The sequence below is a fragment of the Solanum tuberosum genome, unplaced genomic scaffold (genome assembly GCF_000226075.1).
Source record: "Solanum tuberosum cultivar DM 1-3 516 R44 unplaced genomic scaffold, SolTub_3.0 scf00125, whole genome shotgun sequence".
In the NCBI taxonomy this organism is placed as follows: domain Eukaryota; kingdom Viridiplantae; phylum Streptophyta; class Magnoliopsida; order Solanales; family Solanaceae; genus Solanum; species Solanum tuberosum.
The window spans coordinates 536,509-594,324 of record NW_006239052.1 but is presented as its reverse complement, the minus strand read 5'-3'; the positions used below and the strand labels follow the sequence as shown (position 1 = coordinate 594,324).

General features: G+C 34.2%; 6 protein-coding genes across 16 annotated transcripts; 4 read left to right on the top strand and 2 right to left on the bottom strand.

Annotated features, from left to right (window-relative positions):
• The first annotated feature begins 2,811 nt into the window (after positions 1 to 2,811).
• On the top strand, positions 2,812 to 4,786 carry LOC102581874 (serine/threonine-protein kinase BLUS1). Its single transcript, XM_006350669.2, has one exon. It carries the CDS (start codon positions 2,899 to 2,901, stop codon positions 4,468 to 4,470), a length of 1,572 nt encoding a protein of 523 aa, XP_006350731.1. The 5' UTR covers positions 2,812 to 2,898; the 3' UTR covers positions 4,471 to 4,786.
• Positions 4,787 to 5,762: 976 nt separating this feature from the next.
• LOC102590534 (MATH domain-containing protein At5g43560) lies at positions 5,763 to 12,513 on the top strand. 2 transcript variants are annotated; one of them, XM_015310171.1, is made up of 10 exons: positions 5,763 to 5,929; positions 6,394 to 6,541; positions 9,127 to 9,238; positions 10,048 to 10,136; positions 10,229 to 10,297; positions 10,364 to 10,511; positions 11,028 to 11,186; positions 11,460 to 11,808; positions 11,899 to 12,011; positions 12,114 to 12,513. In XM_015310171.1, the coding sequence occupies exons 2-10, from the start codon at positions 6,415 to 6,417 to the stop codon at positions 12,187 to 12,189; spliced, it is 1,242 nt and encodes a 413-aa protein (XP_015165657.1). In that variant the 5' UTR covers positions 5,763 to 5,929; positions 6,394 to 6,414; the 3' UTR covers positions 12,190 to 12,513. The 2 variants fall into 2 exon arrangements, with proteins under 2 accessions (XP_015165657.1, XP_006350675.1); XM_006350613.2 differs by having other exon boundaries at positions 5,765 to 5,929; positions 10,382 to 10,511.
• Positions 12,514 to 16,476: 3,963 nt separating this feature from the next.
• Positions 16,477 to 34,559, top strand: LOC102590891 (MATH domain-containing protein At5g43560-like). Of its 5 annotated transcripts, XM_006350617.2 has the most exons (14): positions 16,477 to 16,587; positions 17,196 to 17,397; positions 22,107 to 22,218; positions 23,039 to 23,127; positions 23,220 to 23,288; positions 23,373 to 23,502; positions 24,014 to 24,172; positions 24,446 to 24,794; positions 24,936 to 25,048; positions 25,455 to 25,596; positions 26,583 to 27,046; positions 27,126 to 27,312; positions 32,927 to 33,202; positions 33,291 to 33,461. In XM_006350617.2, the coding sequence occupies exons 2-14, from the start codon at positions 17,217 to 17,219 to the stop codon at positions 33,336 to 33,338; spliced, it is 2,319 nt and encodes a 772-aa protein (XP_006350679.1). In that variant the 5' UTR covers positions 16,477 to 16,587; positions 17,196 to 17,216; the 3' UTR covers positions 33,339 to 33,461. The 5 variants fall into 5 exon arrangements, with proteins under 5 accessions (XP_006350679.1, XP_006350677.1, XP_006350676.1 ...); XM_006350615.2 differs by having other exon boundaries at positions 26,592 to 27,046; positions 32,927 to 34,559; XM_006350614.2 differs by having other exon boundaries at positions 32,927 to 34,559.
• A 5,706-nt stretch (positions 34,560 to 40,265) lies between these two features.
• On the bottom strand, positions 40,266 to 42,070 carry LOC102589897 (syntaxin-related protein KNOLLE). The gene is made up of 2 exons (XM_006350611.2): positions 41,363 to 42,070; positions 40,266 to 40,761 (listed from the first exon to the last, which is right to left on the bottom strand). Exons 1-2 carry the CDS (start codon positions 41,966 to 41,968, stop codon positions 40,432 to 40,434), a joined length of 936 nt encoding a protein of 311 aa, XP_006350673.1. The 5' UTR covers positions 41,969 to 42,070; the 3' UTR covers positions 40,266 to 40,431.
• Positions 42,071 to 44,128: 2,058 nt separating this feature from the next.
• Positions 44,129 to 47,698, bottom strand: LOC102589344 (DNA repair protein XRCC4-like). Of its 2 annotated transcripts, XM_006350609.2 has the most exons (5): positions 47,429 to 47,698; positions 47,197 to 47,339; positions 46,018 to 46,146; positions 44,783 to 44,905; positions 44,129 to 44,569 (listed from the first exon to the last, which is right to left on the bottom strand). In XM_006350609.2, the coding sequence occupies exons 1-5, from the start codon at positions 47,565 to 47,567 to the stop codon at positions 44,300 to 44,302; spliced, it is 804 nt and encodes a 267-aa protein (XP_006350671.1). In that variant the 5' UTR covers positions 47,568 to 47,698; the 3' UTR covers positions 44,129 to 44,299. The 2 variants fall into 2 exon arrangements, with proteins under 2 accessions (XP_006350671.1, XP_006350672.1); XM_006350610.2 differs by lacking the exon at positions 46,018 to 46,146.
• Positions 47,699 to 51,492: 3,794 nt separating this feature from the next.
• Positions 51,493 to 56,502, top strand: LOC102588366 (uncharacterized). 5 transcript variants are annotated; one of them, XM_006350607.2, is made up of 8 exons: positions 51,493 to 51,604; positions 53,686 to 54,155; positions 54,392 to 54,477; positions 54,586 to 54,673; positions 54,874 to 54,945; positions 55,091 to 55,201; positions 55,421 to 55,718; positions 56,087 to 56,502. In XM_006350607.2, exons 2-7 carry the CDS (start codon positions 53,694 to 53,696, stop codon positions 55,709 to 55,711), a joined length of 1,110 nt encoding a protein of 369 aa, XP_006350669.1. In that variant the 5' UTR covers positions 51,493 to 51,604; positions 53,686 to 53,693; the 3' UTR covers positions 55,712 to 55,718; positions 56,087 to 56,502. The 5 variants fall into 5 exon arrangements, with proteins under 5 accessions (XP_006350669.1, XP_006350668.1, XP_006350670.1 ...); XM_006350606.2 differs by having other exon boundaries at positions 56,082 to 56,502; XM_006350608.2 differs by having other exon boundaries at positions 56,069 to 56,502.
• Positions 56,503 to 57,816: the final 1,314 nt, after the last annotated feature.

Genomic DNA, 57,816 nt, shown 5'->3' with positions numbered 1-57,816 from the left:
ATAGTGCTTCCAAGACAATGCAAAGTCATAAAATAAATATTATCTCTTTAAACAAAGTTGATAGGAAATATGTAACTAAATACTAATAACTTACACATAAAATATAAATGTTCACTTATTAAGGCCATAAAATAAATTTATTAATGTGATTGAAATTTTACCTTAAACCAAGGCCAAAATAGAGTATTATGTCGAATTTTGGAATGTACACCAGTCATATTTTTTGGTTGTATAAATGTTGGTGCCATCTTGCTAATTGTCTCGGCAACTATTTAATTTAACATGCCGGTTAGTTGTTTCAAGTGAATGTTGAAAAGTTTCACATTTGTCCATTTGAATTTCCAAGTCAGCAAAAAAATATTGTTTTATGTGATTTTTTAGGTGACATGGCATCTGTTAGTTTTGAGGGGTAAAAGTTAGCCAATACACTAACGGTAAGGGTATTTTTGACCCCAAAATCAAACGGAGGGTATATTTGATCTATTTCCAATAGTTCAGGGGTATTTTTGACCCTTTTCCCTTTAATTTATTCCTATTGAATTTAGTTGAAACTACATGCATTACTAATATCGTCTCAAATTATTTATCAAATTTTTTAATAATAATTATCTTAAATTATTTGTCAGTTTATAAGTTTAAGATACTTTTTTCCCAATTTACGTACCTTTTATAGTACTTTCTTGCATATTACAAACACTTCAAAATATATGATACATAGATAAAATAAATATTCAATGAAGAAAATTATGTCTCATGAGATAAGATAAGATAAATAGCTAAAAATTCAGAAAAAGTACCACAACTTCCCAAAGTATAAAATAAGTTTTATTTATGCATTAGAGTTTGTATAACTTATACGATATTTAGTAGGTGGATAAGAAACAAGTTATTTGTGTGTATAATTAATACATTGTCTGATAGGTGGATAAGAAAAAAGTATTCATGTATATAATTAATATGATGTTTGATAGGTGTATAAGAAAAAATTATTTATGAATAAATTAATACGACATTTGGTTGACAATTTTGAAATTTGCATAACTAATACATGTATAAGTTATGAGGAAATTTGTATGTTATTTATGCGGAGTAGAAGGTCGAATAATTAATATGTGTATAGCTAATACATGAATAAAAAGTTAAAATGAAAATATTACCCTTCACTCTCACTTGACTACTTTCTTCTACTACATAATTAAAGAAATTTTTAATTTAAATACAAAGTTAAAGATGGAAAAATACAAAGTTAAAGAAGGAAAGGATTGTAAATAAATGTTTCAATTTTTTTTTTTAAAAAAATATAATTTTACTAACTTTTAATATAAAAACCCAACATCCAAAAGATTAATTTATGCATAACAAAACTCCGCATAACTAAACTTGCATAACTAATACTTGTATAATTAATACTTACATAACTAATATCCATATAACTAATACCCACATTACTAATACGTGCATAATTAATACCCATACTAATACTAATACATTGTACATATATAACTCTATCCACCGCCAAACTACCCTAAAATATTGAGACTGGAGCACAATTCTACTAAACAAATAGAGTGGGGAGGGCTGTTCTCTATAAAAGAAGGATTTGGAAATTCATTTATAACAAAATCTTTTCATTGAACATTCATATTTGTATAGTGCTATAATGCATAGGTATTAAGAATGATTATCCAAAAAAATGTTTTAGGTAAACTTCATTAAAACAAGACATATGTAATTTGCTACAACAACATATAAATATAATATGATGATGTAAAAAGTTCTTACACCAATTTTATCGTCATTAGCAAATAATGAACTTAAATTAAAACTCTAAACTCTAAAGTATATGTTTTGTCGTTTGAGGATGAGAGTAGACCCAAAGTGCAAGGAAGATAAGACATCTGCCAATTACTTATCCAATCCTTTGAGGACAGAGATTGAATCTTGCCCATCTATATATCGTGGTTGTAAATTTGTATTGGATTCACAGTATGGGCCTAGTCCAATTCCATTATTCTCTGTTCACTCGAATAAAAAGTTATTGAGTTTTGTCAAATCGATAGTCAATATTCTAATTCCGCTCTTGATCCTACTAACTTTCCCCTTGTAGTTTTCTTTTTTCGACCCTTAATATTTTGGTTGAAGAGTCACACCGGTTTTAGCAAGATAGTGACATGTTTAACCACCATTAGGATTTTCTTTTGCTTTGTAGTAGCTTCTTTTAAATAAATATTATGCCTTCCAATTTTTTGATCTCATATTTATGCCTTCCAATTTTTTTATATGTACAAATAGACATTTAAATTTGTATAAAGTTGAATAAGTAAACATATGTGTCCTATTGTAATATACATGTAGAATACATATGTCTATTTGTTCCATTTTATACAAGTAAAAGTATTCATTTCAAATTAAATGATACTTCTAGAGTTAATTGTGAACTTTGACAAATCTTCAAAGTCTTATAACAACATGCACATTGCAATTTAGCTAAAAATGCTTTAGTTTCAAGCCATGAAATTACAAGACACACAGAATCCAATTGAGTGGTAGCAAAGTCTCAACATTCATAACACGTAAGTATGTCTCAAGACTGGACAACCAAGCTAATTTTTTGTTGGGTTTTAAAGGTGTGAATAGAAAATGAAGGATTGCGACTTTGCCGAAGGGTTGTGACCTTTCACATTTTTCATGATCCACATCTGAATATCTAGTTAGAAATGCAGTTGAAAATTCACATGCACAAACACAAAACACTTTAAAAAGACTAATAAAATCTTTCACAGGAAAACCACTCCAACCTTCTCTGTATCCTCAACTTTTTACTCTTTCTTCAACAAACTTCCATTCATAAATTTGCCATACTTCAACTCTTTCTTTACAAACAAACAAAACACATTCATGGCTTATAATCAAGAAGAGCAAAATGAAGAAGAGCACAAAAAAATTCAGTATCCTTTAGACTCAACATGTTATAGAATTCTCGATGAAATTGGTCGAGGTGTTAGTGCTATTGTGTACAAAGCCATCTGTATTCCTATGAATTCATCTGTCGTAGCAATAAAAGCTATTGATCTTGATCAATCAAGAGCTGATCTCGACAACATTAGACGCGAAGCCAAGACAATGTCCCTTCTTTCTCATCCAAACATCCTTAAAGCACATTGTTCTTTTACTGTCGATCGTTGTCTTTGGGTTATCATGCCTTTTATGTCTGCGGGTTCCCTTCAATCCATTATTTCCTCTGCTTTTCCTGATGGTTTATCTGAGCCCTGTATCGCGATCGTCCTCAAAGAGACGCTCAGCGCGTTAGCCTACCTTCACAATCAAGGTCACCTTCACCGCGATATTAAAGCAGGAAACATTCTTATAGATTCTCATGGAACTATAAAACTCGCGGATTTTGGAGTTTCTGCATCAATTTTCGAGCCAATTTCAGGCTATGGGTCGTCCTTTTCTTCCTCATCTTCGTGTTTAATGTTCACCGATGTAGCTGGAACGCCGTATTGGATGGCACCTGAAGTGATACATTCACATACAGGGTACAGTTTCAAGGCTGATATTTGGTCTTTTGGTATTACTGCTCTTGAATTAGCACATGGAAGGCCTCCCCTGTCTCATCTCCCTCCTTCAAAATCCTTGTTCATGAAAATCACAAAACGATTTCGATTTTCTGATTATGAGAAAACAAAAAACAGCAAGAATTACAAGAAATTCTCAAAGGGTTTTAAGGATATGGTAGGATTATGTCTTGATCAAGATCCATTCAGAAGGCCAACAGCAGAGAAACTATTAAAGCATCCGTTCTTTAAAAGCTGTAATAAAGGCCCTGACTTTCTTGTTAAGCATGTTTTGCAGGGCTTGCCAAGTGTGGAACAGAGGTTTAAACAAGTAAAGATTCAGAGACTTTTGTCCTTAAAGAAATCTGATGGAGACGACGATGACGATCCCGAACATGGAGAAATTTCTAAACAAAGAAGGATCAGTGGGTGGAATTTCAACGTGGACGGGTTTGAACTAGATCCAGTACTTTTCCCAACTGAAAAAGATCAAGAAATTAGTAGCCTAAAGCCAAATTATGTCGATGATGTGGTGAAACAAGTCGATGTATCAGAATTGTTTTCTGATACATCGACTATAAGTTCACCAGGAGGTTCACGACAATCGTCTGAGGTCGAAGGGGTTGCTATGAATTGTAGTGGAGATAGAAGAATTGGAGGTGAAAGTGTTAGTAGGGAAGTAATGTTGGCTAGCTTATTGTTTTTGAAAAAGAGTTTGGATGATCAAAGACAAAATGTAATGAATTTGATAAGCATTTTTCATGGGGAACAATATGTTGTGGAAGTGAATAAGAAAGACAATTTGATTGAGGTGATTGATAAGTTGAGAAATGAAGTGGAGAATGAGAAGAAGAAAAATTCTGCTTTGCAGCTCGAGATAGAGTTTCTCAAGTCGCACTATTCCAATGAGTAGTAGAAGAAGAACTTATATATCTATTGTATTCCTAGAAATTTTTATTTCGATATGTTATTGGGATTGAAGCGTAATTATTATTATAAGCGTTCAATGTGTTTTGTGTTATGTCTTAGTTGAATTTTCACCAATCCGCTAATAACATTATTGATTTGTCCCTCCAAAATACAATAGCTCAACAATGTGTAGGACTTAAACAACTCCACAGTCCAAACTAGTTGTCGAGTCCGAAGGTCCACCAATAAAAACACCTTGTTTGAGCGAAGACTTCAAAGTTTTTTCTCCAATCTCATCAATTCTCTTATTTAATAATAAGCTCGCACAACAATATTTTCTTATGCTTCATACATCAATATCACTAATTATTCACTAAAATTTAAATTTACAACCTTAAATCAATACAATTATAATTCCTCAATTTTGTTATATATTTAGTATATGTGAAAGAATTTCTACAGCAATAAATAGTATGCAAATGACTATTGACTAATCAAGTTAATACAATCAATGGAGATATATTTTGTTAGAAGTTGAAAAAAGGAAGTTGTAAGTGCAGCAATTTCTTACCTTGATAGTAAAATATGCTCGTGAACTGACCTTGTTATAAGCATTTATTGAAATGTATGTATAGAGAGTTGAGTAACTTATTGAATATTTTATGTTATAGCTTAAGCTAATGTTGAACATCAATTTATTGTGTTACACTATTTTTGGCCATTATTAGTTTAAATATTTAATGCATTGTTTGGGGTTTTGTTTTTTTTTTTAATTTTAAAAACCAGGCAAAAGTTATTCCTAATTAATACTATATTCGTGTACTTTTAATTGTTATAGTTTATTTTTTAGAGTTTGACTAACATTTACGATATATTTTTTCATCATATTGATATGCAGGGGAGGATTTAGGCATATCTAAGGTGTGTCACGTGACACGGATTTGTTGAAATTTTTACTGAATATATCTATATAAAAAGGAAAAAAAGAAACTAAAGCATAAAAAAAATGTAAGGACAGCCGATGTAACAGAATTCGCCTAGCTCAAATGGCAGCCGCGCTACATTTTTTGCGCAACGTCGTCACGGGTTCGATTCCCAGGAGAGGTTTTGTTTCTTCTGTTTGTTATTCACGTTATTTTTAGAAATATAAAACTCAAAATCTCCTTTATCAAAATCTGACAACTTTTTTTTATTTTTAAAAATATAAAACTCAAAATCTCCTTTATCAATTAGAATTATAGTTCCACTTTAATTTATTCAAAATCTAACAACCATTTTTTTATTTTTAGAATTAATATAAAACTCAAAATCTCCTTTATCAATTAGAATTATAGTTACATCAAAATAGCATTGACTCCTTAAATCCTAATATTTGTATATTTCTGACTTGTGAGTTTATTTGATTTTCTTTCTGTTCTTGTTCATCAATCATTGTTATTCGGCATCTCGAATCTCCTCATCAGGTTAGTATTTTTTTTGCTATTCTATTTTATTTTTTTTATTATGTGCTTGCTTATGGTTTAGGCTTCTTCTTGATGTGGATAATTTAGGAATTTCAATTTCTGATCCTTTATTGGAATGAGGTGTTTCTTTCCTTACTCGCTAATTGGGTTTTATAATATATGATGTTTTTGATGTGGATGTTCAGTTTGAGGAGTTTTAGGTGATGTTCAGTCATTGATGAATACGAATTTCCATAGGGGTTTGAGAATTGAACTCAGAATTTGCTAGATGTTAGCATTTTTAGTGATAATACATGAGGGTGACTGCTTTTATTAGATAATAAGATCATTTAGCATGATCTGTATATTGCATTGCTTTTCGATTTTGAATTGAATTCTGCATAAATGTAAGCAGAAGCTTTAGCGTTTTTGTGTAAAGATTAGTCAATTTGTAGTGGGGTTTAACTTGTTTGAATTGAAAACAGGTGAAATTGGTGGAGTGAGAAATGGTTTCAAGCGCAAGTGAGGAGGCAGGAATAGGGAAGTCTCTGGAGGGAGTGTCAAAGGGGCAGCAGATGGAAAATGGAACTCCATTAACATCACCTCCATACTGGGACAGTGATGATGATGGTGGTATGGTGCCTCTCTTTTTTGATTTTTTGCCAACTATCCTTATAAATTCTTTTTCATTCTTGACAGATGAGTGAGGAGTTTTATGTTGTTTGATTTGGTACTATTTGTTTCTCTTTCTTGAAGTATTGCTATATTGTTTCCATTAAGATGCATTTGTGGGAAATGAGATTGTCGTCTGTTTTGCGAATGCTTCCTTTTTATCCTGAGAGCTCATAGGATAAGCTGGACCATTAGGATTGAATTGTTGTTGACAAGCACCTTTTCTGGTGATTGTGCGGTGACAACCTCACTCACTAAAAACAAGTTTTGTGGAAGCAAAAAATTCCATAGAAATTATTTCAACTAGTTGGGACTAATATTTAGAATTATTACTGGAGTATATGGTAACGTAGAGATAAGTGTGAGATTTATACCTCATTTGCTTGCAATTAGTGAAGGTCTTAATCTTAATTATTTAGGTCTCAGTCATTAAGTCCGTTTGTTTTTTAAGTCTGAATCTTACTCATTCAAATCTTAATCAGCAAGTATTTTCTAAAAAAAATGTTTCAACCACTTATTGGTTTGAATAAATCTGAATTATTAAGATATGCAACAAAAGTCTAAGTATCATTAAAATATGTAACAAATAGTTCACCAATTCCATCTATTTACTGCTACCGCCACTGTCCACCATTATCAACTACTGTTGTTGCAGCCCACCGTTATCAACTACGTACCGCCACCTTCGGCCACAATCACCATCGTTGTCAATCACTACAATCAGTTGTCACTACCACTAGCTATCATTTACTATCATCATCATCAACCACCATTACTATAACAACCACCAATCGCCACGGACAATCACTACCATTAATCATCATGTTATATATTGTCAACCACCGTCACTATTCAGCACAACCATTAGCTATTATTGTCATCCACCATAACTATCAACCACCATCACCAACTACCACCATCAACCTCTACTCCCAACCACCATCACCATTAGCTACGACACACAACCTACTATTAGCTAACACCATACCTAATTGATGTATAGTATTAGATTAATTTAGTGTTTTGTTGAATTGTATAATTATTAATCTTTGAATAAAAACATTTTATACATTTTAGTGTTTAAAAAAAAAATACACAGTTTTAGATTCAAAAATCTTAATTGTAATGCACATCTTAATATTCAGACATGTATTTGAATTTAGACATCTAATGCTTAATGCACATCTTAATATTCAGATGTGTATTCATATTCAGATCACTTAATCTTAATAAAAACAAATGAGGACTTAGAAAATCTCTTCATTTAGAGCTTCTAATTTTTCTTTTTTTTTTTCTTGTTTTTTAAATAATGACAATGGCACCCAAGGGTGTGGCCTAGTGGTCAATGATAGAGTTATGAGGTCTCAGGTTCAACTCCTAGCAAAGACAAAAAAAACATTAGGTGATTCTTCTCATCTGTCCTAGACTTGTGGACAGAGTTACTTGATTCTTGTTGCTGGTGGGAGGTGAATGGTAGCTCGTGGAATTAGTCGGGTGTGCGAAAGTTTGTCGGACACCATGGTCATAATAAAAGCAGCCATGTCTAGGCCAACTCTTAAATTAGAAGACAAATTATTTAGTATTGATATGAAATGGGTCTAAATAAAGTAAGTTGGATGTAGATAATTCATATAGGTAAACCCATTTAATTTGGGATTGAAGCACAATTGATTGTTTTTACGGTAGGCTCTTTGGCTATCATTTTGGGGACTATTTACTTTCGATATTTTCAAAAAAGCAAACTGAAGTAGTTTCTCGATTTTGAGTTTTAACGGATAGGGTGATGTGTTAGGCTATGTTGCTCAGACTCTCCAAAAACGTTGCCACATCGGTGTAGGATCCTCCAAAAATGCACTACTTTGGAGGATTTGGCATGCACCCGACGATATTCTTGAGGAGTTTGAGCAGCATAGGTCTTAAGTGCTTCTGTTGGAATAGGATATTACAAGTTTCAAGTTTTGAAATAAGATTATCCCGCAATGGACTAATTTATATGTATTGTGTTGACAACTATAATAGATGGATATTGTATTCATTCATCATATCATAAAGTCATCAGTACATCTCTTATGTTCTCATATTTTCAACACAAGAAATAAATTGCAAAATAGCATGCTGTTTCTAACCTATTAGATATGCTTGAAGTATACTTGATAATCCCCTGTAGGAAAGATATCATCATGCATGCATTTGCCAAATCGGAATAGAGATAGTGCATGATTACCCCCTCCGACTTTAAAACTTTTTTCAAAGAGACATTGGAACTTTGCAGGGTCCTAGTACCCCTTGAGCTATTTAAAAGTAATATAAATACCCCATTTCCCAGTCAACCTTAGATATCAGAAAAGAAGTGCAAATCATGCACCAATTATTGCTTGTCACGTGTCAAATTTCTGCCCTCTAACTTTCAGAGAGACAACTACCTGTTTCTAAGATGAAGTTTCTTCCTTATACTTCACCAGTTCTCTACTTGTTTCCTATTTTATGTGCCTTATTTAAAGTCCTCCACGTTATTTATTTTCTCAACCTTTTCTATTGCCTCTCAGGACCTAAACCAGTTGAGCTATATGGAAAATATACCTGGAAGATTGATAAGTTTTCACAAATTAACAAGAGAGAACTTCGGAGTAATGTTTTTGAGGTTGGCGGCTACAAATGGTATTATATCTTTGGGAAGAGTTATCTTGTGAAATATACTTGTGCAGTTGTATTATATCTTTGGGAAGAGTCAGATGTGTTTCCCACTTTCCAGGCAGTTGTATTGATTTGGAAAAATCATGCATCAGCTGCTGATTTATGTTTATGGTATACTGTTAATTGACTAAACTCTCTTACTTTTTATGTCTTTATTGTGTTGGAGATATCCTACATGGTCGTAGGACCACTTAGTCTTGTCTATCTTTCCTATTTGGCTTTCTCTTTTAAGAGGTAAAGAGCAAAGAGTTGCAGAAAAGCTTTATGTGCTTACCTCTTTATTCCTTCAGGCAAAGGGGAGATGTAAGGGTTGTGTTTCCTTTTTAGTCTGGAAGTAGGGAGCAGAGAGCTGTGTAACTCCTCCACTTCATCTTTTTCAACCTTCTGTAAATGGATAAAAACAATAAAGTAAATCCTTTTATTTCCCCTTGAGCTGTTTGGACACAAATGAATTGATTCATATATGACATGCCCCCGCTCCTTCTCTTTGTCGAAACAAAATATTCTTTAAGTGCTGACTACCATGCTCTTGTTATACTAATATAAAGTAATATGTGTAGTTTTGTCTTTTGTGAGAATAAACTTAAGAGTTTAGATCTGTGATCCATTTTGCTACTTTTGTAACTTTTAGTCGACATTGCCAATTGGCAGGAATAACAGTAGCATCTTCTGTATTCTTATATGCTTGTTTCTCCTCTCATCGAATGACAATTATCAATTTATAAATTAAGAATTTACTAATAAAAGTTCTCTTATCCAACTGTTGGATGCAGGTATATTTTGATTTATCCTCAGGGATGTGATGTCAGCAGTCATCTCTCTTTGTTTCTTTGTGTGGCTAATCATGACAATCTTCTTCCGGGTATGATAATGCTGATAGTGTCTGTCACAGCTATTTTGAAAATGATGCTTTAGCTAAGCTGATGTTTTTCCATTCTATCTTCATAATAACAGGCTGGAGTCATTTGGCACAATTTACTATATCTGTGGTTAACAAAGATCCGAAGAAGTCCAAGTATTCAGGTGAATTTATTAGACATTGCTTGTGTGATGGACTTCTTGGTTCCCTCCTATCACATTAATATGCAGTTGCAAATTTTTCTGCAGATACGTTGCATCATTTCTGGAAGAAAGAACATGATTGGGGATGGAAAAAATTTATGGACCTTTCCAAAGTTGTAGATGGATTTCTTGATTCTGATACCCTCATTATCAAAGCTCAAGTTCAAGTCATCATGTTTATCTCGACTCTTTCCTCTATATAGTTTGGTTTTCCCATTTAATGAATAAATGTGGTCTATTTATGTAGGAGTTTTACACTGTTTAGTCTATAACACCTTTTTCTGATGTATTATATCTAATGAGTGTCAATCTTAGACATCGGTTTCAACGTGGACAGGATGACTTTTTAGAAGTACCCTTCCTGCCTAGTATTAATTATGAACCAAATAGTAACTTAGATGAATGTAGACCAAGAAGATAATATCTTTTGTTGGAAGCCTTTATTTATTTTAATTTTCCAGTTTAACTTTTCTAATCAGCTTGTGGAGGTCCAGTCCTCTTCTCTGTATTCTTCTCTTTGAGCATAAAATTCCATTTCATATAAAAAAAAAAATTGATGTCTTCTTATGTATCTAGTCTTGAGCTCATAAGCTGTCTCATTCATGTTTTTATGGATCCCAAACAGTGATTATCAGATTCTACGGAGATCTTTGTGATGCTAACCATTTTGACCTATGTTTTTTATTTGTAGGGAGAGAGCAGACCGTCCTTTCCATTGCCTTGACTTTCAATATCGGCGAGAACTTGTTAGGGTGTATTTAACGGACGTTGAGAAAATCTGCCATCATTTTGTGGCAGAGCGACGAGGAAAGCTTGGGAAATTTATAGGGGATAAAGCTAGATGGTCGAGGTAGGATGCAATTTTTCTTAGCTGTTTTCCATGTTTTGGAGATTATTGGTGTGATAGCTTCTAGCTTCTTTTTCTATGTTTTTGCTCTGTAATATTTAGCTATATTATTGGTGGCTACTGACTCATACTCATATATAAGATATATGTTGAATAAGGTTTTGTCCCTCTTGCCTTCTGTTGGTCACTGCCTAATGTCATTTATGGTCTGAATTGTGTTAATTCTTAAATCTCCGTGCTAAACTTACTGACTGCTTGTGTATGATGGAGTTTCAGTTTCTGTGCTTTTTGGCTGGGAATAGACCAAAATTCTAGACGCCGCATGTCCAGAGAGAAATCAGATCAGATTTTGAAAATGGTGGTCAAGAACTTCTTCATAGAAAAAGAGGTTACGTCTACTCTTGTGATGGATTCGTTGTACAGTGGGCTTAAAGCTCTGGTAGGCCAGAGTAATGGACAGACAGGTAAAGGGAAACATTTAGATGCAGTGGAACAAACCGTTCCTATTGTTTCCATGGAGAACGACATGTTTGTCTTGGTGGATGATGTCTTGATTTTGCTTGAGAGGGCTGTTTTGGAACCGTTCCCTCCGAAGGATGAGAAAGGTCCTCAGAACCATACAAATGTGAGTTGCATGATTGCATTCTTGAAACTCTATGCAAACATGTCCAACAATTACTGTTAAGTTACTTTTACCATTACCTTTTCATTTCAGGAAGACACTTCTGGAGAGGACACGAACAGAGATTCCATTCAGCGTGATGAGAGGCTCTTAACTGAACTAGGTCGGCAAACAATTGAAATATTTGTCTTTGCACATATTTTCAGGTAAAGTTTTTAATGTGTTATTTTGTCATTTAACTAGTGGTATGTTGTTACTGACTACAGCTTTTAATAGTTAACGGTCACTTTATTGCTTACATTATGCAGTAAAATAGAGGTTGCATATGAGGAAGCTGTTGCATTAAAGAAGCTAGAGGAACTCAGCACTGAAGAGGCTGTTTAGCTGGCTGAAACTGAGCAGAAACCTAAACTAGCATCTGAGAAGGAAAAAACAGTTATTGAGTTTGATTTCAAAAATTGCATGAAGAATCAGATTTTCATTAATTATACAATTATTAATCAATAAATCTGAAAGTGATGCTACTAGGTCAGTTTCTGTGGCGGGAGGCTCAGATGCTACTAGATTCATAGCAGACATACTGAGCATAGAGATGACAATATAATGGGGCGAGGTGGGTTTAAATCAATATCGTATATGTAATATTATTTAGTACTATATGAAAGAATTTCTACACCAATAAATAGTATGCAAATGATTATTGACTAATCAAGTTAAAACAATCAATGGAGATATATTTTGTTAGGAGTTGAAAAAAGGAAGTTCCAAGTGCGGCGTTTTCTTGCCTTGATAGTAGAATATGCTCGATCGTGACCTGACCTTGTTATAAGCATTTACTAAAATGAGTAGAGAGTTGAGTAACTTTATAACTTAGTTTGAGCGTCTTAAGTAGAATATCGTGACAAATTCAAGGTGTTAATTATGTATTAAGTCTTATTTATTCATGTATTAGTTATTCGATCTTCTATACCATGCATAAAATATATATGAATTGACTCGTAACTTGTATATAATTGTGATATGTAAACTAATCACCATACACCATATATACTTGACATGATGGATTTTATACAAAACAATCACATAGCTATCAAACATGATACTCCATTATAGTAGTTTATCTTTCCTAACCAACCATCAAATGACCCCCTAAGTACTTAATAAGTAACTAATGTTAAGTTAATTAAGTTAAATAATTTAAAACTAATGTAAAGTTGTATGGTCTCCACTTTCATTATTTCAGAAGTTGGATTTGATTATACTAATCCAACTAGTAGTCATCCCACATCGATCAAGTGGAGGCATAGTGTTCAGAAACGAATGCTACAAAATTCGACTGCAAAAGCTTAGTGAAGTATGTTATGCCTTCATTTACTAGACCATTTTGGATTTTCGCTTTTTAATTAGTCTTTCATTAATTAGATTTAAAATTAGAAGATACTATTGGAATGTATGCGTCCACTAACTACGATAGGATCGGGTCCTTTAGACAGTTATGATGCACAAAAGTAAGTACAGAAAGTAAAGATAACACACAGAACTTTACATGGAAACCTCCTTGTTCAAGGGAGTAAAGCCACGATCTGTCTCACAAGATTTTCAAAATGTTTTCTCTAATCTTCATAACCAAAAGCGAAACACAGTTTACAACCACACAATGAGATTAACCTCCTAATCTCAACACTAAGTAATATTACAGATTACTTTAACGAGCCTAAGCAATGTAGTCATTACCCACTATACTAACCCTCACTGATTAATATAGACTTTTGACCGTAAGACACAAAGTTACCCTCAACTATGTTCTTACAATGATTCACACAAGGTTTTGAAACGTTTCTAACAAGAGTGAAACGAATCCTACAAGTTAAGCACAAATACAAGTAATCAAAATAACAAGAAGTCCAGGAAGCAAATCTTTAGTCTATGAGGCCCCTTGTTGTTTTGTTGAAGCTTGAATTTTTCTCTCTTTGAATGAATGAATGATTTGTTGTTTGTCATGTTGATTATATCAACAAAAAGAATTATTAACCATTGGACAAACAACCTCGTCCATTCTGATTAGTTTAGTACGCTGACGGCTTCACCAACCTCTGACACAACAGCTTTCCAGTTGTACAGCACATTGACCTGGACAAGGACACTCTGCAGAGGACCGGGTCCCTGGATTTGTGAGGATCATCAAAACATCTGGAAACATTAAGACTTATCAGATACTATAATAGACAATCTATCAAACAATGTAGCAAAATCTATGCAAGCACTTCTATTAAAGTTTAAAGATCAAACAATATGGAAACAAAGTTTTACATTCTTGACTTCTTGGTGAGGAATTGAAGTGTTTTTTCAAAGAACATATATGCGAAAGAAATATTTTAATAATAATATATTTTGAGGTGATATTCTAAAATTAAAAATAACAAAAATTAACCAAATCGTACCGATACCGAAGAGAAACCGATATGATTGGGATAGTTTGAAAAATTCTAATTTTGGTTATACATTCTAAAATACCCAAAAAATTGAGATGATATAAAAAAATTTAAAATAACCGACCGAACCGTTCCATTAGCACCCCACTCCTAATACGTCCTTCCAAGCAAGGATCAACTCGAAGATATGCTTATAATACTCTTATAAAGCTAATTTCACCCTTAATTGTTTTTATACTTTCCAAACTAGTTTCACCCTACATTGAGATGAGCTAAATTAATGGATTGACACAAAGCACGTGAGAGTTCTTCTAATATGTTTTCGTGTTATGTAAAAATGTGTCTTGACTAATTAAGTTAACAATCAAGCTAGCAGAGTAAATAAATTTTATCAAGAGTTATAAATTTTTTTTAACTGAATATACATATTAGATTAGACCTTTAACTAATGTGTTGAACGTTAATTTATTTTCTACACTATTTTTTTTTTTAACCATTACTGCCTTATTTTAACCTTGATAGGTCAATTTAGAGTCAACCTAAATGACTAATCTTTAGTTATATTGAGTATTCATCTTTTGTTATATATTGAGTACTTAATTAGCTCACCAAATTGTCAATCTTTGGACATGCTTGTCATGTTACATTAACTTTTGGGGGCAACTTTTGACACTCTAGAGAAGATAATAAATGACTTATGACTATTCTTCCTTTTTAATACATTAATTTCTTGGTTAAACCAATTAACTCTGGATTGATTCCTCCAAAGTATATACTCCTATAATTTAGTGTAATATAGTACTAGTATTGTTTTGATAGAAAAAGTCAACCAGATTAGATGAGCCGCCACAAAAAGAATAAAAACAAACTAAAATTGAAAATTGATTAGCGGAAAATAGTTCATGAATTACCACCAATACCTATAAATATTAAATGTTCCTTTATAGTTCTTCTTCTTTTTTTTTAAGAAAAGAGGTCAAAGGGCTAATTAGTTACTTTCGAAAGTCATTTTTGTATCGCGTCAAGCGAAATGACATAGATAAGATTATTGCTTAAAAAGTTTTATTGACAAATATTATATGTGCATATCTTAAATTTAAAGAAATTCGAAAAACAATCAAATATTATTTATTCCATTAAAAGATGACATAGTTTTAGAGTAGAGCAAGTAATGCAATTTGATTTTAGAAATGTTATATATCTATCTCTTACTTTTTAAAAAATAAATCAAAATCTATACATATAAAATTATATAAATTGACTATGTCAAGTGAAGAATAGTAACAATAATTACTATTATACCTTAATTCCAAATTCGATAACTTTGTTGTTTATCCAAATTAAGAGATTACAATTAGAATAATATATAATTCACTCCGATCTCTCAATTTAATGTAGTCATTTTTTTTTAATACCAGTTACTATATATATATAACTTAAGAAACCCTTTCTTTACACTATTGGCATAATAAATTATTATTGATAATATGCTAAAATTAATAAATAATTAAAAATATACCATGTTTACAATTGATTATTGCTATGTAATTAAGGGGTTGGTTAGTAGGATGTGTTAAAAAATAATGTATATTATTAACAGAGGTGAATCTAGAAATTTAACTGTATGAGTTCTCAATTTTACTATAACTATTTTAATGATAATAATTAAATACTAATTTAATATTCATGCATATTTAATAAATTTATTAATACTATTTAAGCAATATCTAGTGGGTTTGACCGAATTCATATGTCGGCTACTAGCTTATTGCACCTATTATATACTTTTGTGACCTATATATAATTAATGCACCTATTAATTATATATTTAATTTAATTATGCTATGTATATAACTAATACATGAGAAACTCACTGTATTAGCAATATAAGAGATTTTAATGTATGCATTAGCATGATTAAAGGCATAATTGTCCTTCAAAATTGTTGTAACATCCTTTTTAGTTTTTACCATATTTATGAAGGTATTTTATAAATAATATTATTAATCAAATTATTTAATGCATATTACTTTAATACACTAAATCAAATAATGCATCAAAAATAATCTTAACGTAATTTATACAAATAAAAATAATTTTTACCAATACGTCATATTCAATACTATTCTTATACCGTTATACGTCATACCATACGAGCCCTAAAACTCTTGACGAATATACAGATATCCCCTCAATACAGTATAAAAGGACACAAATAAATTCACATTGTTGTATATATATTTATTTATTTCCGCCTCTGTCCTGCTGCTTCTTCAACCTCTGCAATCCCTCCTCACTTTCTCCTTAGCTGCCATTCCGCCATTGACACACCTCTCTTTTTTTAATCCAGGTCCTTTTTTCCCTTCGATGTACGCTTCTGATTTTGTTGTTTTCAGTAATTCCCAATTTGCTTTCCTTTGTTTTATCTTTCGGCTTTGTTTTGCTTGCTTTCGGTTTAGGTTTAGGTTTAGGTTTAGGCTTCTGCTCGATGTGGATAATTAGGTTTTTTAATTTCTGATCCTTTTTGGAATGAGCGGTTTCTTTCCTTACTCGTTAATTGTGTTTTAACTTATGGGGTTTGGTTATTCTATTGATTGAGTTTGGAATGTCTATAATTTTATGGATAGATTAATGTGAATAGGGTTATCAGAAGGTGTTTTGAATGTGGATGTTCAGTTTGAGGAATTTTAGGTGATGTTCAGTCATTGATGAATATGAATTTCCGTAGGGGTTTGAAAATTGAACTCAGCATTTGCTCGATGTTAGCATTTTTAGTGCTAATACAATGAGGGTGACTGATTTTATTAGATAATAAGATCATTTATCGTGGTCTGTATATTGCATTGTTCTTTTTGCTTATGAATTGAATTTTGCGTAACTGTAAGCGGAAGCTTTAGAATTTTTGTGTAAAGATTAGTTAATTTGTAGTGGGGTTTAACTTGTTTGTAATGAAAACAGGTGAAGTTGGTGGAGTGAGAAATGGCTTCAAGCGCAAGTGAGGAGGCAAGAATAGGGAAGTCTCTGGAGGAAGTGTCAAAGGGGCAGCAGCGGTGCCAATCTAGTGAAACATTGGCGGAATGGAGGTACTGTGAGCAGATGGAAAATGGAACTCCGTCAACATCACCTCCATACTGGGACAGTGATGACGACGATGATGGTGGTATGATGTTTCTCTTTTTTGTTTTTTTGCCAACTATCCTTAGAAATTCTTTTTGATCCTTGACAGATGAGGGAGTAGTTTTATGTTTGATTTGGTACTATTTGTTTCGCTCTTGAAGTATTGCTATATTGTTTCCATTAAGATGCATTTGTGGGAAATGAGATTTTTTTATGCTGAGAGCTCATAGGCTGCGGGAGATTTGAACTTGATTATGATAAGCTGGACCATTAGGATCGAATTTTGTTGTTGACAGACACCTTTTCTGGTGATTGTGCAGTGGCAACCTGACTCTCTTCGGTAACCTTTGTAGCACACATCTCTTTTCGACTGCTACTTCAGTCTATGCTTGCGACTAGGTTCCAATATGGGAGCTTTTGCTTACAGATTCTGGTTATCAAACTTATCTGGCAAGAATGTGGTGATCTAAATTTTTCGGCAACTCTTTGACAGATTCTCGAGATTTGATTCAGATTCCCTAAAAACAAGATTTGTGGAAGCAAAGAGTTCCATATAAATGAGACCAACTAGGACTAATATTTAAAATTATTACGTTGCGTGTATGGCAACGTATGGATAAGTGTGAGATTTATGTCTCATTTGTTTGCACTTAATGAAGGTCTTAATCTTAATTATTTAGGTCTCTGTCATTAAGTTTATTTCTTTTTTAGGTTTGAATCTTAGTCATTCAAATCTTAATCATTAAGTTTTTTTTTTAAATGTTTCAATCACTTAATTGGTTTGAATAGATCCAAATGATAAGATATGTAACAAAGTTTTAGTATCATCAAGATTTCTATTTAAAAATTTCTATAAAAATGATAGTTCACGAATTCCATCTATTTACTGCTACCACCACCGTCCACCATCATCAAGTATCGTTGTTGCCTCCCATCGTTATCAACTATGTACTGCTAGGGCTGGACGTTCGGTCGGTTCGTTTCGGTTTGGTTTTTCGGTTTTGCAAAAATATGAAACCAAACCAAATTGAAATAAATTCGGTTCGGTTATTACAATTTCGGTTCGGTTTATTTCGGTTTAACCAAATTTAATTAACGTGGCCTGTGGGCTATGGCATCTGGATAATTTTCTGCTGGCTTGATTATAAACTGATCAAAATCTGACTTTCTTAGCCTTAATCTGTTTCACCAAGTCTCAACTCTCAACCATTCAAGTTGTTTCTTGGCAGTTAAAACATGTTGGAGAGCACGATAACCTTCTTTCATGACATGGATAATGTGGTTATGACTTATGAGGGTCAGAGAACTATTGGAGAGGTCAAAACAGAGGCTTCTCCTTGAACATAGTCAAATACTTCTCCTTGGCCACTACTGCACTAGTAAAAGACAGTTTGCTGGGTATGATCGTATGAGTTTCTTAAAACTGCAGGGATTCCAAAAACTCCAACATTACATCAATGTCATTAGCAAAAGAAGCATTACACTGAAAATTTTAAATTCCGGATACATCTATTTTAGGTTCTTACATTTCTTTTTTAAAAATAACTTCTCATGGATAGTGAGCACTGACCTTTGACTTTCGAGTCGCGAGCACAAGAGATGAGAGATGACTGATGAGAGTTGAAAGACGAGCTCGGAGCTGCGGCGTACGTAAGTCGTAATTGAGATGAGAGTTGAGAGATGAGAGTTTGGCCTGTGTTAGGGAAATCAATTTAGGGATTTTTGAATTCTGATTGGAATTTGGGCTGGGCATAGACTGAGATCAGTATTTTAATTAAGGTTGTGGGCTATCAGCTATGGGCCGGCTGGGCAATGGGCATAAGCTGAGATTAAATGAAGGGGGTAAAGAATAGATATATATATAATTTCGGTTAACCGATTTTTTTAGGCTAAAAACCGAAAACCGAACCGAAAAACTGAAATATTGAAAATCGAAACCGAAACCGACCGAAATAACTGAAAAACCGAAACCGAAATTTAAAAAATATTGGTTTGGTCGGTTTTTTCGATTTTAACAATATTATGCCCAACCCTGTGTACTGCCACCCTCATCCACAATTACCATCGTTGTCAATCACTACAATCAATTGTCACTACCACTAGCTATCATTTACTATCATCACCACCAAGTCACTAACCACCCGTCACCACGGACAATCACAACCATCAATCACCACGTTATATATGACAACCACCGTCATTATTCACCACAACCACAACTATTACATCATCCACTATCACCAACTACCAGCATCAACCTCTACTCCCCACTACCATCGCCATTAGCTACTACCCATAACTTACTATTAGCTAACATCATCCCCAATTGATATATAGTATTAGATTAATTTAGTGTTTATTGAATTTTATAATTGTTAATCTTTGAATAACGATCGTTTATACATTTTAGTGTTAAAAAAACAAACAGTCTTAATTAATTAGTATTTAAATCTTAATACAACATCTTAATATCCAAATGTGTAATTAGATTCACAAATCTTAATCTTAATGCACATCTTAATATTCAGATATGTATTTGGGTTTAGACACATCTAATGCTTAATGAACATCTTAATATTTCAGATGTGTATTCAGATTTAAATATCTTAATCTTAATAAAAACAAAATGAGGCCTTAGAAATCTCTTCATTTAGAGCTCCTAATTTTTCTTTTTTCTCGTTTTTTAAACAATGGCAATGGCACCCAAGGGTGTGACCTAGTGGTCAATGAAGTGATTTAGAGTCATGAGATCTCAGGTTCAAATCCTAGCAGAGACAAAAAAACACTAGGTGATTCTTCCCATCTTTTCTAGCCTTGTGGATAGAGTTGTTTGGTTCCTGTTGCCAGTGGGAGGTGGGTAGGTATCCTGTAGAGTTAGTCGAGGTGCGAAATTTTGCTGGACACCATGGTTAATTGGTTATAATAAAAATGGGCATGTCTAGGCCAACTCTCAAGTTATAAGACAAATTATTTAGTATTGGAATGAAATGGGTGTAAATAAAGCAAGATGGATGTAGATGATTCATAGAACCCATTTAATTTGGGATTGAAGCGCTTGATTGTTTTCATGGTAAGCTCTTTGGCTATCATTTTGGGGACTATTTGCTCTCGGTATTTTCAAAAAAAAAAAAAACTAAATTAGTTTCTTGAATTTGAGTGTTAATTGATATGGTGAAGTGTTCAGCTATGTTGTTTGGACTCTCCAAAAATGTTGCTACATCCGTGCAGGATCCTCCATAAATGCACTACTTTTGGAGGATTGACATGCAGCCGACGATATTCTTGAAGTGTCTGAGCAACATTGGTGTTAAGTGCTTCAAGTTTCATGTTTTGAGATACAATTGTCCCGCTATGGACTAATATTATATGTATTGTGTTGACACCTATAATATATGCATATTGTATTCATTCATTATACCGTATCAGTATATCTCTTCTGTTCTCTTAGTTTCTACACAAGAAGTAAATTGCAAATAGCATGTGGTATTTTTACCTATTAGATATGCTTAAAGTATACCTGGATAATTCCCTGTGGGAAAGATATCATCATTAATTGGTATAGAGATAGTACATTAGTACATAATTACCCCCTCCAGTTATAACACTTTTTTCAAAGAGACATTGGAACTTTGCGAGGGTCCTAGTACCCCTTGAGCAATTTAAAAGTGGTATAAATACCCCATTTTCCAGTCAACCTTAGATATAAGAAAAGAAGTGCAAATTACGCACCAATTATTGCTTGCCACGTGTCAAATTTATTTAATTATCTAATCTGTAATTTAATTAATGTTTTTTCTTGTTTTATTTTCCTTATATCTTCTTTTCTCTTTCCGTCTTCAATCTTCATCATATGCTTGTAATCCCAACCCTTTGTTGCTCATCGCTGGCCATCCTCCGGCGTAGCTACCATCACCACCACTGCCATAATACCACCTCCACTGGTTCTACCACCAAATCAAAATTAACATCGAAAATCAAAATCACTGCCAAATTATACTTTGAAAATTAAAAATCACCACCATCTCCAGCACCTTACCTCATTACAAAATGATGCATCGTAACTCCATCAGGATGAAGTTTAATAGTATTCTTTTACTGCAATATGATGAATGGAAGTTCCTTAATTAACTCGCTACAGAACTCCATAACAAAAACCATAGAAAAAAATGATAAGAGAATGGGCGAGAACCATTCACTCAAGTCAACAGGAAGATAATGAGATGCACAATTCCGAAACCAAATTGGGTCGTGTGGATCGAAAAAGAAAAAGAAAGAATTGAAAAAGTTAAATGAAATAGATAAAGTTAAAAAAGGATATTTCTAATAAAAAATATATATTAAAAATGCTGGAATTTTTTTTTAACAAATAGTTTTTTTTTTTTTTGTCTTATCTCACTCACTGTTGGAGAGTGAAATACACTCTATGCCCCGCCTGGGCTCATAAGGTGGTGATAAATACAGATCAAACAAGAATAAGGGGGTACTAAAACCTTAGCAATGTTTCAATGTCTCTTTGAAATAATGTTATAGTTTGAGGGGGTCATTATGTATTATCTCAATTGGATATGTGGAACATATGTTGATTTTGGTAGTGTTAGCCTCTGCGCTAACTTTCATAGAGACAACTACCTGTTTCTAAGATGAAGTTTCTTCCATTTACTTCACCAGTTTTCTACTTTTTCCCTATTTTATGTGCCTTATATAAAGCCATTCACTTTATTTATTTTCTTAACCTTTTCTATTGTCTCTCAGGACCTAAACCGGTTGAGCTATATGGAAAATATACCTGGAAGATTGATAAGTTTTCACAAATTAACAAGAGAGAACTTCGGAGTAATACTTTTGAGGTTGGCGGCTACAAATGGTATTATTTCTTTCGGAAAAATTGTCTTGTGAAATATACATGTGGAATTGACTCTATGATCTCGTCTTTTAAATGCTTAGAAGGTATAGCCAGATGTGTTTCCCACTTCCCATGCAGTTGTATTGATTGGAAAAATCATGCATCAGCTGCTGCTCTATGTTTGTGGCATTCAACTGTTAATTGACTAAACTCTTTTACTTATGTTTTTATTATGTTGAAGATATTCTACATGGTCATAGGACCACTTAGTCTTTTCTACCTTTCCTATTTGGCTTTCTCTTTTAAGAGGTAAAGAGCAGAGAGTTGTGGAAAAGCTTTGTGTGCATTCCTCTTTATTCCTTTAGGCAAAGGGGAGATGTAAGGATTGTGTTTCTTTTTTAGTCTAGAAGTAGAAGAGGAAAGCTGTGTAACTCCTCCACTTCATCTTTTTCAATTTGTAAATGGATAAAAACAATGAAGTAAATCCTTTTATTTCCCCTTGACCTGTACGGACACAATTGAATGATTCATACATGACGTGCCCCCTCTCCTTCTCTTTGTTGACACAAAAATACTCTTTAAGTGCTGACTACCATGCTCTTGTTATACTAATATAAAGTAATATGTGTAGTTTTGTCTTTGTGAGAATTAACTTAAGAGTTTAGTTCTGTGATCCATTTTGCTACTTTTGTAACTTTTAGTCGACATTGCCAATTGGCAGGAATAACAGTAGCATCTTCTGTATTCTTATATGCTTGTTTTTCCTCTCATCGAATGACAATTATCAATTTATAAATTAAGAAGTTACTAATAAAGTTCTCTTATCCAATGTTGGATGCAGGTACATTTTGATTTATCCTCAGGGATGTGATGTCTGCAATCATCTCTCTTTGTTTCTTTGTGTGGCTAATCATGACAAGCTTCTTCCAGGTATGATAATGCTGATAGTGTCTGTCACAGCTGTTTTGAAAATGATGCTTTAGCTAAGCTGATGTTTTTCCATTCTATCTTCATTATAACAGGCTGGAGTCATTTTGCACAATTTACTATAGCTGTGGTTAACAAAGATCCGAAGAAGTCCAAGTATTCAGGTGAATTTATTAGACATTGCTTGTGTGATGGACTTCTTGGTTCCCTCCTATCACATTAATATGCAGTTGCAAAATTTTCTGCAGATACATTGCATCGTTTCTGGAAGAAAGAACATGATTGGGGATGGAAAAAATTTATGGACCTTTCCAAAGTTGTAGATGGATTTCTTGATTCTGATACCCTCATTATCAATGCTCAAGTTCAAGTCATCAGGTTTATCTCGACTCTTTCCTCTATATAGTTTGGTTTTCCCATTTAATGAATAAATGTGGGTCTATTTATGTAGGAGTTTTACACTGTATAGTCTATAACACCTTTTTCTGATGTATTATATCTAATGAGTGTCAATCTTAGACATCGGTTTCAACATGGACAGGATGAATTTTTAGAAGTACCCTTACTGGCTAGTATTAAGTATGAACCAAATAGTAACTTAAATGAATGTTGACCAAGGAAATAATATCTTTAGTTGGAGGCCTCTATTTATTTTAATTTTTCAGTTTAACTTTTCTAATCAGCTTGTGGACGTCCAATCCTCCTCTGTATTCTTCTCTTTGAGCATAAAATTCCATTTCATATAAAAAAAAATTGCTGTCTTCTTATGTATCTAGTCTTGAGCTCATGAGCTGTCTCATTCATGTTTTTATGGATTAAACAGTGATTATCAGATTCTACAGAGATATTTGTGATGCTAACCATTTTGACCTATGTTTTTTATTTGTAGGGAGAAAGCAGAGCGTCCTTTCCATAGCCTTGATTGTCAATATCGGCGAGAACTTGTTAGGGTGTATTTAACGAATGTTGAGCAAACTTGCCGTCGTTTTGTGGAAGAGCGACGAGGAAAGCTTGGGAAATTAATAGGGGATAAAGCTAGATGGTCGAGGTAGGATGCAATTTTTCTTAGCTGTTTTCCATGTTTTGGAGATTATTGGTGTGATAGCTTCTAGCTTCTTTTTCTATGTTTTTGCTCTGTAATATTTAGCTATATTATTGGTGGCTACTGACTCATACTTATATATAAGATATATGTTGAATAAGGTTTTGTTCCTCTTGCCTTCTGTTGGTCACTGCCTAATGTCATTTATGGTCTGAATTGTGTTAATTCTTAAATCTCCATGCTAAACTTACTGACTGCTTATGTATGATGGAGTTTCAGTTTCTGTGCTTTTTGGCTGGGAATAGACCAAAATTCTAGACGCCGCATGTCCAGAGAGAAATCAGATCGGATTTTGAAAATGGTGGTCAAGAACTTCTTCATTGAAAAAGAGGTTACGTCTACTCTTGTGATGGATTCGCTGTACAGTGGGCTTAAAGCTCTGGTAGACCAGAGTAATGGACAAACAGGTAAAGGGAAACATTTAGATGCAGTGGAACAAACCGTTCCTATTGTTTACCTGGAGAAAGACATGTTTGTCTTGGTGGATGATGTCTTGCTTTTGCTTGAGAGGGCTGTTTTGGAGCCGTTGCCTCCGAAGGATGAGAAAGGTCCTCAGAACCGTACAAAGGTGAGTTGCATAATTGCATTCTAGAAACTCTATGCAAATATGCCCAACAATTATAGCCCTTACAAAAAATGTCTTAACAATTCTAGTGTTAATTGCGTCACTAGCTTTTAAGTTAATTTTACCATTACTTTTTCATTTTAGGATGCCGCTTCTGGAGAGGACACGAACAGAGATCCCATTCAGCGTGATGAGAGGCGCTTAACTGAACTAGGTCGGCGAACTATTGAAATATTTGTCCTTGCGCATATTTTCAGGTAAATTTTTAAATGAGTTATTTGCCTTTTCTTTGCCATTTAACTGCGAGGCAATGCAGAAACTATTTCCAGGTCTTTATGGATCTGCAAGGAAAGGAGAGCGAGAACTCATGTTATATGACATAACTGAGATTGCATTGAATTTGACTCTGCATATCTCTCTCTGAGTGAGCTTGATCTTCATATTACATTAATAGATTGTTGTGATGGATTATTAGTTTTGCCAGCCGAATAGGTTGGCGCCCCTTGCATTATTAACTGCATTTTCTGCATCAGAGAGGGGTGATGTTGTTTGTTTCTTCTAGTTACAAGTTATGAGTTTTGCTGCTTCCTTTGGTTCGTGGTATTTTGTTATTGACTACAGCTTTTAATAGTTAACAGTCACTTAATTGCTTACATTCTGCAGTAAAATAGAGGTTGCATATAAGGAAGCTGTTGCATTAAAGAGGCAAGAGGAACTCATCCGTGAAGAGGCTGCTTGGCTGGCTGAAACTGAGAAGAAAGCTAAACGAGCATCTGAGAAGGAAAAGAAGTCGAAGAAAAAACAGGTATTGATTTGCATTGAGTTTCATTACAAAAATTGCATGAAGAATCAGATTCATTAATTATACAATTAATCGGCACATCTGAAAGTGATGATACTAGGTCAGTTTCTGTGGCTGGTGGCTCAGATGCTACTAGGTTCATAGCAGACATACTTACTGAGCAGAGAGCGAGACTAACATACCCAATAGAGAGAAAAGCAAGAGTTATCCCCCTCCCCCCATACACACACAGAGGAAAAAAAATTCCCTTGGATTTATTGGCTGTTTTTTAATGGGAGGTTTAGTATACAAAACTAAGTATTCTATCATTAGTTTGCATTAATGACCTGTCACAAATGGATAGAATCCCTATGTTGAGTTTAGCATGCGATAAAATCACTCTCGCCAACTGAGTAGGTCAAGAATTACAACAACATACCCAGTGTAATCGTACAAGTTGGGTTTGAGGAGGGTGGTGTGTGCAGCCTTAACCCTACCTTCTGAAGGAAGGACAAGAATTGTTATATATATATATATCGCTCTTGCACAATGTAGCACACAAGCCCCTTGATGTCATTGAGGATAAGAAAGATGATCCATAACGTATCCAAAAAAGGATAAGCAAGATGCTTCAATTGGAATATTTTTAGAAAGTGTATATGGAATGCTGTACTAAGGAGCTCTTTCATGTATGACCCTGGGTATTTATCCTTGGTGCAAATTTATTTTTTTAATTTTGATTAGCAAGATCATTTGTAGGTTCTGGTGCTATACAATGTAATTGCTCACATCACTGTCTTATTGCTTCGCCTTTTGTGTTATTTAGAGATTTCATTTGTTGCTTGACCAGTCAGAAACTGATTATGCAGAAAAGTGATTATTTGCTAGAAAATACTCAAATGCATGCTACATACAAGCAAACTTAATGTTGAAAATCACTTATTTTCATTTAACAACACATTGAGTACAGTTAAATTTTATCGTGTTTAGTTGCTTACTTTGTACTTCAGTCTAAACAGAAGCGGAATATCCGGAAAGCAAAGGATAAGGAGAGGGATGAAAAACCTGATGTTATGGTGCATGATAAGACTGAAGTTGATGGTCCCATTGGTGAAGGAAATGAGTACATGGCTGAGGTGCCAGGACAAGTACTTGGTAAATCAGATGTACTGGAAGAGGTTTCTGATATTTCTGATTCTATAGACTCCATAATTCATCCTGATTCAGAAGACAGAAATGCAAGTCCTGTCAACTGGGATACTGATAGCTCAGATGTGCATCCATCTATGGAAGCTGGTTGCAGCAGGTTAATTGGCCTTTCAGTTTTGCAGAATGTGATAGCAGGAAGGATAAGTCCTTCCATGATGGATGATAGTTCATCAACGTGTTCCACTGACTCAATTGTTTCAGTAGTTATTAATGGAACCCACAGAGGTTTTCCTTTGATCCAGAAAAACCAGAAATTACCTAGCAGGTAAGGTTTTCTGCTTCCGTTTAAATATCTTTTAAAATGTCTGTCTTTACTTATAATTCCTAGTAATTCAACCTTTTAGAGGAAGAAATGAACGAAGCAGGTCAACTTGTAAGGCAGCTGATTGGGCTAGTGAAACACTTGGTCAGACGTCGGATGGTGTTTCAGATGATGGTCAGATAAGTGATACATCTGTAAGCTGTGGGGCAACAGGATCTGAGTGTCAGGCTACTGCACTTCCTTCGTGCGAACAGCAAGCAACTAACAAGGTTTTCATCTTCTCCCTGTACCCATTCCTTGTTTGCCCCTCCAGACAGAGTGGATATAATCCTATAAGTGTGGTTGCTGAACACTCAGCAAGTTGAAGCACCTAAATCATGTGTTTCTCTTAGTTCTAAACTGCCTTCTTTTGATAGTTTCCTCTAGGTTTTTTTGACGACCCTCTCCTTTGCACATTGTGGTGAACATTCTTAGATGCTCATCTCCTTTCACAGGATTAATAATGCAGGGTGGGTAATCCGGAGATTATTTCTTGTTGAATGTTTGGTTCGTTGTATTAAAAATTAGATATACACAATATAATTCTAAACACGTGGTTTTATTTTAAACTAAATGAAATAGATTTTATCATTATTTACCCTTGACCTTTTGTAACAAAATTTTGCTTACAAGATTCCATTCCAATTCCTACACAAGAACAGCAAGAAACCTGCCATTCCTCACAAATCTTGCAGAATCCCAAAACTTCTCTTTCTGATATATAAATTAATCTCAATTTGTTGGGTCTTAGTCACCAAAAGAAAAAGGAAAAAGAAAAGAAAAAGGTGCTCAAGTTGGAAGCAGTGCTGTGAAAGGCGATCGCCTCATCACCAATGGCGAGAGGCGAGGCGAGGCAACCCTTCATCGCATTTTAGCATTGTAGCGAGGCGATCGTCAAAAGGCGACGCCATGGCGACAAAGGTGAGAGGCAAGAGGCGAGAAAGGGGCTGCCTTTTGTATTTTCTTTTAAAAAAGGCGACCAATTTAGGGTTTTAAATGTTAAAAGGTAATTTTAGGATTTCGTCTAGACTCCTCAAGCGACTAGCTATACTTTTTTCGACGACTCCAAAATCCAACCAATATGTATTTCTTCTTTTATTCTTCAGATTTCTTCTTCCTCTATTTCTTTCTCCTTCTTCTTCAGAGTCACTTCTACCTCTGTTTTTTTTCTCACTGTTTTGACTTTTGTTCTGTTTTTTTCTCATTCAAGTTCCAAGTATGTATTATCTATTTTCAGCTTTTGAATTGAAATATTTTCTTATATGTTATTGCTATTGAGATTTTGATTATTGTGAGAAGAGTTTGAGAGAGAACTTAGCTTGATTATTCCCACAAGCTATAGGGGTTTAAATAGCTAAGTATACATGTCCTAAAAAGGAAAGGAAATCAATACCTAATCACTACAAATCAATATCAAATCAAGCTAGAATATATCTTAGGAGGAAATCAAGCTACCTACTATATTTACATATGCTATAGAAATTAGAATATTCCTAGGATTCTTAACATTCCCCCTCAAGCTGGTGCATACAAATTATATGTACCAAGCTTGTTACATATATAACTTGTTTTGGGACCAGCTAGGGACATGGTGAATATGTCTGCAAACTGATCACTTGACCGCACGAACCTTGTGACTATGTCTCCTGAAAGTACCTTTTCTCTAACAAAATGACAATCAATCTCTGTGTTTGGTCCTCTCGTGAAATACTGGATTCGATGCAATGTGAAGTGCAGCTTGATTATCGCACACAAGTTCCATTCCTTTAGTATCTCCAAATTTCAACTCCTTCAGTAGTTGCTTGATCCATATGAGTTCACATGTTGCCACTGCCATAGCCCGATATTCTGCTTTTGCACTAGATCTAGCAACCACATTTTGTTTCTTACTTTTCCAAGACACCAAATTCCCCCCAACTAGAACACAATATCCAGAAGTGGATCGTCTGTCAGTTGGTGACCCTGCCCAATCTGCATCTGAATATCCAACAATTTTTTCATGTCCTCGGTCTTCGTAAAGAAGTCCTTTCCTTGGAGCAGATTTTATGTATCGAAGAATGCAAATAACTACATTCCAATGACTATCACAAGGAGAGATCAAAAACTAACTTACGACACTTATCGAGAAGGTAATATCAGGTTGAGTCACTAGGAGATAATTCAACTTTCCTACCAGCCTTCAATATCCTTCTGGATCGCTAAGAATGTTTCCCCCAACCTGGTAGGAGCTTAACATTTGAATCCATTGAAGAATCAATAGGCCTACAATCTATCATCCCTGTCTCTTCAAGAATATCAAGTGCATACTTCCTTTGTGAAATGTCAATTCCTGATTTGAATTGAGCAACCTCAATGCCCAAGAAGTACCTCAATCAACCAAGATCCTTAGTCTGAAAGTGTTGGAAAATGTGATGTTTCAATTTGGTAATTCCCTCATCATCATTGCCTGGGATAACTATGTCATCAATATACACTACCAAATACATGCACAAACCTGGAGCAGAGTGACAATTAAACACAGAATGATCAGCTTCACTTCGTACCATGCCAAACTCCTGAATAACCATGCTAAACTTCCCAAGTCATGCTTGAGGAAACTGCTTCAGGCCATATCCATAAAGTGCATCAATCTGCCCATCAGGCCAACCTTGGCCTTCACTGTATATACCCACCAACAACCAACTGTAGATTTATCTAGAGGTAGAGGAACAAGCTCCCAAGTACCACTAGAGTGTAAGGCAGACATCTTCATCAATAGCTTCCGTTGCCCAAGTTGGTAATCTTGTTGCTTGTATCTCACAGTCCACCAGGCTTGGCCCTTGGGTTATGGACTAAGGTGCTTCTGACCACATTTTGGTAACAAATCTTTATTGTCTAATATTACTTACTCTCAGTCCCTTCCCACTATTACATTAGCTAATGGTTCTCAAACCATGGCAGCCAGTGTCGGTCAAGCCAATCCCTTACCTTCCTTGACTCTAAATAATGTTCTTTTTGTCCCTAGTTGTCCCTTTAGCCTCTTGTCAATAAGTCGTTTGGCTAAGGCTTTAAATTGTTTCATCTCATTTTATAGTGAATTCTTTGTCATACAGGACCTCAGTACGAGAAGGATGATTGGCGAAGGGCATGAGTCAGATGGACTTTATTATCTCAATTCTCACAAATCCACTATAGTTTGTTCAATCTTAGACTCTCCAAATTTAATCCACAAACGATTGGAACACCCTAGTTTATCCAAACTTCAAAAGATGGTACCTAGCTTGTCCAAATTGTCTAAGTTAGATTGTGAGTCATGTCAATTGGGGAAGCACACCCGAGCTACTTTTCCACGTAGTCCTATTAATCATGCATAGTCTCTTTTTCATTTAGTTCATTCTGATATTTGGGGCCCTAGTAGAGTCAGTTCTACATTGGGTTTTAAGTATTTTGTTTCTTTCATTGATGATTACTCAAGGTGCACTTGGATGTTCTTAATGGAAGATCGTTCTGAATTATTTTCCATATTTCAAACTTTTTGTGTTGAAATAAAAAACCAGTTTGGTGTTTCTATTCACATTTTTCGTAGTGATAATGGACAAGCTAGGTACCATCTTTTGAAGTTTTGATAAACTAGGGTGTCCCAATTGTCTGTGGATTAAATCTGGAGAGTTTGAGATTGAACAAACTATAGTGGATTTGTGAGAATTGAGATAATAAAGTCCATTTGACTCATGCCCTTCGCCAATCATCCTTCCCGTTCTGAGGTCCTGTATGACAAAGAAGTCACTATAAAATGAGACGAAACAATTTAAAGCCTTGGCCAAACGGCTTATTGACAAGAGGCTAAAGGGACAAAAAGAACATTATTTAGAGTCAAGGAACGTAAGGGATTGGCTTGACCGACTCCAGCTGCCATGGTCTGAGAACCATTAGCTAATGTAACAGTGGGAAGGGACTGAGAGTGTAATATTAGACAATAAAGATTTGTCACCAGAAATGTGGTCAGAAGCACCGAGTCCATAACCAAAGGGCCAAGTGTGGTGGACTGTGAGATACAAGCAACAGGAAAACCAACTTGGGCAACAAAAGCTATTGATGAAGATGCCTGCTTACTCGCTTGATACTGAAGAAAGTCATTGTATTCTACCTCAGACAAAGAGAACAATTGATTGGTGGGATTACATGTGTATTCAGTTTGAGCATTCTTTGATTTACCATGTAGCACACCTCATGGGTATGACCCAATTTGTTACAATGACCACGTCCATCTTGGTTGTTGTTTCCCATGCCGATTTCCGGTCTGAGATGCTAGGACAGAAGAATATGCAGGTGAAACTAGACGACATAGGTGGTGCAACTAGTCGTAACAATCGAGCAAACAGGTCATCCACAACAGGATCAGTAGAGCTAGCCAAAATTTGATGTCGCACTGAATCAAGATCAGAAACATGGAAGTCCAACTAGTGTAACAATTAGAAACATGTTTTGACGCTCTAATTGCTTTTCAACATTTGGAGTAGCGGGCATTAACTCATTAAATTCCTCCATAACCGCCTGAACCTGTCCAAGATAAGTTGACATATCCAAGTCCTACTTTTTAAGGTTAGTCAACCGAGAAATCACATTATAAAAACGGGATATGTCATTTGTGTATTGCCCAGGAGCCTTTTCCCAAACTAAGAAGCAAGTTTGGTTGGTTGAAACAATGGCATCAACTTTGAATCAATGGATTTCCATAAAGACTACACAATTGAGCATCAATCTTCTCCCATTTGTCCCTATCTTTTTCAGTATTATCCTTGGCCTGTGTATCCAAGTGTTCCTTATCCCTTGCACCATAATTGAACAGAGGAAGACCAAGATAAATAGTTTGCACTACCTGTCAAAGGTTCTGTGGTGTTGCCATGGTTTGGGTGGTGGAACTCACAGATTTAGTGCTAAACATATCGGATCCGAGAGACATAAAAAACAGATCTATTAGTGTTCAAAAATAAAGTAAATTCTGGGGAAAAAACTGAAGAACAAATCTGGAAAACAACTGGAGACGATCTGGAGAACTGCTTGCCGTCTTGCCGGAAAAAGTTGCTGGAAAAAAAGAACTGCCAGAAAAGTGGCTGAAAAACACGACCTGTGAGGATTCCGATCGTAATGGTGGTACTGGTATATGCACAATACCCCTGGAGAGTGTCGGAATCGCAGAACAGTGGAGGTTTTGCTGGAAAAAAATAAAATTCAACGATTTTGTTCTCTTATTATTCTTGTTTTCTCACTAAAGAAAGCTTTGATACCCTGTGAAGATGGATCTTGGGCCTAACTCAACCTCAAAAGCTAGCTTATGAGGGGAGGATTGTCCAAGTCCATATAAGGAGACTAAATTCCCATCCCTTTTCCGATGTGGGAATTCTTAACAATTATTTATATATGCAATTAAATTATTATTTTTTTGGTATTAATTGGGCCGAACTTCAAAAAGGTGAGCGCCTTGCCGCTCGCCTCGCCTCGTGGCAAGGCAAACCCTTGTCGCCTTTCGTCGTCCGAAACACTACCTTCCACTAATGTTACTTTATAGAACTATGAACAAAGAAATGGAAAAAAGAAACTTGTGGAAACTATCCCGTCTTTTAAGGATGTTCTTCTGGAATATTATTTATCTGGAATAATGTATTTCTGAAATATTGGTTAATTGCATAGGCTTTTGAATGTTATTTGTTAACTATATTCATCTTTTTGTTTATATGCATATGGTGAGATGCCGGCCTTTCCAATTGATTGACTACTTCAAGGGTGATTACTCTGTAGGTGCTTTGATTATGTGCATATTTGAATTACAATTATCATGCAACGATGTTTTCTTGCTGTATGCAGAAAGTAGCAGTTTTGCAGCAGAGAAATCTGATTGATGATAGAGAGAGATCTTCCATATTGAAGCCCAGTGTCCAGTCTCCTTCTAGAAGCCCTCAAAAAAGTACAGTATCTGATGTTCAGTCAAAGGAAAATTTGAAAATCTCGGTCACTAGTGATCCTATCTTGGTCAAAAGTTCATTTTCAGATAGTCCTAAACTGACTGATAAATCAGGTCCGGTGGTTGTCTCAGCTGAAACTTCCGTGATGTTGAAGGCTGATCCTCATAAAGCTGTAGAGGTAAAACCCTTGAAGAAGCCCTTGCTACAGCCTGCTTCAATTTCAACTGAGAAGTCCCTGTCTAAACAAGTGACTACTTCTGCCACAGCTGAAAGGTCTATCTCTAGACAAGTGCCTGCCCAGTCGAGACCCTTGAGTGCTCCTCTAGTTACTGATCGTAGGCCTGCTTCCCCTGTTGTTTCCATGGTTCAGGTAACACAATTATTGCCTCATTCAGTTAGTGCAGCTGGTCGATTGGGTCCTGATCCTTCACCAGCAACACATAGTTATATTCCTCAGTCCTATAGAAATGCAATTATGGGCGGTCTTGTTTCTGGAAGCCCAGTTGGTTTTAGTCAGCCACATTCTCCAAGTTCAGCCATTAATTCACCACATCCATACTCTCAATCACCTTCACTGACTTCTGGTCTAATGTTGTCGCCTGAGGGCCCGGAAAGAACAGAACATAGATCTGCTGGACCAAGCTTTTCTTATGGAATGGCGAATGAGGACACCTCATGGAATGGACAGAAATGGGAGAGTTCTGCAAGTTATAGTAGGTCAGTATCACATCCTTTCGTCTTAAATGACATCCAGGAATCTGATATGTTAAAGCCTGTTAACAGCAGGACCCATGATCATCTTCCGTCTGAGCTTCCTGCCTGCACTTCTGGTTGTCAGTCCCAGAGTGTATTGGCAGATGAATTTCCACATCTTGATATAATCAATGACTTGCTGAACGATGAGAATGGAATTGGAAGGGCTTCTGAACCAAACTCAGGCTGGCAAAGATATAGCAACCATCTAAATCGTCAGTTCAGTTATCCGGGTGATATTAGCATGGCAACTGATCTAGGTCCCTCAACACGCTCTTGTAGGTTTGAGCGAACAAGAAGCTATAACGATGAGCTACAGCATTACTATTCTGGAGGCCTTTATAATAGTATTAGGAATATGATTCCGCAGCCTAATCCACAATTTGTAAATGGGCAGATTGATCAGTTAGTTCATGACCAGTGGCAATTGATGCGTTCTGATCCATCTTTTCTTGGAATGAGAAATGGTCATACTGATACTGGTTACCTGTACCACACCCCTGATTATTCAAATATGGCGTGTGGTGTAAATAGGTATAGAGTATTTAGGCCTTCAAATGGGTTTTGAAAGCTAGCTATTTAATGAGGGAGCTTAGTCCCGAAACATTTGACTGTTCTCTGCCGTAATGTGTCTTTAGGTTTGGAGGCGAGGTTGTAGCCCTTCTGTAAAGAGTGATTCTGCCCTCATATTTTTTAGCTTTTGAAAACCCGTATTGGCTTTTTGATGTTTTAAAAGTTGGTGCCTGACGTCTAATATATATATATAAGCACATTATCGGTAAGGTCTTGACATATAATATATATAGTTGTATACTCTCCAGTTTTTTATGATGTTGTCAATGTGAGGATTGAAGCAGGTTCCATTGTGGAGAGCATCTGAAGTGGATGATGCTTCATTCTTTTTCACTGAGAGAATTACCAACCAACTACTCCGACTCTTTGGAAGAATCAACTTACATCTCCCTCCTTCATTTCTTTCCATCATCGTTGGAATTTCTGGTTCAATCAAGACTTAAAAGAGTCCCATTCGTCTGTGTTATTATGTCTTTTTCTCCTTTTAGTCTTTTGAGTTTTGACCATGAAATATTTAACAAAAAAGGATCAAAATTGCCCCTGAATTATGCGAAATAGATCACTTATACCCTCCGTTACATTTTAGGATCAAAAACACCCCGCCGTTATCCTAAGAGATCACCAAATACCCCTCAAGAGTTGACACCCAAAAAATTTAATGATGTGGCAAGCCATGTGGACTTATCCCTCCACTTAAACTGCCAACTAGGATTCCCACGTGTAGATCTCCTGATTCCACCACTGCCGGCATCGGCTCCGGTACCATAGCCGTCGGATCAAATCGAACGTCTGCCACCTCTTTTCCGTTAACAACGTAACTCATCGAATCAATTATTGCAATTTGTTTCTAGTTCCTACCATACCTCTGTTGGAATCAACAATCCCTGCATCCATTTTGGTTCAATTTTATTAAATCGTTAACTTTTCCAATCGTTGCTCAGCCAACACTACCGATTTTCCGTTTTGAACACAACCCATTGTGAACACAAGAAAAATTATGGATTACTGTTAAAATTTGACTCTAAAAACACAAGAAAAAAAAATCATTTCTATATAATATTTCTTCTTCTACCGTTTAGCTTCTAATTTTCTTTAGTAGTTTATTTTCTTATCAAATAAAATGTTGAAGGAACAAATGGTGGAGCAACCAATTATTGGTACTAAAAATATGATTACGGCAACAACAAAGGCCAACGTAAGACGAGTGTTCACTTTCTCAATTCAATTAATGGAGCCTTCGGACATTACTTGAAACTTTGATGGAGAAGATTCATTTTTTTCTCTCAAAACTAGGGTTTAATTTGAGAGGATGAATTAGGATTTGGTCAAGAATGAAAGGGAGAATCCCAATTGGCAGCTTAGTTGGAGAGATGAGTCCACGTGGCTTGCCACGTCATTAAAAATTTTGGGTGTTAACTCTTTAGGGGTATTTGTGGTCTCTTGGAATAACGGCGAGGGTATTTTTGCTCCTAAAATGTAACAAAGGGTATAAATGGTCTATTTTGCATAGTTCAGGAGTAATTCTTGCCCCTTTTCCAAATATTTAATAAGCTACTTATAGTGGGAATTAAGCACTCTAAACAAAAGAGCAACAATAATAATTAATTAGGTTCAGATGCACATTGTTTTTTACCGGATTACAAAATTGATTGGATTAGAAATGTTTTTTTGTAGTTAAATTGGTTTAAGATAAGTAAACCATATATTTGGAATTAGTAACTAGTGATAAACACAAGTATCGCGTAGGGTGATTTGTTTTAGGTAGAGAATTGAGTGAAGTTTAGTCATAATCTCATAGAATATACGATTTACATCTTGAAAGTGTAATTGAACTCGAAAGGAGGTTTATTGTGAACCTAACCTTAGGAATGTCTAGTGGCGCAGCTACATAGAGTGAAGAGTGGTCAGTTGAACATCTTTCATTAAAAAGTTATATTGTATATATAAAGACACTGTTTTGTATATAAATTAAAATCATGTATATGCATATATATATATATATATAATTTTTTGAATATCTAATCTATCTAATTAGATGATAGATGCAATGAACCAATAGTGAGATTTTTTGCTAAATGGGAAATTTAAAATGCTCGGGGATGGAAATGAGGGAATATCTACAATACCTGGATTTAATCAGATACAATTTGAAGGATTTTGTAGGTTCATTGATCAAGGTTTGACGGAAGAACTTTACAAGTTTCCAATAATTGAAGATACAGATCAAGAAATAGAATTTCAATTATTTGTGGAAACATATCAATTGGTCGAACCCTTGATAAAAGAAAGAAATGTTGTGTATGAATCACTCACATATTCTTCTGAATTATATGTATCCATGGGATTAATTTGGAAAAAAAATAGGGATATGCAAGAACAAATAATTTTTATCGAAACACCCTTAATATAATTTCTGATTTCGTCGCCTAAATAACGACTTCAGAAATTCAACTTTGGTGTAAAAGTCCAAAGGTTAGACTAGCCTGAATCTTACCAAAAACCACTAGTTCAATACCAAGAAACTACCCCAACAGGAATTGCCGCAGCCAGCCTAATTAATGTTTCCCGGAAGGTAGTAGGAAGACACCATGATGATACGGACTCAGGATTTAAAATTTATTCATTCTTATAACAACGAACTCAAATTATTAATACGTTGCCTAATAAAAACAAGTAAGTTTTTATTATCAAACTTTTATAAATATTCAACGAAATTTTCTTACACACAAAACCAAGCAAAGTTTACTAAGGACCCATAGCACTAAACTTTATCATCATCAACTACGTGGTACATGCATAATCCCACTTAGCTTTATCTCGTACTAATATATTTATAATACGAAATACCAACAAATAAACCTTGAATTTCCTAGTCAATAGTCAAAAACCATAAGAAACCTTGCCTATAAATATATGTTCCCTCTCTCCTTAATTTTAAAAAAAACAACATTAATTCTTCTTTGTTGCTTATTTTGCAATATAATTGTAAGATGAAGAATCTTAAAAAAACCAACTTATTGGTATTCTTAACCCTTATTGTCCTAATTATGTTTTTCCAACCAGGTAAAGGTACTAGGTTGTTACATGAAAAAGATTTGATGAATTTACAATCTCTTCAAAGAGGTTCAGTTCCTTCATCTGGATCATCTGGTTGCACAAATATCCCTGGTAATAGTGGTTCCGGGTCGGGTAATTGCCCACCCATTAATGAAATGCACTTTGCTGGTCATATGTTAAGACCTAGTACGATTATCGTTGTATGAGCTTGTTCACATTATCTGTTTCATATGTGTTTGAGAAAAAGAAATTGTGGCTGGTAAGCAGACAATAAGGATTCATATCGCAGACGTAAAATTAATTAGTGGACATATTAGCAAGATGGTGTCTTATTTGTTTTATTTTTTTTATTTTTATATTATTTACTTTGCATTTTGTGGGAATAACTCCTTTTTGGATTGTCTTTTGGGAGGATTTCCAATGTATTCATTTGTTAGTAAATTATGTACAGATAGATATTCATTTGATAATGTTTGTATCTATATAGTTAATAAATAAATATTTACCAATTTGTTAATTAATAGTATAAAAATTCTTCTTTATATTTCTTGGATCTTCTCCAAATGTGGTAATTACGGTCTACAATTTAGTTGACGGTGACATACAAAATGCATATAATTAATTAACTTAATTTGATCATACACATATGTAAAATAAATAACTTTTCTATAAAAATACATCTGATCGTATAAAAGATATTTACACATTGATGATATATACAAATGAAATATTATGCGTAACTTCAGAGAGTTTAAATCGGGGCATGACATTGAAAATTTAAAACATAGAGATCTCACCAAATATTTTCGTGTTACACGCAAATTAATTAATCTGCGAATGTAGAAGCAACAAAATTGACAAATTCAAACTCTTATACCTAACTAGCATTAATTCTAAATTAAGGTTCTTAAGAATATTAAAACAGTAGATACAATTAATATGGAGTATTACTTATTGGATAACATTGATTTTATGAGTCTTTGTTTTTTTGTGGAAGATGACCAAGCATGCAACACAAAAGTTTACTTGCGTATTCAATTTAAAGAACAAAGTCAGAGGACAATCAAGAATTGGTAGCTCCATAGTCCTTAATTATTAACTCTATACAATTATTATGAAAACACCAAATTTAAAAACAAGATTATTTTTTTGGTGTTAACATGTTAGGGGTCTGGCTTGGACCTTGTCTTGTCCATTCAATCGATGAAAAAAATCAGTTTATAAAAGGGGAATAGATCACATAATTGAAAGAATCATTAGCAACAAATTGAATCGGGTATGACAGGGTGTACGTAGATAGTAATTTTAATTATTAATTAAACCGCTCTTATTTATAGAATATAACATCTTAGTACATATAGATATTTATATAATGAGTGAGCCTTTTAAAAAAATTAGGGGTAGGGGAAAGAGAAATGGGGTAGGAAATCATACTCGCACCAACAACGTGAAAATTCAGATAACCAACCAATTGAGCTATTAATATTTCGAGAGCCTACTAATTGTATAGTACAACGTTGTTGTTTGTGTCAACAAAAAACACGAACTCAATCACATCTAACAACATCATTGATCCATTAATAACAACATTTTCTGTCACCAAACGGTTTTTAGTAAATGGATTTTGTAGTATTGGCTTCAAAGTCTCCTTAGAAAATTTTCTTTAACAAAATAAAAAGATAAAATTCAAGGGAATTGCTTGTAATATAGAAACTCTTAACTTTTTTACGTGCCCAAAATTACTTCCTTTTTTTTTTCATTTTTTATTCCTCATTTTTTGTTATGGCTACGACTTTTCATTGGGAATACTTTGATGTGTAAACTGGCAGTATCAATTAATTAATAGTAGAAAAATGCAATCCCTTTTCTTAAAATAAAGTTTTGAGAAAATAAGACACTTGAAAATTAAAAAATAATTTGTTGCGATTGATTATGATATGAATTAACATCTATCTAATAGCTTGTTTATTGAGGTCAAGATTATTATTGTCTAGATATGTGAGTACGAACGTTAATGTTTAAATTTGGGAGAAAGAACGGTTTTTTTTATCTTGGTCACCAAGTTGTATTTTTCTCACTTAACAATCAGTGGCGGATTCAGGATTTTCATTAAGGGGGTTCGAAAAAAAAGAGCAGTGCTTAAGATTTGAGGTTTGAACCCCTCAACCACTAAACCAACCTCTAATCTTATATTCAGGAGGTTCAAAATCAATAAATAAACATAAAAATTCTTTAAAATACCTTAAATATACAACGTAATTTTTTGCTTAGGGGGTTCGGGTGAACCCCCTAGGCAGACTCTAGGTTCGCCCCTGTTAACAATAACAACAAACCAGTGTAATCTCACGAGTAGGAGGTACATAGAGCCTTACATCTATGTTGAGTCTTTAGCTCGATTATTATATTATCTTGTTGTTGTTTCTACTTGTTGCCATTGTCTTCTTTTACATCTTTCTTTGAGCTTAAGATCTAATACTCCGGGAATGGGAAAGCAATACACCTGACTACCTATTTAACATTCTATCCTAATTCTCGACCTCCACACCCTCCTATCAAGGGTCATGTCCTCGGTGAGCTGAAGTTATATCATGTCCTGTCTAATCATCTCTCCACGATACTTCTTAGTTTACCTCTACCCCTCTTTAAGCTCATTACAGTCAACCTTTGCACCTCCTCTCTTCATATGGCCAAACCATTACAACCTCATTTCCTGCATCTTATATCCTCCAGGGGGTCACAGCTCCCACCATTTATCTTCATTACTTGTCTATGAGTTTATCATATTTGTTGTAGTTGACATAATGGTAAAATCAGCCTTTTGAACATTAATTCTATATATTATGCCAGTAAACATCACGTCTCAAATTTTGTAACAACAAATCCATTAAGGTTCATAGCCCTATCAAAAGGACTAACTAGTGACAAATAGAATAACAAACATACATGAATTTCTCACGAGAGTGATCAAAGTAACTGCTAAAAAGAATATAAAGAATGAAACCAAGCCCCAATGGGGCTGGCTATTCAAGATTTGGTGAAACTGGTGGCAATGGGGATGATGACTACCAGGATCAGAATTAGGAGAACTATAACTCCAATGAACATACATTTCCTGCTGCTCTTTTGATACTTCTTTGCAGTCTTGAGGTTCTTGGCTCCATCATTAACATAATGGGCTGCATTCACCACATGGTGTTCAATATCATCCATTTTCTCTCCTTGTGCCTCAACCATCACTGCCATGTCCAAGAATATCTGGTGCAGCTCAAGCAAGCTCCTTTCTATCTCCTTTGCTGCGTCATGACGGTCCTGTATCTCCACCACTGTTTCCAACACCTTCCCCCTCCCATGCTCCTGCACCAATCAATGTTTGTCAGCCAAATCATGGCTTTTATTTTTAAACATGGAATTTGAACTAGTAACAGTTCAAAAGTTCCAACAATTAAGCTCCAAAAAACTCTATAATTAGGAGTTGCCATATAAATTCTAACTATTGATTTGGTGTCAGCTATATGAATTCTCATTATTGGATTTGTACCCGGTGAAATCCAACGAGTGGGGTGTGGGGTGAGATAGAGTGTAGACAGACCAAGTGTTGTTTCCAAAACACGACCTTCGGCTCAAGTACAACAAATCCAAGTACAAGGTAGAAATTTGGACTAGTTATACTCCAAAATTCAATAATCTAGTGTGGGCTACATGAATTCTCACTATCGATTTGGAACTCCACAATTCTATAATTTGGTGTCAGCTATATAAATACTCACTATAGATTTGGACTAACAACAATCCACAAACTAAGTTGTTAATCCCTTAAATCTTGAAATATAACACTTAAAAACCAAGCTACCAAGAAACAGTTCAACAAAAAATCAGAGCATTGTTCTTCTGCAGTTAGAAAAATTGGGGAAAAAACAGAGACAAATTGGGGGTGAAAAAATTTGTTTATGCATACCTGAATTGCTCTAGAAAGAAATTCTTCACCACCTTGACCATTTCCACTAGAAATGATCTTGTCAATAACTTCTTCATCTGGGTGTTCACCAGTAACAGTAAAATATCTTCTTCCAACAGTCTCCTTATACTCAGTCATCATCCTCTGCCTCAGTCCCTGAAACTCCATCATAAGTTCCTTAAGCTTCTTCCTAAGCCCATTAGTTACAGCAGATCGAGTCCTATCGACCAATGTCCCTTCTTTACACCCAGAAAGCCGCCTGTTAATCGCATTGGATCGGTCCATCTCTTCCAGCTGAGATCTAATAGCTCTAGCCTTCTTCAACACAGCTACAATATCTGAATTTATGCTATCACGCATCGATTTCAAAGCTTCAGGTTTGTGTAGCGACTTGCTTTCTTCATTAGTGTCCTGTAACCGACGAAGAATCTCCTTGATTGAATTCATCTCCAATTTCACCTTTTCTGCTTCTTCTAAGAAAGCAGTGAGATTTTGATCCAATTGGGTCATACCCATTTCCAAATCTGGACTAGCTTCAACATCTTTCATGGCGGCTTTCTTCAGATCAATGTAGCTTGTGAAAGATTTTGTCATCAAATCATTCATCTTGAATTGTTTCTTTTTTTGAGAGAAATATGCAGAAAAAATGAAGTAAAGGAAGGGAATTTGGACAAAACAGAGAGAATTTTGCAGTGATTGAAAATGTTAATGGACAATCAATAGGCTATAAAGAGGAAGATTGAGGCATGGGGTGAGATTAAGGAGAAAGATAGCCGTTGGAGGATCTTTTGTGTAACGGCTATATTTTGTTTTGAATAAAATAAGGTTTCTTGGATCCTCATATGTTGGTCATACATATTGCAAACACTTTTTTGGAAGCCATAAGATTTGTCTAGTTTAGATTTTTTATTACAAAAAACTAAAATCCCAAAAGAAGTCGGTTTTGAACAAAAAATAATAATTGAGTTCTGTTAAAAATTTAAAATTTACCACTCTATCTATTTATTGTACAACTAATTATCTATATTTTTCCTTATTAAACGTTCTCCTCATGTCGAAATGCATAGTCCTTGCGAAAGAAGTTGTTTGAAGAATGTGGAAAGATAATATCGGAAAAAAAAAGGTTTGATATACCTTTTAATTTTGCGGTATAGAATTTATATATCACGTCTTACTAAAGTGACTCACATATATACTTACTTTATTGTTACATAAATGACTCGGATTAACCTTATTGTTACACAAATAGCCTAAATATACCATTTTCGTCTAGTAAAAGTGAAAACAACAAAAAAAATTAATTAAATAATATTCATGCAAGGGTACATTAGATCTTTCTAGTTAAGTCAAAGGTATATTTGATCCTTCTAGTAAAGTTACGAATATATTTGATCTTCTCACAGGTGAATTTTTTCACTTCTTTGATTGAATAACTAATTTGAGTTAGGTTTATCATTATTGAGTTTCTTGTTATTGTTTCATTTTTAGTGTGAAAATATGAGAAATAAAAAGAAGTGTAAATGGGAATAGAAAAAAAATGTAAGAAACAATTTAAGACCATTTTTTGCGGTTATATTGTTCTTTATTTTTGTATCAGTGAAAAAATCAGGACATCAATAATAAATTTTACAAGAAGATGAGTGAAGAAATAAATTTGATCATCAAAATAAAGTTTGGTCGATGTGAAATACAAAACTTTGTCGAAAGGAATTACATTAGCATATTATGTTACACTTTGTTTGGATGGTTGTTATGTATTGTATTGTAATGTGTTGTATTGTATCGTACGGTATTGTTTTAATGAATATAATGTTTGGATAGATCGTGTCATTCTCTGTTGTTACATAATGTCACATATCAATAATTTGAATGATAAATCTACAGAAAATTGTAGGGTGTGGTAGATCTTCTATGAAAAGGTAGGGTAAATGATAAATAGAATTATTAAATAATAAGTGAGGATAAAATGAGAAGAAAATATTAAGGCAACGACGCGATCACACCAAATGGGTCATTACACAAAATGAGTCTTTTCGTCGTTATCTAACGATGAATTTAAACAATACGATATAATAAAATTTAAGTAACAATCAAAACAAAAATTGTATTTAGACTAACAATACAATATAATACAATACAACGGATAACAACCATCCAAACAAGGTGTAATTAGTGTGCAAGTTACACTCCAATTATATTCAGAAAAAATAAAAATATAATTGGTTCTTATTTTTTTAAAATTGGAGTCAAACAAATGTCGTAAATGATAATATTGTTGCTTCATGATACTCCAATCTGTATTCTCAAGCTAAATATACCATATAATATGAATGGAGGGAGTCTTAGTAGCTATTCATATCTAACTGCAAGATATTACAAGAATCTGAGGCACCAAAATAACCACCATCTAATGTCACATACTAATCACCTAGACTTGAAAAGCCTACTAATGGTAATGTAAAGACATTCTAATAAAACTAAAGTTAGGTCGGTGATAGGGACAAAATTTCTTCTTAAGAAGATTCAAAAAAATAACAAAAGTAAACACGCAAAGAAGACAGATACAATATCTTTTATAAACAGTATAACCTTTTCGAAGTTCAGATGAACCTCTTGTTAGAATTTGTCATGATTTTCTTACCTTCAAAAGTGAGAATGACATTACAATTTCCAAACATGCAACTTAATTCCAGAAAAATTGCTCTGGACTTCCAACTATACACAGAATTTAGTACAAATACCTTGGAAGATAGGGAGGAGTTGAGATAATACAACACAAAAGCCAAATGATTGAAGTATTCACTAGTTCAAACAGTGTATATACATATCCTCATTCAGTCATTCTCCATTAGAAGGAAAGTATAATTAGAAGCAGTTAGATAAAGAAGCAAAAAAACAAGGATGATTAAAGATGCTATAATGGTGATCCTTAGATATTTACTTTCTCTTTCGACCACGACCACGACCCCTTCCCGCTGGAACATCTTTTGAAGTGCCAACATCATCCTTTTTTGATGAAGTGCCAACATCTTCCTTCTCCACTTCTTCCCCACTCATTTCCTCATCACTTCCCTCATCAAAGGTCTTAGTTCTGTCTGTAGATTGTGCGTCCTCTTCTACTGGCTCTTCAACAGCAGTTCCTTGTTTCGAGAGCTTATCCCGAAGTTCTCTGAGTTTTTTCTTCTTTGAGTTCAGAACTCCAAGAAACTGGAAGTAAAAGGAACACAGGTCATGATCAATCATGGAAGAACCTTTGGGGTGTTCAGCTCCTAAGCCTAAATAAATCATTCCAGAACAAAGGGTAGTAGAAAGATCTAGGGATACATATACAACGTTAAAAGAAAGTGCAAAATCATAATAAATCTGAACAAACCCGTGAAAATAATAAACAGAGCTTAGTGCTTGGTCTGAAAACAGCACCTTTGCATATATTGCAGATTCGAATTCTTCTTTCTCTCTGCTGAGTTTCTCGCTTTGTGTTAAACATTTTTCTGCCTCCACCTTCATCCTCTCAAATGACTCAGTTTTACTGACAACTTCATCCTATTTGTATCAAATAAACTCGTGAGAATTTGAATCAAATAAACTCATGTGAATTTTACCATGTACCTATCTCTTCAGATGAAACAAACAGATAATTAATATTTTTCAAAACAGTATCTCAAAGTGAATTGTATACAACCTCATTCCATTTCAATCAAATTAAAAAAACTGTAAAAGCATACCACACAACAGAACCACATAGATTGTTGTTTAGTTGGAAGGCAACTTAAGTGGCAAGATTTTCTAAAGCAGAGATAACAGAAATCATATAGATTGCTGTTTAGATAGAAGGAAGAAGAAGTAACAACATTTTCTAGAGCTGAGATATCAGTAAATCAAAATGAAAGGAAAGAAGACATTCAGTTCACCATGTTAAATATGATACATATAAATGCAGGAAGCAATTGTAGTAACTCGCATATTCACTCTGTGTATACTATATTTTCCTTGCACTGGTGAGAGGTAGGCTAACACCACCTACAACAAAAAATGCTTTCAAATTGTTCTCTTAATATACAAATATTCATAATGGGATGGACTTAGAGCTCTCCGGAAAGAAGGCTCATATGGGACAGATTCACAATTTTTTTACAAAGTCTAGGCATATTAAGGAAAAGCATGGCAACATAGTGTCCACTAAGAATGACACTAAACAAAATTCCAAGTATATTCATTGTTGGTGACTATCATCTAGAAGCTGCAGACCAAGATGATTCCACTTTCATGCTCCAAGATAAAAATGGGCACCAAGCTCAAATGAGAGGCAGATCTTAGGAAACCAATCACTGCAGCAAGCCAGCAACAGTGCAACCAACTATTGCCAGACCACCTAAATCCATAGAGGGTATGAAAGGGAACTGTAGGCACGGATACTGAACTACTACATCCTCCACCAACATTTCTAAGAACAGATATCCTAAAATTCATGGCAAAAACATTAATACTGGCTGTAATGCATATTATGCATAAAAGCTCCTGATCACTTAAGTTCATCTGATTATCAGAGAGTAGATTTTAAGACGGCAGATTGATAAAATTCAAGTAAACTGAAAATGTGCATGGAGTAAATTGCAACTTTAAATAAGACACAGCACAGCTATCAAGATCATTACACTCAGTCTAATATTTGCATCCATGAGGAAGTCCAAGATATCAGCTGTAGTTTTTTTGCTATTAGAAGACGGTTGGCATTTCCACCGCCATTCCAGCTTTGTGCCTTCTTTCTCAAATGTCCATGAGAGCTACAAAGATCAAAGGAAAACAATGGGCTACATGGAAAGCACATCATAGCTTTTCAAACTTGCAATAATACCATAAAGATATATTGATTACATTGACTCCACCTTAACTAATTTTTTTGCTCTTTAGGACATTCATTAAGCAATTAAAAGCAAAGATGTGCTAGAGTTGACTAAAAAGCTGTAGAGCACCACAATAGACTTTAAAAAGCAAGAATAACAATCTAAGTAGTTAGTGCACATGGCTAAAATCATATTTTTGGTCAAGGCTCCAAGCTGATAACACACACCCTTTTGCGCTATTGCGCTTAGAGATGGCAACAGTGCTGTGTGGCCGTTTGGCAGTTTGACAATTTAGTTAAAAAAATCGTCCAACTCTTTAGCTTCGTTATGAACACAAATGTACTGGGTTTGAATTTCAACTCTGATTGACTAGATCTTCCAGAATAGGAAAACTCAACTCGTCTATGTAGATTTAGAGTCAATTGGAATAGATATATGAAATGTGCACCTCACAACTGCCCTGCTAAGAATTTAAAAAAATGACTGTTTCAACCCGCACCCCCCCCCCCAAATCCTGTTCGTTGCACCATCCTGCTAGCGTGTTCCACGCCCCACCATGCTCTCCGTTGGCTCAAATCCGTCCCACCCCACCCCATTGTCATCCTAATTGTCGCTCGAGTAGTATGAAGGTCTTCTGATCGGTGCTTAATGAGAGCAAACTGAACAGCTCTAGGAATCAACTTATCTAATAAGGCTAATGCAAAATCTCAAATCAACTCGAGCAACTCATGAATCAAAAACAACAAATGTGAACCAATTGTTCCTATTACATGCTCAAATTAACATTGAAATGATAAATATCTCTTACAATATGGGGTTTCATCAACAAGTCAAAGGCCACTGAACGTCACATGATTAAGCTAAAATCTCATCTTTAGGGTGCCTTCTGTTCTTTTAACAAATTACTCAAAAGATTATCACTTTAGGAAATAATCAAATAATTGAAAATGTGCAATAAACTAGGTTTAAATAAAATCAAGAAAAGCTGACCCTTTTATGCCCAGTACCAGCATCATCAAACCCATAAGCAGAACCAGGCTGTTGAAATCCTAAATACTTTTCAGCCAAATCAATATACTCCGAAACGGGTTGATCCCATTGAGATGCTCTCTCTTCAACCTCTTCCTCCGACGCTGCAAAAAAACCCCAAAAATTACACAGCAAAAAATGAAGAACCCTAATTAAACTAAGGTCAGCAAAACAATTAGGAATAGAAAAATACCATGGCAAGTCCAAGATTGAAGGCCATCAGTGATGAAGAGGTCAAAGTGAGAAGAGAACCATGTGCCTTTCACAAATATTTGTTCCTTATTAGAAATTACCAGTTTGAGGCATGTGTGTTTCGGACTTGCTGACCCCATTAACAGGAATGGCTTCTCCTTCTTCAACTCACTCTGTGGCTTCGTGCTATGGAAGCTTTGACAAAATTGAAACTCCCCGCGCCTTATTATTTGAGTCACATTTTGTTGCGAGAAAGCCTTTTAAAAAAATAAAAAAAAATTCATGATATAAACATATTTGTATTTTATTTGTGATAAGTGGTGAATGTCTATTTTATTTAGTTGGAGAAAAAATTAGAGCTAATTACTTGAAGTGAACATGATTTCATGATGAAAAAAATGTAATTATTCCTTGATATTTTTGTGTGCTAACAAGTGTATAGATTTTGTTTATTAATTTGAGCAATGACTTAATTGATTCATTTGACCGTTCATGGTTCATATTTGTTTCAGAAGAAACAATGTTGTGAAAATAGATATTGATATTTTAAGTTTCATATTTATTGATGGGTAAGAATGATAATTTATAAGAAATATGTGATCACTAAAACTGAAAATATTTTTATAGATTTGTTATAATTACGGTTGAAAATATGTTAAACAAATTTTGTCTACAATATTTTCATAGCTTGATTTGTTTTCAAAGTAGAAATATTTTTAAAAAGGTTTTAAGCTATTACTATAGTTTAATATGATTAAAGCACGTTTAGTTTATTGTGTTTGAAATAAAATTAGTACCAACTAGTGATCTTAAGGAACTACTGCCACCTAGGGCCTAAGTGCGTCAAGCGACACTCTTTTGTCGAAAAATTAAGAAAATTTCTTTGCTCGCTTAGCTTAGAGGATCCTTTTTCTTTGCTAAGGGATTCTTTCATTAGCTACACCTGGTAATTCAGCATTTCAGCTAACCATATATTACTAACTCATTGTATATACTTGTTCTTAGCTTATAGATGAACCTGATTATCCTACTATGATCCACTCAATTCTACTATTCTCTGTACCAGGAAGAATGAAATCCATAATTGACGTGTTATTATGTGATTTAGAAAAAATAAGTTGATTTTTTACTTATTTTTAAATATTTGATAAGTAAGAAAAATATATACTTTCTGAAAAATATTTATATGTAATCTAGCAAAATACTATGTGAGGATATGAGATAGGAGGTGGAGGTTCAAGGGTGATGGGGATGTAATGGTCGAGGGGTGGGGACTAGAGATGTTGGATGGGTATGGGAGTGGACAATGAACTTGAAATGTCACTTATGAAATTTGTTTTTCCTACTTTCATTAGAGAAGTCACTTTCTTCATTTTTAAGCAGCTTATCTTTCGAGAGAAATAATTTTCAAAATATTTTGATCAACTAAACATGATGAAATTGAAATTTTTTTTTAGAAAATATCTTCCTCCATACCAAACACACTCTCAGTCTCTTTAGGAGATTGCCTTGCAATTCACACATCAATATTTTTTGAGAATTCGTGCATTTATAGAAAATGATAAGAGACTCGTATAGATAACGTGTTGTTAAATTAATGTAAAAATTAGTATAATATATTAAAAGATGAAAATAAGAATAATAAAGAGAAACAAGAGGGCAGATCTTTCTTATTTCTTCTAAGTATTTTTCAATTCTTCAAGTATTTCTCAGGTGTGTATGGTATGAACTCTTGTAGTGTACATAAAAATATGTAAAAGAATAGTATAAACATGAAACCATAAAATTTACGAGGGAAGAAGATTAAGGAGAAAAATTACGAAGATATGACTATTTCTTAAACCGTGGGCATTCACAATTATTAGTTTCATAACACTCCAAGATTAAAAACTATATACATTTTTTTTATACTTAATATAATAAGGTTCTAACCAGACTAAAGAACTTTGGTTAAATATTGGTATAATTAATGGTCCACAGACATTTCTTATGAGATAATTGTTAGTGGAACTCCCTCTTAAATATATATATTTTTAAAAAGAATTAAAAGAGTAATTAGAATAAAATGAAAAGAGTAGGGTTGAAAAATTAAAATTAGCAAGAGGTTGTGAGACTTTATCAAAAGGGTTAGCAAATAGTAATCAAAGATTGGAAACAAATTAAAGCAATGATTTCTTCGACCTTCTAACCATTTATGGTTAAAGAGTCAAGTTTAAGGAATTTTAGCTGTAATCAACTTGGGTTTGGGAAGATTATGTTAATATTATTCATTTTTTCTTAATGAAAATCTATCAAGTTAAATCACACTAGACAACTCTATGCAACCGATTCGACTTGAAAATTATTGAAGAAAATCGATCTCGGATCATCTATATGGAAGACCACCCTCCAAATCAACTAAGTCGTCTAAATGACAATAATTTTATTTAAGTAATATGATATCTTGATAAAGATAATTTAATCGAACCTTCATAATAATTATATTGTGTTAGTGAAAAATTACAAGATAACAAAATTATAAGATTACAATTGAAAATAAAATGAAGAAATAAATCTCTTCAAGTTGAGGCGCGGATATCTCGCTCTCTTTAAGGAGATTCAAGTCCACTGCAGCAACTGTTTTCACCAGTTCAGCAGTAGTCCTTCTTGTCCCCTCCAGGATACAACAGCCTAATCACAAAATATAATTCAACAACTCTAAATAAGAGTTGATCAGTCCAAAGCTCCACAAAAAGAAGATAACAAAAATACAAGATTACAATTGAAAATAAAAATGAAGAAATAAATCTCTTCAGGCTGAGGCGCGGATATCTCGCTCTCTTTAAGGAGATTCAAGTCCACTGCAGCAACTGTTTTCACCAGTTCAGCAGTAGTCCTTCTTGTCCCCTCCAGGATACAACAGCCTAATCACAAAATATAATTCAACAACTCTAAATAAGAGTTGATCAGTCCAAAGCTCCACAAAAAGAACACATCCCTTCAACTAATAAGAACTCTTTTTTTTAACAAACTTTATGCACTCTATATTTTCTTATATGTAAAACAAATGAAGACCACCACTACTTATAGTAGAAGAAGTCTTCCTAGGAATAAATTGGAAAATACTAAATAGTGAAGATAATAGCCTTAAGAGTTACATATGTTATAAGGTATAATTGAGGAATAAAGAATGAAAATAAAGGGACACTTAAGCCACCAACGGCTTGGGAGTTGCTGCATCACCTAGAAAATTGTAACATATACACCAACTCCATTTGGAGTAATGCAGCAATAATTATTTTCAACGGCAACAATCAACTGCAATTCATCCATCATTATGTAATATATATGAGAAGTGCACCAACGGCCATAAACCAACATCTATGTGGCCATGCAAAAAATGTGAATTCTTAAATTATTAAAATGCCACACTAACATATTGCCTCTGACCACAATGCGGATACATACAATATCCTTGCTAAATATGTATATATTTCAACAAATAAAGAAAGCATTACAAGTACATGCATTATTCAAATATATTTTACTTTGATTTTAATTATAATATGTATTTTTGGTTTCTATTAAAACATATTATATTTAGATTAGTTTCAAAATTATATCATTCGTAAATATAAAATAACAATTCAAATTAGCATAACACATCAATAATTAAATATCTATGACAAATAGGTTTAGAAGTGTCTAATTAATTGTCTGTACTCTATGGTAAATGGTAATTAATAGAAGATTAAATATGTTAAATAAAAAATTTAAAATGATGAAAATCAAAATTTTCAATATTTGAGGGATTAAAAACACAAATTTTCTGTGGATATTGAAAGGTGATTTGACAATTTAATCTCCTTAATTGGTTTTATTATAATAATAATACTTTAAATTACTTTTGTCTTCTTCAATCAAGTGATACAAATCATCAATAATTGGTCTTCCCTACTCATTTTTTTAGCTATTCTTTTTTTCTAAAAATAAAATTTGTTATCCTCATTTTCCTTTTTTTGTTTGAATCCATAAATAAAAATAGTATAAAAAGCTCCTTTTTTTTCTTGTTCTTTCTTTTACCTCCTCCTTTCTGCTATATAAATAAATATTTTCTTCTGTCCATTTGTATTGTAATAAAAAAAACTGCATATATTTTCTGGGTAAGAAGAAGCAGCAAACAAATCGATCTTTTCAAAAGGTGAGATTTCTCAAAAATCTTTGTATTGATATTGTTTTTTGTGAAATTTTTAAAATTTTGTGAGACTATGATCTATTTGTATTATTCGATTTTGGTTATGATGTTATGTACATTCTGCAGATCTATATAAGAAATCTATTACATTTTCAGCTTTACTTACATATTCTTCGTTAATTTTTTCAATCTTTGTTTAAGGATTTGAGTTGTAATTTGGTGGGTGTGATAATCTATTGAAATATATGGATGTTGCATTTTGAAATGCGTTTTGAGTTTGATTGCTGATGGTTGATATTTTGGTTGATTAGAATGTAAACATGAGAGTCAAATTTTAGAGTTTGAGATAGAGGTAAAAATATGAAATAAATGGGGGAGGGGGGTTGTTGAAAATTCTTAAAATTGGGTTCTAAAAGGATATGAAGATGTCTGATTCTGATTTTCTGTATAAAAACTTGCATTCAGCGCGACCTACAGGGAGAGGGAGATTCTTTATATTGTGTTCCAGGATATAGGTTGTCTTGGTTCCGTAACATGGATCTTTTGCTCACTTTTCACTATTTGTCCATTTTTTTGTAAATTTATGTTTTGAAGTGATGATATTCAAAAGTAAGACATAGTTGTATCACTGCTGTACCTTTTCATTTTTCAGTTAGGTGCTCATTGAATCATTTTCTATGTAATGCATCATGAAGTTTGCAAAATATCTGTTCTGTGATTGTCATTTATATAGACCCCCTTTATACTATCTTTATTCATATGTGTTTACCTGTAGATTTAGGTTTCTGTATGACACCCCACTGGGGTCTGGCCCTTTCTGGACCCTGTGTGAACGGGGGATGGTTTGTGGACCGGGATGCCTTTTTATATGCATCTGTATATGATGTATAAATAATATAGTTTCTGCTTATAGTTTTGGACTCACCAATGCGTGGAGGGCGTTGTGGAGTCTACTTTCCCTTCTGAAGCTATATAGTATATATGTTCTCCTTGTTTCATTAATTATTGAGAAGCAAAAGGTTCTGGCTCTTTCTTCATCTTATTTAGTATTAGGACGCCAAACCATTGATCTTTAACTGCAGTATCCATCATTATTTTAGTATTACAAGGCTTCTCCATTGCTACTTTTGTTAGAAACGTGTGATTGAAATGATCTAATTTTAAAAAAAAACACAGTAGCAATTACCAGATGCTGGAGAAAGCTACTCAGTAACTTATGCTGGAGCGAGGGTCATGTTATACTGAAAGCAAATGTTTTTGTGGAATAAGATAAAACCTGGATCTTAGGGAAATTTGGTTTACTTTCATGAGATTTCTTTGTGTAACAATCAAGGTTTTTAATGGATATCAAAAGGCTTCAATCAGTAATTATCACAGAAATTATATAGAGCATTTGTTTTCTTGGAACAATATGATTTTTCCACCTTGTTTGACAATGTACATTTGGCACGTCAGCATGCTGATTCCTTGTACCTAAGAGTTAATCTTAGCCCTTTTTGCTACTTCACTGAGAAGCGTAACATGCTTCTGGAGATGGGTAGCTTTAAGTTCATTTTATGCACAATTTAGTTCGTCAAAGCGAGGATAAATGTTCCTCTAACTGCAAAATTCACAGTTGACTGTTGCCAGATTTTGCCTAATTATTATTTTTTACAAGTATAAGTCCAAGTTTCCATGCACTTGCTTATTCAGTATGCATATGTTGTTTAAATAATAAATAGAAACCTTGATAGCAATATATAATTGAGTATGCAGAAAAGAGGAAATATTCAATTATTATTTTGATAAATAACTATTTGATTAGTATTGAGAGGTCCTATTTCTAAAGCAGGAGTCCTTTTGATACTAGAACTTCAAATATTTCTTGCTTCACCAACTCCAATGGGACCATTCAAACCTGTTTTGATAAAGAAATTTATGTAGTTTTTTGTGCAGAGTCATTAACACAACGGACTGGCAATTTTTCTAGGAAAACAAATAAATCAATTTACTTTACCAATTCTGATGATGGACTCAAAAGATATTCTAGCATGATTAAACCCTTAGTTGTAAATAATGCTTTCTTATTTTATTGATGTTTTTTCAGAGGTTGATGGGGTTAGAAGTTACAGATACCTGTATGGAAAAGGAGCAAGGTGTTTCTCCGGATTCAAGTTACATGAGAGATGGTAATCAAGATGTGTTGCAGTCATCTGAGCATGCCATTGGGGAGCAGAGAACTGATATGCTGAATGAGAATGTTGAAACAGAAGAGCATGAAGCGAAGGACTGCACAGCTGAAATGTCAGTTGATAGCAGACAGGAACAAGATCGACCAAGCTCAAAGGTAAAAGATGATAACGGGAGATCAAGATCTTCCGTGAAATCAATAACCAAATCTGTTGCTGGAAGCTGTAAAACAAAGTGCACTGTTCCCCTGCCATTTGCTCTGGCAACTGAGAGGCGCACTTCTCATGGAACACGTCCTGTTAGGAATGATGCAGGTGACGTGAGTGCTGCACATAAGCCATCTGAAACAAATAATTTGCAAGCCCCGAGATCTGTACAAAACCAGGTTATTCCCCTATGCTTTATGTGCGTTTTGACCACTGTCTACTGGGTTATGTCATTAAAGGATGAATCCGAAGCACTTGATCTTGCAAAAATGACAAAGTCCTCATGTTTTATTTTACTTCCGCTTTTGGTGAATGAGAAAACTCACTTTTCACTGAGAAGTCAATGCATAATATTGGAGTTAGGGTCTATAGATCATACAGCATGTTCATCTGTGGCTATGATATTCTCTTTCAGGTTTCTTCATCAGTTGCACTTAAGAAGCCACTGCAATCTGATAATAAGAAATATTCTGATGAGGAAGACTCGTCAATTGCCTCTTGGTATGATCTTTCTCCTTTGATCTAACTTTACAAAGTCTTCACTTTCTCTGATGTGTGTCCTTATTGAATTCTGCTTTGCCATTTGATGATTTCCTCAACAATGAGAAGTGATGTGATCTCAGCAAGAAAATCCAGGGTCACTGTAGCGGCAGCCCCAGTATTTCGGTCCTCTGAACGTGCAGCAAGAAGGAAGGAGGTAGCTGTCGATTTGCACTTTTGCTTAGGACTATTGAAACTGCTAGTTCTAATTCTTCACGTCATTGTTTACCCCTACTTGTTCCGTCTAAATGATCAAAACAACATAACAATAGAAAAGGAACTTCAAGTTCTCCTTGAAATGAAAAATCTAAAGCTTGACCAATTCTGTCTTGCTTTCTGTTTTTCCCCTTCTTGCAGTTTTACTCAAAGTTAGAGGAGAAGCATCAAGCTTTGGAGGCTGAGAAAATTCAATGTGAGGAAAGGACAAAGGTACGCACCGCCTTATGTTGCTGTCACCTGATCCTGGATGTAATAGTGGAATACAGATCAATCAAAGTTATCCTACAAAAACTGAATTAATGAATGTGTTATCAATCAATATATTTTTTGATTTCGTTCTACCTTCCTAACTTAGGAAGAGAGAGAAGCAGCTATGAAGCAAATGAGAAGGAATTTGTTGTTTAAGGCAAACCCAATGCCGAGTTTCTACCATGAAGGGCCTCCACCTAAGGCTGAACTGAAAAAGGTACGGGATTCTCATCACCAATAACTTACAGTATCATCAACTTCTAGTTGAGGTTTACCATAACTTTAATCTGCAGTATTATTGTGACATTTTTTTCGCTTTTGTAACCTTAGAGCATGTTGAAGAAAGTTCACATTAGGTTACTGATCTTTTGACATCCCCTTCTGTTTATCAACTTAACCATCTTATAGTTTTAATTTACTTTTCTTTGTCCTGCAGCCACCACCAACCCGTGCAAAATCACCAAAATTTTGCAGAAGGAAGAGCTGTGGTGACACAGGTGGCTTGGATAAAGATGTAGGAGCTTATGATAGAGGAAGTCAGCATATTCTTGGTTACGATGCAAATACCACCTTTGCTTCTAGAAATAGTAAAGACCGTCTCAATAACCGACGGGGTTCTGCTACTTACAACTTTAACAATGAGTCCAATCACGCGGGGGGGACAAATGAGTCATATATGACTGAGAAGCAAGACGACATGAATATGGATATTAGCGTTCATTCTTGAGCCTTTGGTGAGTCATACTTTAATAAAGTGAGAGCCATTGTTTTCTTGTGTTTTGCCTCTTGTGACAGCTCTAAGGGTTGTCCATTGACTTCTTATTTAAACTGCAAAACCTTTTTTTGCAGTAGTCTGTAACATTAATTTATAAGTGTAAATTTCTGTAAGTTATCCCATTACTGTGTAAAGAGACTCGTCTTTTATAAAATTTTATATGATTTTTAGTATATTGGCTAAGGTGCACTTGTTACTTATTTAGAATATCCATCTTTTGTATTGCAATTTGAAAAGTAGCATTTGCATATTCTTGCTTTGTCTCGACATAGTAGTGATTCACTGTTACTTGTTTTCGTCTAATCTTAGAAGTCATTTGCAGTCCAGCCTCATAGCATGTCTGGCAATGAGACTCCAAAAGGAAGTTTGGGATTTCCAGTTTGATGATTTTTTCCATATCCAGTGCGCGAACACAAGGTGAGTGATTGTACTTAGCGAGGGAAAACAAGATGAGAGGCACAGGGGCCATGAAGATGTGTTTTAGTGGTGCAGTAAACTTTTGTTTTTCTCAATTTGGGTAGGAGTAATGATGTAAAGTTTGGAAAGCAAAAGGGGAAGATGTAAATGGAGCGTAAAGCAAGTTATGCTCAAGTGTTCGTGTAGATATTCTGCAAAATGTGACTTTTTAGTTAGAAAGTGACTTACATATGTGGAACCAAAATCACAGTCAAAAAGGTCCAAATCTTAAAATTTGTGTATGCTTTTCAAATCTTGAAGTTAGTGTGACTTTTAAACTTGGTATATATTGTAGTATTTATATTTACAATTTCAGTTTTATAGTATTGGATTTCTTAAGAGTTGACTGTGGCCTATAAAAAAATTACTAGTATCTGAATCTTGTTTTAACTGTAATTCCCAAACTAAGGATACAATGGCGTACACAGGATTTCGTAGCTCAATAACCTTCTTGCAAGGAAAGAGAAACTAGTCAGATCAGATTAGTGTCATTCTTCTTGACTATATTTACATTTCTTTTTCTTTAATCTTATATATGGTGGAGGCCAAAAAAGAAATGTTCTAATATTAATCAGACTATTTACACCAAATACAACCTCATATTCAAATTAAATTATTGTTGAAGTTGACTACACTTGTGTAAAAAGATTCAAAGGTTAATTGAAAACAGTGAATACCTTTTAACACAGTTAACTTTACTTATTAATATACCCCTCTGCTCTTCATGGAATATCAAACTTTTCATTTCTTATGTCACTTATGGGATAAGCAAAAATATTCTTAATTGAAAACATAAGGGGAGATTTTTATGAATTTAAAATGGAAAAGGAATGTCACATTAATGTTTAACAATACTATAAAGCAGCTAATTACTAGTATATTATTGTTACTTTTATTATTAACTATATATATAAGTAAATAATAGTCAAACTTATATTTCAATAAACCCCTAATAAATAGTTTCCTTATCGAGTAACTAGATATTATGGATAGATTATAATACATTAGTTGTGTCGATTATTAGGATAGTAGAACTTTCGTATTGAAAAACTTGTCAATATAGCCACAAAATGAAACGAAGGTAGAAGTAAAACATTAAAATGATTTTGTAAACGCTTTTTATGCTTTTTCCCAATTTGATATTTTTAAAATACAAACACACCTTTAATTTTGTGTGTCAAAATCATAATCATGGAATATTTGGCATAATAAAAGTAAAGAGGAAACTGCAAATCATCTGAGTCACAAAAAAAGACAAAGTCCGTTGCTCACGTCACGTTATACAAAAAGCCAACCAATATTAATTATGGTAGAAACGTTACGATTCTTCGGTTCTTAATCGGAGATTTTGAATTTAAATATCTAGAAAAAAAAATTATATTGTAAGTGTCGTATTCAAAAATAAACCATATAATATATAAATTCATATTTAATCGATTTTTAATGTAAAAAAAAACAATATAAAAAGCTAGCTATATATATGTGAAACTAAAACTAATGAATGCATGTCCGTTAAGTAACCAAAATAAAGAAGCTCTCTTTTTCTTCTATCTGTCTCTCTACTCTATGTACTTCATAACTATATATTATATATAGTCCCC

Coding starts and splice junctions, on each gene's coding strand:
- LOC102581874 (XM_006350669.2), top strand. CDS start 2,899: ATGGCTTATAATCAAGAAGAGCAAAATGAAGAAGAGCACAAAAAAATT.
- LOC102590534 (XM_015310171.1), top strand. CDS start 6,415: ATGGTTTCAAGCGCAAGTGAGGAGGCAGGAATAGGGAAGTCTCTGGAG. Junction 10,512..11,027: donor GCTCAAGTTCAAGTCATCAT/GTTTATCTCGAC, acceptor TTTTATTTGTAG/GGAGAGAGCAGACCGTCCTT. Junction 11,809..11,898: donor GTCCTCAGAACCATACAAAT/GTGAGTTGCATG, acceptor TTTTCATTTCAG/GAAGACACTTCTGGAGAGGA.
- LOC102590891 (XM_006350614.2), top strand. CDS start 17,217: ATGGCTTCAAGCGCAAGTGAGGAGGCAAGAATAGGGAAGTCTCTGGAG. Junction 25,597..26,582: donor AGAAGTCGAAGAAAAAACAG/GTATTGATTTGC, acceptor TTTGTACTTCAG/TCTAAACAGAAGCGGAATAT. Junction 27,047..27,125: donor AACCAGAAATTACCTAGCAG/GTAAGGTTTTCT, acceptor TCAACCTTTTAG/AGGAAGAAATGAACGAAGCA.
- LOC102589897 (XM_006350611.2), bottom strand. CDS start 41,968: ATGAATGATTTGATGACAAAATCTTTCACAAGCTACATTGATCTGAAG. Junction 40,762..41,362: donor TTCTTTCTAGAGCAATTCAG/GTATGCATAAAC, acceptor TGATTGGTGCAG/GAGCATGGGAGGGGGAAGGT.
- LOC102589344 (XM_006350609.2), bottom strand. CDS start 47,567: ATGGGGTCAGCAAGTCCGAAACACACATGCCTCAAACTGGTAATTTCT. Junction 46,147..47,196: donor CTGGTACTGGGCATAAAAGG/GTCAGCTTTTCT, acceptor TGATCTTTGTAG/CTCTCATGGACATTTGAGAA. Junction 44,570..44,782: donor AATCTGCAATATATGCAAAG/GTGCTGTTTTCA, acceptor TTTTACTTCCAG/TTTCTTGGAGTTCTGAACTC.
- LOC102588366 (XM_006350607.2), top strand. CDS start 53,694: ATGGGGTTAGAAGTTACAGATACCTGTATGGAAAAGGAGCAAGGTGTT. Junction 54,156..54,391: donor CGAGATCTGTACAAAACCAG/GTTATTCCCCTA, acceptor ATTCTCTTTCAG/GTTTCTTCATCAGTTGCACT. Junction 54,946..55,090: donor AATGTGAGGAAAGGACAAAG/GTACGCACCGCC, acceptor TTCCTAACTTAG/GAAGAGAGAGAAGCAGCTAT.